Here is a 72,089-nt window from a genome sequence, read left to right as displayed (position 1 = left end):
ACTACTCCTGTTACTTTACTGATTACTTATTTTGAAAAGTAATTAGTAACTAAGTTGTGTTTTAAAAAACATGATACACAACCTGAATAAGTAATAAAGCAAAATTCAAATTCAAAAAATTCAAATTTTATTTGTCACGTACACAGTCATACACAGTACGATATGTAGTGAAATGCTTGGACAACTGCTCGTGACCTAAAGAAAACAAAAAAGGAAAAGGCTATGAATAAGATAGGAAATAAATATGAAAAATTAAAAAGGGTAAATTTAACTAGGAAGGAATAAAATATAAATTAAGGTTAAAAATGAAATAACTGTACAACACAAATTAGAATGAAGGGTAAATTTAACTGGGAAGAATAAGATAAAATATATAAATTAAAGTTGAAAATAAAATAACTGTACAACAAAATACACAATATAGAACTATATAAGAATGTATGAAGAAATATAAATAAATATATACACAATAACAGCAGCTGTACAAGACAAAAGACCTTTTGTCAGGAAGTCGTCAAATGTCTCACTGAAAATGTTTTATTTTTATTTTCTCTGTTGAGCTGGGTAACATTGTCAGTGAGACATTTAACGACTCCCTTAGCGTGGCATTTTCAGCAGCGAGCGTTTCCACCTGCTGCTGACTGAACTCCAGGGATTCTCGCAAGCATTTAAATTCCTGGTGTAGAATCTCCACCAAGGACAGCCTTGCAGCCTTGTCAATTGACTCTAGGATATCGACAATATCTTTGCTGGCTGGCGATGTTGTGCCGGGGGAATCTGCCAGGCGACATCTTTTCGATGACGGCGTCTCAGACTTGGCCGGGGAAGCTGCACTCTGGGCCTTCTTCATCACGAGGTCCTGGAAGCACTGATCGATGTAATCTTGGAGAGCCTCTAAACTCTCCCCGTTGTTCTCCAGGGTGTTGGAGATGATTTAGACAAATGTTGTTAGTTATAAGACAACAAGTGTATTTGGTAATACTGAAGCTTAAAGGAATTTGTTCAATTCTAAGCTACCATTCGCTTAAAGTTTCTGCCAAAATCTCCGGCGTCTGACGTCAGTTACAACATGAGTCACTTACCTTGTCTGAGTCGGAGTTGTAAATGAATCAAATACTTAGAACATGTATTAGAAAGAACAGAATTTATTTCATTTGACAGACTAGTTACACAATATGGGATCAACAAGAAAAGATTTTTAGAATATCAACAAATTAAATCCATAGTAAAAAAGAAATTTAAACCGGGTCAAGTTGAACTACAAACACCACCAAGTGTGGTTCAATTTCTTACTCTTAAAACCCCCAAATTACTATCCAAAATATACAGAATGCTTTCTAAAACAGATGAATCAATATCACTTCCTATTGCAAAATGGGAAGCGGATTTATCAGTTAACTTAGACCTAAACTTCTGGTCTCAGATTTGCTTAAAAACCTTTCATCTAGTTAGAAATCCCAGTCTTCAATTAATTCAATACAAAATATTACATAGAGTGCACTATACAGGTCATCGGATGTTCAAGATGGGCTTTACGTCTACCAACAACTGCTCACACTGCCAAACCAATTCACCGGACAATCATATCCACGCTCTTTGGTTCTGTCCACCAGTTCAGAAGTTTTGGCGCGAGATATGTGAAGACTTATCGAAGTGTCTGAAATGTACAGTGGGGCAAAAAAGTATTTAGTCAAGGTTCAAGGTTCAAGGTTCTTTATTTGTCACATGCATAGTTATACAAGTATAACACACAGTGAAATGTAGCCTGACACGCTCCTCGACATGTGCAAAAATGGGGGGGGGGGGGGGGGGGGTGTAGAGGAAGAACATTATATATATATATATATAATAATAATGGATTGGATTTATATAGCGCTTTTCAAGGCACCCAAAGCGCTTTACAATGCCACTATTCATTCACTCTCGCATTCACACACTGGTGGAGGCAGCTACAGGTGTAGCCACAGCTGCCCTGGGGCAGACTGACAGAAGCGAGGCTGCCATATCGCGCCATCGGCCCCTCTGGCCAACACCAGTTTCTGTACATTAATATGAATAGACATCTGACTATTATACAGGATAGACAATATAAACATATTTAAAATTAAAGGAATTGAAATGTACATTGTGCCTTGGTTTAGTGTCTGGAAGAGTCCTGTCTCAGTCAATTATAGATGATGTGAGAGGGCGGGTGTGTGTGTTTAGGGCACGGATGGCTTGGGGATAGAAGCTCCTCTTGAGTCTCTCTGTCCTTGCCCGGAAGATGCGGAACCTTCTACCAGATTGCAGAAGTTGGAACAGTTTGTTGCCAGGATGGGACGGGTCCTTCAGTATCTGCGCTGCTCTAGTCCGGCATCTCCTGGTGTAGGTGTCCTGAAGCGGGGGGAGAGCAATCCTGCAGCAGTGTTCTGCTGTACGGATCACTCTCTGGAGAGCTTTTTGGTCCTTCACACAGCTGTTCCCGAACCACGATGTCATGTTCTGTGTGAGGATGCTCTCCACAGCGCCTGTATAGAAAATCCTGAGGATCTTTGGAGAGACCCTGAACTTCCTCAGTTGTCGTAGGTGATACAGGCGCTGCCTAGCCTTTTTGGTCTGAACCTGAATGTGGGCAGCCCATGTCAGGTCTGAGGAGATGTGGACACCAAGATACTTGAAGGACTGCACCCTCTCCACTGGAGCTCCATTGATGATAATGGGCTTGTAGTCTCTGTGCTGACCCCTTCTGAAATCGACCACCAGCTCCTTGGTCTTGCTGACGTTCAGCTGGAGGTGGTTGTCCTGGCACCACGATGCCAGATTCTTCACTTCATCCATGTAGGCCGCCTCATCGTTGTTGGAGATGGCACCCAACACCACTGTGTCGTCAGCAAACTTCACAATGGTGTTGGAGCCATGGGTGGCCACACAGTCTGAAGTGTAGAGGGAGTAGAGCAGTGGCGAGAGGACACATCCCTGAGGTGCTCCTGTGTTGATGGTGATGCTGTTGGAGAAGCACCTGCCCACCCTCACCACCTGAGTTCTGCCAGTGAGGAAGTCCAACACCCATGCACACAGACGGCTGTTAAGTCCCAGATCCCTCAGCTTTGTGAACAGTCTGCAGGGCACTATTGTGTTAAACGCTGAACTGTAATCAACAAACAGCATTCGCACATAGTTACCCTGTTTCTTGTCCACGTGGCTGAGAGTGGTGTGTAGGACGTGGGCGATGGCATCCTCTGTGGATCTGTTGGATCTGTAGGCGAACTGCAGCGGATCTGTGGTGTCTGGGATGGAGGAGGAGATGATGTTCTTCAGCAGCCTCTCAAACACCTTCATTACTACCGAGGTCAGTGCAACTGGCCGGTAATCATTCAGGGATGAGGGGTTGCTGTTCTTGGGCACAGGGATGATGGTGGATCTTTTGAAGCATGTGGGGACCACAGACTTCGCCAGGGACTCGTTGAAGATGTAAGTGAACACACCTGCTAGCTGGTCAGCACAGCAGCGCAGCAGACGGCCGGTGATGCCGTCTGGCCCCGCCGCTTTCCTTGTGTTCACTCTCCTCAGTGCCGCTTGGACGTCATGCTCCGCGATGCTGGTCACCGGTCTCTCGCTGATGACGTCACTGTCCTCGGTAGTCAGGCGGTAGATAGCATTAGCCGCCTGGCTAACCTCGAAACGGGCGTAGAACCGATTCAGCTCGTTGGTGAATGCAGAGTCGGCGTTGATCGGCGCAGTGTCCCTGGCTTTGTAGTCCGTAATGGTGCGTAGTCCGTGCCACATACTCCGTGTGTCGCCCTGGTGGAAGCGGGACTCCACACGTTCCCGGTACCTGCGTTTGGCATCTCTCACCGCGCGCCGCACGCCGTATGAGGCCGCTTTGTAGGTGCTCATATCGCCAGTGGCGAGACCCGCGTTGTAGGAGGCGGTCCTGGCGTTTACTGCAGTGCGGATCGATCTGTCCATCCACGGTTTCTGGTTTGGGAATGTGGTGACTCTCGCAGTGGGGATAATCTCCTCCGCTAGCATATTGACGAAGCATACTGCTACTTCCGTAAACTCGTTGATGTCGACTGCGCATGCTCTGAACATGTCCCAGTCAACGTTGTTGAGTGCGTCCTGTAGCGTAGCTTCTGATTGGGCAGTCCACTGTTTTACTTCCTTCGTGGTCACGTCTTCCCTCCGTATGCTTTGTTTATACTGGGGAATGAGGAAGATGGCGTTGTGGTCAGACTTCCCAAAAGCCGGGTGTGAGACAGCTTTGTAGCCCTGCTTGTATGGCGTGTAGCATACACCGATTGTGCAAGTTCCCCCACTTAAAATGATGACAGAGGTCAGTAATTTGCACCAGAGGTACACTGAAAAAAAAATCCATGAATTCACATGGTAGGATTTGTAAAGAATTTATTCGTAAATCAGGGTGGAAAATAAGTATTTGGTCACCTCAAACAAGGGAAATCTCTGGCTCTCACAGACCTGTAACGTCTTCTGTAAGAAGCTTTTCTGTCCCCCACTCGTTACCTGTATGAATGGCACCTGTTTGAACTCATCATCTGTATAAAAGACACCTGTCCACAGCCTCAAACAGTCAGACTCCAAACTCCGCCATGGCCAAGACCAAAGAGCTTTCGAAGGACACCAGGAAAAGTATTGTAGACCTGCACCAGACTGGGAAGAGTGAATCTACAATAGGCAAGCAGCTTGGTGTGAAAAAATCAACTGTGGGAGCAATCATCAGAAAATGGAAGACATACAAGACCACTGATAATCTCTCTCGATCTGGGGCTCCACGCAAGATCTCATCCCGTGGGGTCAAAATGATCATGAGAACGGTGAGCAAAGATCCCAGAACCACACGGGGGGACCTGGTGAATGACCTGCAGAGAGCTGGGACCAAAGTAACAAAGGTCACCATCAGTAACACACTACAACGGCAGGGAATCAAATCCCGCAGTGCCAGACGTGTTCCGCTGCTGAAGCCAGTGCATGTCCAGGCCCGTCTGAAGTTTGCCAGAGAGCACATGGATGATACAGCAGAGGATTGGGAGAATGTCATGTGGTCAGATGAAACCAAAGTAGAACTTTTTGGTATAAACTCAACTCGTCGTGTTTGGAGGAAGAAGAATACTGAGTTGCATCCCAAGAACACCATACCTACTGTGAAGCATGGGGGTGGAAACATCATGCTATGGGGCTGTTTTTCTGCCAAGGGGACAGGACGACTGATCCGTGTTAAGGACAGAATGAATGGGGCCATGTATCGTGAGATTTTGAGCCAAAACCTCCTTCCATCAGTGAGAACTTTGAAGATGAAACGAGGCTGGGTCTTCCAACATGACAATGATCCAAAACACACCGCCCGGGCAACAAAGGAGTGGCTCCGTAAGAAGCATTTGAAAGTCCTGGAGTGGCCTAGCCAGTCTCCAGACCTCAACCCCAAAGAAAATCTGTGGCGGGAGTTGAAAGTCCGTGTTGCTCGGCGACAGCCCCAAAACATCACTGCTCTCGAGAAGATCTGCATGGAGGAATGGGCCAAAATACCAGCTACTGTGTGTGCAAACCTGGTTTGAAGTTGTAGAGCCCCTCAGGTGGCTCGATGCACCGGCGGCACCCTGCACCAGGGCTGAGCCCCCATACACCCACCCGCCCACAACCCGGCAACACACCAACCAGGACCCAAGCCCCCGAGGCCCGGCCAGGGCCCCAGCCTGGAGACAGAGCACCCCCAGAACCCCACGCCCATCCTGGACCCACCCTGGGGCAGCCAGGCTACCAGGTCAGTAACCCACGTCCGTCAGCACAGACCCTCCCCTAGCCCCGCTGCACACAACCGTCACCTAAGAGCCAACAGAGCCCTTAATAGGCCATGACTGGGTTGAGCCCCCCAAGGAAGATGCTCCTGGGTAATCCCCTGACGCCCCAATCCTGTCCCTACCTCCACACCAATCACAACAGCAAAGGTGGGACCAAACTATGACCCCCCACCCCCACTAGGTGATGGAGCTGATCAAAGGAGCCCAGAGCAATTGATCTGATGTGGTGGCAGAGGCTGTATCAAGACTAATGTAATCTAATAGATAATTTCTATATTGGTTAGAATTAAGATTATTTTTATTTTTCCAGTTCATGAGGACAGTTTTCTTGGCTATGCATAGGGCAGTGAAAACCATATGGGCTATATTCTTTTCTGAAGTGACATTATCTAAGCTGCCCAACAAACACACTAAGGGGGAAGTTGGAATGTTACTGTATGTGGACATCACATTTTGGGTTATTTAGACTAAAATACTCAATTTTGCTCTACAAGGGCCTGATGTCCACTGACAAGGACATTATGCTGCTACTGTTCTATCAAAATTTTAAACAAATGTCCTCATATGTGGCTCTCATTTTTCATAAAAACAAAAATAAGGTTTTAAAAAAATCTGGTAATTCTTTGTTTTTACATTCATTGGGCCCCAATATGCAATAGCAAAGAGAAATTAAAAATGCTTCTGTGGAAGAGTTCGGGTCTTAGGAGGTTAAGGTGAAATAAGTTTTATTGTGAAGAAGCATTATTACAACAAAGAATTATCCACTAAATACAAACTTCCTTACTGTTTTGTCCTCAGATTATGGAGTATTACATTGAATAAGCAGGAAAGTTATTTTTTGTTTTTGTGTTTTTTGTTTTTATACACAATAAATACAGAAACGTGGCTTACCATCCCTTCTAATTTATCATTTGAATGTCCAGGAAGTGTCACTGTAGGGTCATGCAATAGAGGAGGTGCTAGTAGAAAGTAAAGGGAGCGCAGCTGCAGGTAAAACAGTGCAGTGTGTCGATAAAGGCAAATGCAAAATGGGTGCATTTCTTGTGTAATTTTGTGCAGACATCAGTCTGTGTGATTATCAACCACACAATCTGCTCATGTCCAAGTGATGTCATGTGCAAATGTCAGTGTGCCATTCATTGAGATGAGATGAGATAGCCTTTATTTGTCAGTTGCAGGTCTTTTGCCCACAACCGAGATGACAGACCTTGCCGACCGTACATAAAATACACAAACATCACACTGGGGAGACAGGTCAGGCCAGGTAGCGAGGAAAAAACATTGAAATGTGTAACACAGAAGGATAATACAGGAATGCACAGATATCAACACACCATAGCACAATAAACACAGACAGCAACATGGGGAAGAGTTCCAGTGTGTACATCTGATCTGGGACCGCTGCAATCTTCGACTGCGCCTCCAGCTGACCCGATGTCCACATCAGAGGGGAGCGTTGGAGGTGGCGTTGGATCCGGGGTAGGGAGGGTGATGCGTCAGTGAGTGCTTATCAGTATCAGTATATGTATGTGTGTGCGTGTCCATAGTTCAGCTGAGACAGTGTCCTTCGCCCTGCCAGGCTAAGTAAACAGTCTTCCAGCCAACCCAGGTGGCCTTGTAGGGAATGGGAAGAACAGACTAAACACAGTCGTTATCAGGGAGTTTTGTTCAGCTCCAGCCTTGCAGCTGGCACCGAGAGGGTATCCGCATAAGTGATGTTATTTTTTACTTTAGTGCGAACAGCTCATATGAATTTCAAAGCAGTTCTACAGTGTAAAGGGAAGTCAAACGAAAAAGACAGGTGATCAGGGAAGTTAATTATTTTGTTGTGGGGAAATACCAACCCGAGGATATCTAACGCGCTTTGCAACACTAATAGTGAAAGAAAAACTTCAGAGGTTTAAAAGAGACACGGTTTCAAATAGAAGCGTATTATTAAGTGTCAATATTAAAACAATAAATGAGAAAATAACCATATAGTTAAAGGGTTAGGGGAGGTAGCCAATCAGGTCAGCTGTTAGCATTGATTAAGATAAGATCAGCTTTATTAGTCCCACGCGTGGGAAACTTTTCATCATGGCAGAAAGTACAAGTTTAAGAGCAGTAAAATTAAGAAAAACATGACAGAATAGGATAAGATAAAATCAGATACCATACGATACAACAAGAATAAAAGTGCTATATACAACAAAATAGAATAAAATGCTCAGTTATAGTAGGAAAAAAAATTGCACATAATATTGCATGTGTGTGGTCATCTGCAGAGACCATGTTGTCTGACAGCCGTGGGGAGGAAAGACCTGGGAAATCTCTCCATCCCACACCGTGGGTGCTGCAGCCACTGAAGGAGCTGCTCAGTGCTGTCACAGTCTCCTGCATGGGGTGGGAGATGTTGTCCAACCGGGATGACACCTTAGCCACCATTCTCCTGTCACTCACCACCTCCACTGGGTCCAGAGGGCATCCTACAACAGAGCTGGATGTGTTTGTCGGCGGTGTGTTTGCTGCAGTAGGAGCGGAAAATGGCCAGCTTTTCATTATAATCCGCTGGAAGTTGCTGCGCTACCATAGTCCTGGTCCGGATGGAAAAATGGCACCGTGTCATGAAACGAAAGCACCAAGACGGATCTCCTCGGAAATGTTCAATTTTCATTTCTTCTGCTAGCGAAACGCTTCTCCCGCTCGTTCTTTGCTCGATGATCCACTGCTCGAGTCTTTCCTCCAACTCGGGCCACCTCGCCTTATGTCCGCGGAAACTCCGCTGCATCTTCTTGACCTGTCGGAGCTCGTTTTCCAGCTTCCTCCACTTGCGAACCATCGATTCATTAATCTTAAATTCTCTCGCGGCTGCTCGATTTCCATGTTCCTCCGCGTAGCTTAAACTGTGCTTCATAAGCGTGTCTCTTTGCCATTTTCAGGGTTGTTAAAACAACGATGTTCTGCATAATGCACATACCTGTTCTTTCATACAGGTGTGTGCAATTGTACCGGTATATACAATCAACGCCCACACTTCACCCTTTAGCGTTCTCATGGTGTTCTCTACTATGTCCTCCTTACAACACACAGGGCGGACTGCGCTATAGGGAAACTTTTTGAAGAAAATCTAAGACTTTTATGTGCGCCTTATAGTCGCGAAAATACGGTACGTCATTGTCATGAGACACTCTCGCAAAAAAAGAAAATCATGGTTTTAGTAATGCAGTAACGCAGCGTGCTTATGGGAAAGTAACAGTAATCTAATTACCTTTTTTGCAATAGCAATCCCCTACTTTACTCGTTACTTGAAAAAAGTAATCGTATCTGCCCGTCTCTGCTAACTAGTCTCTCAGCGTGACTCTGAGACAGAATGTTTGTAATATTAGTTATACTGTGCAAAATAGTACTAACACATCAGAAACTACTAAAAGCTAATGCACAAAAGAAGATGTTTATTTATTATGTTTTTTTATTACTGCATACATCATGCATCTCTATAGAAAATACACACTTTGCTCACTGTGACGTATATGTCATTATCTTAGTGCACCTGCATGTCTGAGCGTACTTGCATATAAAATCACACAGGTGCAGGTAGAGGAAAATGTGTAATGGTTTTAGGTAAAAAAAAACTTCCTTGTCAATTTACATAAAGATCGAAACTTGTGATAAACATCACAAATAAAGGCATCCCTTTCTAATGTGTTCTCAGAGTACATGTGATTGGAGCGAAACATTTCCCGGAACAATCAAACTCAAAGTTCCGTTTTCATGTTTTTCATGTAAAGTGTCCCACTTTCAGCGTCCATGCTTTTTTGGAATTGGGTTTGTAGAAGAAAATCATTAACAGTTATTATATTGAAAAGTGTTTTTAATTTGGGGAGGCATGGTGCCACACCCAGCTTAGTCTAGTTCTTCACTTCTGAGGCTGATTCGCTCTCCAAAAGTTGCTTCTGTTCATCTGGACGCAGCGTTTTGTGGGAGAAACGTTTCGTCATCATCAGGTGATGTCTTCAGTCTCAGCTGACTGCAGGTTTCAACCTTATAAACAGTACATTTGTATAATGACTGAAACCAGCCCACTGAAGGAACAATGAGCTGGGAGGTCAGTTCCTTAATCATAATTATGCAAATTCTCATGACCATTGACCAAAACCCACTGATCAATGACCATGAGTCCCATTCACAGAGAGTTGGGGAATGGCTGCAATCACAGCATTGTAAGATGGTGACAGATGGACCCTTAGGCCCCTCCTCCATTCAGAGATGGTCTTTCCCTTTTCACGTAAATGGCCTCCTTGACTCCGCCCTCAAACCAGCATTCCTCCCTGTCCAGGATGTTACATCCTCATCCTTGAAAGAGTGTCCACTGGCCTGTAGGTGTAAATAGACTGCAGAGTCCTGGCCTGACGAGGTGGCTCTGCTGTGTTGTGCCATCCTCTTAGCCAGAGGTTGTTTGGTTTCCCTGATGTATAAATCCTGGCAATCCTCCTGCACTTAACAGCGTACACCAGGGGTCGGCAACCCTAGGCACGACCATAGCTGGACTGGCCATCGGGCATACCAGGCATTTGCTCGGTGGGCCAATGATTTCTTTCTATTTTTTTGGTAAGGGTATAAACAATGAAGGGTGGTGGATTGGTCAGATGCTGGCTGGTGTGGAAAAATAACTCAGCTGTATGGTGGTGGCTGTCGCGGAACTTCCACAGATTCAGCAAGTGGTGGAGGCCAGCAGGTGGATGAGGGAAAGGGGAGGCAAGAGGAGAGACCCGAGGCGGCCGCCCGGTCCGAGTGTCAGGTGAACCGAACTTCAGGTAAGAAGTTCTGACCTGCAGTCCATCTGGGTCAGATATAAACTAAGTTTAGGTGGAGTTTATTTTCATTGTGCTGACTTTTTACAGTCAGTTACAATAACTCGTACTGCTACTAGCTAGCATGAGGGAGTTTATACAGCTGGGTGGTGCTATGATGTTACTGATAGTGAACTTTATTTTGTTCATAAGGTTAGTAGAGTTTCCAACGGCTCCTTACAAAAATGGAATCGTCTCACATTCAGAGAAAATATTACACGTTTCATATTGAGCTGAGAAGAGACGCAGTTTGTCCCGGACTTCAGCTACAATGGAAAAAGACACAAAGCTGGAGTTATTCTGTGTCTTTGCTGCACAGCTGCCTCTTCTTCTCTCATTCTCTCCCCCTCTCTCTCCTGTTTCTACTTCAATCATGAAACTGATCAATGATCGGCTTTTCTCTCTTGTTTATTTATCGCTCACTTTGCGCCAGAAAGAGGAAACCAGCGGATGTCGCGCTAAACAACAGCAGCACGTTTGATCAGCTGTTGTTAGAATTTATTTAATATTACTTTCTAGTATCAGCTGATGTTTGCTGGAGCCACAGCTGTAAAGCTGCTGGTCATGATGTCAGTTTGGATATGTGGTGAGAGGGAAACATGAAGATGAAACCAGGAGATGTCCTTACTGGATCATCAGAGCTGAACAGGTGATGGAGAAACAGGTTTACCTTTTAGGTGACATGAATGAGTTGAAGTTATTCAATTCAATTCAATTCAATACAATTTCTTTATTGTCCCACAAGGGGAAATTAGTTTAGCAGCAGGAGGATAAAAACAAACAGAACAATACTATAAAACAATAATAACAATAATAATGATAGAAAATTCAAGGACAATTATTTGCCATTAAGGAGACAAGACGCAGTAGGGATAAAAGAGACCTGGAGTCTTTTAGTCCTCCTCGGAGGTACTCTAAAACGGCGGCCGGAAGGCAACAACTCAAACTCACTGTGAAGTGGATGGTTCACACAATTAATAATAGAATGAGCCTTTCTAAGCACATTTCTATTGTAAATGGCCAAAAGTTCATCTTGCCAGCGCCCTGAAATTTTGCTAGCAGTTTTTACCAGAAGTCCCAACCGATTCTTATTCTTCACCGTCAGGTTACCAAACCAGGCAGCGATACAAAAGGACATCACAGATTCGATAAAACTTCTATAAAACAAGGACAACATCTCAGATGAGACGTTAAAAGATCTCATTTTCCTTAAAAAGAACAGCCTTTGTTGAACTTTTTTAGTAGTGGCATCAGCATGAGATTCAAAACACAGTTTATGGTCGAGTACCACACCTAGATATTTATAACTCTCAACGATCCCAATATCGGCAGTTTTAATGATAGTGGGTGATGAGCTATAAGAGGACTTCCTAAAATCAATAATCATGTCTTTAGTTTTTGACACGTTCAGTGAAAGGAAGGACTCATCACACCAATTCACAAAATCATCTACAACCTGTCCATGGCCTGACTCGTCCCCCACTAGAAGACTGACGATCACTGTGTCGTCAGCAAACTTCAGGATGTGTCTGTTTGTGAAATTGCTGCGACACTCATTCATGTACAGAATGAACAGAAGGGGAGAGAGGAAGCAACCCTGGGGTGATGCAGTAGAGGAGGAGAGCACATCAGAAAATACATGATTCACCCTCACACATTGTGACCTATTAGTCAGAAAGTCTGTCACCCAGCCGACCAGACTAGTGTCAAGCTTGAAATGATTGTAAAGCCTGTCAGCAAGTAAGAGGGTTGAATTGTATTGAATGCCGATGAAAAGTCAGCAAATAATAATCTTGCGTGGGTGTGGGGAGCCTCAAGATGCTTATACAAGAGATGCAGGAGTGTGACAGCAGCATCCTCCACACCTCTCCCTGCTCTATAGGCAAACTGGAAGGGGTCAAGATGGTGTTCAACATGCATTAAAATCTCCTTAATTATCTTCTCAAATGTCTTCATCACTAAAGAAGTCAGAGCCACAGGCCTAAAATCATTCAGTGCCTTAGGAGAACTGCCCTTAGCAACAGGAACAATGATCGCATGTTTCCAAATTTTAGGTACCATCTGTAGCTCTAAAGAAAGTGAGAAGATATAGTGAAAAATCCCACTCAGCTGATCAGCACAAGTTCTCAGTACCTGTCCACAGATGTTGTCAGGTCCAGGACTCTTGCTTTTGGTATGTCTAAAAAGATTAGCTACCCCTGTCTCATCAATACAAATAGATGGGGGAGTGATGGTCTTTTCCCTCAGTGTGCTGGTCTACCTAGAACAGTCAAAGTTCTCAAAACGAAGGTAAAAACTGTTAAGATCGTCTGCCAGATGTTTGTCAGAGGTAAACGCCTCTAAGGTAATGCTGGGAACGTCTCCCTCGTTAAAAGCAATTTTCCTTTTAAGAATCAGATCCTTAATATCTTTAGAGAGCCACGGTTTGTTATTAGGGAAAGTCTTAAATTCTCTGAGTGGAACCACAGAGTCTTTGCAAAAAGAGATGTAGCTACACACCACATCAGTGAGTTCATCCAAATCACAAGTGTTCTCTTGAAACACGGAGCAGTCAGTGCAATCAAAACACCCCTGAAGGGCAACACAACTGTCTTTTGTCCAGACATTAGTCCGCTTCACACAGGCCTTCTCCCTCCTAATCACAGATCTGTAGGCAGGGAGGAGGTGAATAACATTGTGATCCGAAGAACCTAGCGCAGGTCCGGCCACAGACTTATATGCCCCCTTAATTGGTCCATAACACAAATCCAGCGTTTTGTTATTCCTTGTAGGACAAGTGACATATTGAAAGAAATTGTTCAGTGATTTCTTAAGATTACAATTGTTAAAATCACCGAGAATAAAATTAGGAGCATCCAGAGAGAGAGTCTGCAGATTGTGTACCACTTTAAAAATGGCATCAGCAGCAACTTTAACGTCAGCCTTAGGATGAATGTAAACAACAGTGACAAAGATTTGAGGGAACTCCCTCGGTAAGTAAAAAGGCCTGACAGATACTGAAAGGAGCTCGATGTCAGGAAGACACAACCGCCCCCGCACAGTAAAATTATTACACCAGCCCTGGTTGATATATAAACAAACCCCTCCTCCGTGAGATTTGTGTGTTACTCCACAGTTCCGATCCAATCTGACAGGGGTCCCAAAGCCGCTGATTCGCAGTTATGAACTGTTTCTGAGAGACAAATAACACCAGGATCCTTTTTTAGGTAGCTGACAGCTGGTGACTGTGCAGGGGCGGGTCTAGCAAAGTGTTGCCAGGGGGCCAGGTAGGGCATTAACAGGGAGAGGGGGGCACAAAGAAATACTTTTCTTTCTAATTGTCATTTAAAATTTCTAGCTTTTAACAAATAATTATCCGAATCTTGCGAACAAAGTTTTTATCTGATGTAAAATGTAGAGATGGCACGATGCCACATCTTTATGTCCGATACCGATATCAGAAATTTGGATATCTGCCGATACCGATATGAATCCGATATAGTGTTTTTTAATCAATAAAACTGTTTTTTAAATATCTTGCTGCATTTTGTATAAGCTCATACTCAAGTTTAAATAAACAACACTCAAGTTTACAAAACAAAACAACAACACTAAAGCTATTGTAGTAGTATTTATTTTATTGTCATTGTCAAGAACAATGAAATTGCGTTTGGGGCTTCCATACAAACCAAAAAAAGAAGAAAATAATAAATACCCCTTAAAACCCAAGTGTACATATTTAACCCAGTGTGACTCCAATGCAATAAGACAATCCTTAGCAATAATGTTCGTAGAAATTCAGACAAAGACCTGAGAAACATGACAAAATACAACAATGCAACCCATTCAATATTATTGTACTGTGAGATATGATATCAGATATGATAGTTATCTATTTAAGAAAGAGGGGGGGGGGGGGGGGCAGGAGGGGGAAGAGAATAAAGATATGATGCACCAATGCAGACCAGTTCAGTGTTATTAAGAAGTTGGATATGGTTATTGTCCGTGAGAGGGGGGCAGAGAGTTCAGGAGCCTCACAGCCTGTGGATACAGGCTGTTGGCCAGTCTGGATGTTCTGGCCATACAGATATTCTGTTATACCTGTGTGTAAAAAATACACCGCACCCAAAACATTTCATAGTTCAGCAACACTGATCAATCTAATAAACTTAAACCTGCTCCATCCTCCCTATTCTGGTATTTTAAAGAGTACTTAGAAGAAATATTAAGCAACCTAACTAATAGGGTTCCAACTCCCAGCAAAAGAAAATAGGGAACCCCCCCCCCCCCACCCCCCACCCTCCACCTCATGATGCTTAATCGATGTAATCAACCTTAATTTGATGCAGTGTGAAAAAAAATGCACAGAAATCAATTATTTTTCAAGAAATATTAAATAGATTCAACATCTTTCTTCAGCAGAACTGCAGACTGCACAGATGGTACCTTCCCAAAGGAAAAGTACTATAGCTGACTAGGGTATATTAGACTTAACAGTTACTATATATAGTAATGGACTTCTATACATTTTACATCAGATTAAAACTTTGGGTGTCAGATAATTATTTATTAAAAGCTAGACATTTTAAATGAGAATAAGAAAGAAAAGTATGTCTTTGTGCCCCCTTTTCCTGTTAATGCCCTATCGGCCCCCCTGGCTAAACTTTGCTAGATCCGCCCCTGCACAGTTACCAGCGTCAGCTGTAGAAAAAGATCCTGGAGTAGAAAGTAATATTAAATAAATTCTAACAACAGCTGATCAAGCTTAAACGTGCTGCTGTTGTTCAGCCGCTGGTTTCCTCTTTCTGGTGCAAAGTGGGCCAAAAACAAAGAAGACAGACGATCAGCTGATCATTGATCAGTTTCATGATTGAAGTAGCAGCAGGAGAGAGAGAGGAGGCAGCCGCTCCATATATCGGTTGTTAAGCTTAACGTGGGAATGCTTTACAAACATTTATCCGCTGGTCATTCGACATGAGGAATGACTTCTGCATTCTTAATTCAGCTCAAGACGCTGTAACAGTAACAGTAACACTTTCAATCCGCTAGTAAAACGTAGTTCTATTAATCTGCGCTCATTACTCTTGAACCAGAACTGGATGCAAGTCCCAAAAGAACTGAATTGTAGAACTGAAACTGAATGGTGAGAAGTGAATCTGAAATTATTCGAGAGCTTAATTTTTTACGGATAAAAGCAAATGAATTCATTTTCAAAATATAAAATTCAATTTCAATTTAGTGATGATCATTTTCAAACCAATAAATGGAAATTCAAATTAGGCTAATTCAAATTCCGTTTTTAAAAGCATTTATTCAAGTTACAATTCAGATTCAATCCGAGCGATTCAAATTCAAATTTAACTTATTCAAATTCAGTTTCTGATGACACAGATTTCTGCCCATAAAACCTGCAGTCAGCTGACACTGAAGAAATCACTTGGACGAGTGACGAATCGTTTCCCACAAAACGCTACATCCAGATGAACAGAATCAACTTTTGGAGATTTACTTTCCTGGATGATTGAGATGCATCAAGACGATATTCACTCTGTTTTCTGTTGTTGGAACAGCATCTATCATCCGTATGGAGGCCTCCTGGTTGACTCAGTGATTCTCCCAACATTTTCTTCAACTGACAATCATTGCCTGTCTTTAAACACGTGTCTTAGGTTCAATGTCAACACCATTATGGACTTTGTCTCCTCCTCCTTTGGCTCTTCCATCTCACTGTGCAGAGAGTTGAGGATTCATTTATGTCTGATGTACAGTTGGTCTTGTAAAGTACTTTATTTGTACTCTTAGATGTTTCTAGAAATATCTTTCTGGGGTTTCTTCTTTCTTCTTAAATCTTTTATTTAGAGATGCTGTGTTTTTCTCTCACACCTTTGGTATCTTTGCGAGCCCTTGTAGGGGAGATACAAGGGCTCGCAAAGATGGTAAATGTGACCTGGTTCAGGACACTGGCCCACATAGCTCTTTCTTTAGACTAAGCAGCACTAAATGACCCATTTCTAAACCAAGCTTTACCAAACTAAGTAATGCAATGATCTGGCAGGTGGTTTCGGGTAAGTGGCAATTAAGCACGAGACACAGTATAGAGTGCTTTCTACAACAAGCCATGTATACTTTACTTTCAATAAAAGGTTAGTGTTAGTTTGCTTTGCTTCTGAGAGTCTCAGTTCTGGTCCTGACAGTTCATAGCATGCTTCCTTTGCAGTTTTATTTACACAGCGCCAAATCACAACAACAGTCGGCTTTTATATTGTAAAGCAGACCCCACCGTAACACATACAGAGAAAAACCCAACAATCATATGATGTGAATATGTTTCTGTGTGTGAATGTGTGTGTGAATGTGTGGATGACTGGATATGTAAAGCACTTTGGGGTCCTTAGGGACTAGTAAGGCGCTATATAAATATAGGCCATTTACCATGTTTCTGAACTGAACTTATGGAGTTGGCAGAACAGAGACAGATTTCTGCCTATTTCTGTGTCAGTAGCTGTTTATGCATAAATTTAATTTTGACCACTTTTGTTTCTTGTTGCTCTCTCGCACTTTACTACTTTTACCACTTCTATAGTTCTTATTAGGGATGTTGTGATGAAACTCACCTATGTTCTGCATCTATTCTCAGCACACGGCTCTTCTGATTTAGTTCAAGGCAAAAACATCAGGAACAAAAGGTTGGAGACATTTTTGAGCCTACCTGTAACCTGTCCAGTGTCTACAACACATGCACAGATGAACATAGCAGAAGCAGTGCAATAAATATTTTTTGTGGTCTTGCTAAAAATTCACACAAATTACATTTAATATAGAATAATACAGAAATAGCCTGTTTTTAAGTTAGTCGACTGAATTAGAAAGAATGAAAATACAGAAATACAGTTGTTAATGTCATTTATTGATTAATTCTACAATCTAGTGTTAAATGCAGCTGTTTTCACAGTACACAACAGACAGAAGTTAGGATAAATGATCAGATCAATAATATTTACACAACTGAACATCTTTCTTTCGTAGTTAAATATTTCATCTAAATGCTGACCCTCTGATCGGACGAATGCAATTAACTCATGTGAAAATAATCTGGGATCCTTTTGAACATGCACACTATACAGAGCAAGTACACATATTTACCGGCTTCTAGAATCAAAGATACATTTCCCACACTTCTATTTATCCCCTCCGTTTCGACACTTTCATATAAGATGAAAAATAAACATAAAACACGATCAGACTGGAAATGAAAAGATGAGCTAGAACTGTAAATACGTCTGCTGTTCATTGCAGATTAATTACAGTCACATGTTGCTCTTTATAGAAGTGCAGCAGCGATGATGGCCACTGTGACAGAAACCAGGCTGACTTCATTAACCACTGCCCCCGCTACTACTGCCGTGGGTGTAGCTTTGGTTGTGGTTGTAGCAGCTTTGGTTGTAGTTGTAGCAGCTTTGGTTGTGGTTGGAGCAGCTGTGGTTGTAGTTGTAGCAGCTGTGGTTGTGGTTAGTGCAGCTGTGGTTGTAGTTGTAGCAGCTGTGGTTGTAGCAGCTTTGGTTGTAGTTGTAGCAGCTGTGGTTGTAGCAGCTGTAGTTGTGGTTAGCGTAGCTGTGGTTGCGGTTGTTGTTGGAACAGCAGCTGTGGTTGTGGTTGGATCAGATGTGGCCGTGGTTGGAGCAGCTGTGGCCATGGTTGGAGCAGCTGTGGTTGTGGTTAGCGTAGCTGTGGTTGCGGTTGTTGTTGGAACAGCAGCTGTGGTTGTGGTTGGATCAGATGTGGCCGAGGTTGGAGCAGCTGTGGCCATGGTTGGAGCAGCTGTGGTTGTGGTTAGCGTAGCTGTGGTTGCGGTTGTTGTTGGAACAGCAGCTGTGGTTGTGGTTGGATCAGCTGTGGCCGTGGTTGGAGCAGCTGTGGCCGTGGTTGGAGCAGCTGTGGTTGTGGTTGGATCAGATGTGGCTGAGGTTGGAGCAGCTGTGGCCGTGGTTGGAGCAGCTGTGGCCGTGGTTGGAGCAGGTGTACTAGTGGCTGCATCCGTGGTTGTGGTTTGTGTGTCGGCTAAAGATGTTCAAGAGCAACATTGATGAAATTATTTCACTTTCAGGCCCGTCTCCTGTACAAAGTAGAATTTGTGATATTTTGCGTAAACTTACCAACAAACAGAAGCAGGATGGCAAAGATCTTGGTCGTCATTGTGGAACGATCCTTTACTGTTTTAAAGATAAAATGATTGGTCATAGTATGATGTAACATTCAGAAGTGTTCAATGTGCCCTCACATTTGTCATTATTCCTACTCATATATCATATTATTATTATTATTATTATTATTATTGTTGAAAAAAAGGATATAAAACATGAGAGAGAGGATATGCATTTATCCTAACTTTGGAAATTCCCACGTTAAAATAACCAAAACATTAAACACAACCTATAACAACATAGCTTAACTAAGTTGGAATAACTGAAAAACAGAAAACATAATTACATAGATACAAGGGAAGTAAAATAAAATAAATGTGTTGACCAGCTTAATAAGTAATAAGTGATTTTTATGACAAACCTTTGTTTAAAAGGAGAAAAATAACTCTAGACTTTATTTTTTAAGGAGTAAAACTATAAAAACCTTTTTCTCCCAGAAACAAAAGCACGCAAAGTACTGTCATAATATCTAAAGTGTTATTTCTTTCTTTCTTTCTTTTTCTATTATTTTCTATTAAATAATATAATGGAACAAAGACAGAGCCAGCAGTTTTCACTGAGGTTAAATTTGGTAAAATATCCAGGATGAATGAACTTACAGGTTTCGGTGGCTTCCCTCCTGAGATAGAAAATGTGATGCTCACAGAGTCCAACTGTTTAATTGTCGATGTTCTTCAGTCGTTTTATACCCACAGAAGGCTGACCGTGACATCAGGTGCTGAACAAAGACACAGGGAGGGAAACTGGTTGGGTGACTTCTCGTGTTAATGTGATATTAGATTTACTTTTAGTTTTTTTTACTGATGGCTGTGAACAGAGTGAGCGAGTCTCCAGCCATCACACGGCAGAGGCTCTTTCAGGCTCGGTGCTGGGTTTCAGCCAATGGGGTTAGAGATCTTGTCAAATCCACAGGCCTTCAAGCACCTTGAAAGAGTAGTTGTCAAACAGCTAACAGATCATCTGCAGAGGTTTATTTGAAGAGTTTCAGTCAGGTTTCAGAGCTCATCACAGCACAGAAACAGCTTTAGTGAAGGTTACAAATGATCTTCTTATGGCCTCTGACAGTGGACTCATCTCTGTGCTTGTCCTGCTAGACCTCAGTGCAGCGTTCGATACTGTCGACCATAATATCCTATTAGAGCGATTAGAACATGCTGTAGGTATTACAGGTACTGCGCTGCAGTGGTTTGTATCATATCTATCTAATAGACTCCAGTTTGTGCATGTAAATGGAGAGTCCTCTTCACACACTGAGGTTAATTATGGAGTTCCACAGGGTTCAGTGCTAGGACCAATTCTGTTTACATTATACATGCTTCCCTTAGGCAGCATCATTAGAAGACATAGCATACATTTTCACTGCTATGCTGATGACACCCAGCTCTATCTGTCCATGAAGCCAGATAACACACACCAATGAGTTAAACTGCAGGAATGTCTTAAAGACATAAAGACCTGGATGGCCGCTAACTTTCTGCTTCTTAATTCAGATCAAACTGAGGTTATTGTACTCGGCCCTGAAAATCTTAGAAATATGGTATCTAACCAGATTCTTACTCTGGATGGCATTACCTTGGCCTCCAGTAACGCTGTGAGGAACCTTGGAGTCATTTCTGACCAGGACATGTCCTTCAACGCACATATTAAACAAATATGTAAGACTGCTTTCTTCCATTTGTGCAACATCTCTAAAGTTAGAAATATCCTGTCTCAGAGTGGCGCTGAAAAACTAGTTCATGCATTTATTACTTCCAGGCTGGACGACTGTAATTCATTATTATCAGGAAGTCCTAAAAACTCCCTGAAAAGCCTTCAGCTAATCCAAAATGCTGCAGCAAGAGTCCTGACAGGGACTAGAAAGAGAGAGCAGATTTCTCCTGCTCCTCACATACAAGGTCTTAAATAATCAGGCCCCACCTTATCTTAATGACCTTGTAGTACCATATCACCCTATTAGAGCACTTCGCTCTCGCTCTGCAGGCCTACTTGTTGTTCCTAGAGTATTTAAAAGTAGAATGGGAGGCAGAGCCTTCAGTTTTCAGGCCCCTCTTCTGTGGAACCAGCTTCCAGTTTGGATTCAGGAGACAGACACTATCTCTACTTTAAGATTAGGCTTCAAACTTTCCTTTTTGCTAAAGCATATAGTTAGGGCTGGACCAGGTGACCCTGAATCCTCCCTTAGTTATGCTGCAATAGACATAGGCTGTTCAGCTCTGATGATCCAGTAAGGACATCTCCTGGTTTCATCTTCATGTTTCCCTCTCACCACATATCCAAACCGACATCATGACCAGCAGCTTTACAGCTGTGGCTCCAGCAAACATCAGCTGATACTAGAAATTAATATTAACTAAATTCTAACAACAGCTGATCAAGCTTAAACGTGCTGCTGTTGTTTAGCGCGACATCCGCTGGTTTCCTCTTTCTGGCGCAAAGTGAGCGATAAATAAACAAGAGAGAAAAGCCGATCAGCTGATCACTGATCAGTTTCATGATTGAAGTAGAAACAGGAGAGAGAGGGGAGAGGATGAGAGAAGAAGAGGCAGCTGACAGCGTAACGACAGAATAACTCCAGCTTTGTGTCTTTTCCATTGTACCTGAAGTCCGGGACAAACTGTGTTTCTTTTCCCCTCAATACGAAACGCGTAATATTTTCTCTGAATACGGGACGATTCCGTCTCTTTACAGCCCCGTTCTCTGTACACCATGGGGCAGGGGGCTGAGAGGAGGAGCTGGCAGTCTGGCCTGGGGTGGGCCTCCCTGCGGCTGCCAGGCCGGGGGCAGTCTGCTTGCCTCCACCCCAGAGAAAAGGGTAACATCTCCTGGATCTGGGGCTTGATTGCCCCCCTGGGAGCGGTCATACCTGGATCTGGGAGTATAGAATATCTTTGGGGAGTGTCAATGGGTGTGTTGTGCTCATTTCTCTTTATCTCCACGTTGGACGAGTGCTGAGTATTTGTGTGCATGAGGGTGGGAATGCATGCTTGTGTCTGTGTTTCAGTTTTCAGTTTTATTTGTCATATGCAAGTTAGCACAGGGTCAACATTGCAATGAAATGTGTTTGACGAGCAGCAGTCACTCAGCAGCATGGTACAGTAGAAGAAAATAAAATAAAATAAAATAAATAAATAGAAAAATAGTAAGGAGCAAAATATTAGAGAGACGTGGTAAAAGAGAAAAGATGACTAAATATATCTATAAATATAAATATATGTACACTAGTAATTAAATAAGAAAATCTTGAAAAGAAATATGACGGGGGGCAGATGGGATATTGCACAGGAATGAGCAGCAGAAAATCACAGTATTGCACTTTTAAATATAAATATCAACGACAATAAAGTGGAGTGACCAGTGCAGATTAAACAGAGTACTTGTGAAGCTGCAGGGTAGCTTCTGAGCGCGTCCTGTGGACTGTGTGTGTGTGTTTAAGTGTTGTGGTTGAGGTGTCGTATGGCTTGATGGTAAAAACTGTTTTTGAGTTTTGTAGTCCGAGCAGACAGAACCTGTAACGTCTGCCAGATGGTAACAAGAACAGCTGATGTGCTGGGTGGCTGTGGGCCTTGATGATGCTGTGTGCTTTACGGAGGCATCGCTGGAAATAAATGTCCTGAATGGCAGGAAGCCTCGTGCCAGTGATGTGCTCTGCTGCCTTCACCCTCTGTAGTGATTTACGGCTGCTGGCAGAGCAGCTTCGTACCAAACTGTGATCTAGCTCGTCAGCAAGCTCTCGACTGCACACCTGTAGAAATTTGAGGTGATGTTGGCGTTCATGCCAAACTTCCTCAGCCTCCTCAGGAAGTAAAGCCGCTGGCGAGCTTTCCTGATAGCAGCGTCTGTGTGAAGGGTCCAGGAGAAGTCCTCGGTGATGTTGACTCCAAGGAACTTGAAGCTGCTGACCCTTTCGACCTTGACACAGTTGATGTAGATGGGCTGGTGCTCCCTGACTGGTCGTTTCCGGCAGTCCACTATCATCTCTCTAGTTTTGCTGATGTTGAGAGTCAGGTTATTTTCCAGGCACCACTCGTACAGCGCCATCACCTCCTCTCTATAGGCGTCTCATCATTGCCTGTGATGAGGCCTAGGATGGTTGTGTCATCCGCAAACTTGATGATGATGTTGGACTCGTGTGTGCCTGTTTGTCTATGTCCATGTGCCAGCTTGAGTCTCCGCCTCTGCCTCTCTGGGACATCTCAAGCCCCCCTAGGTGTGGAGGCTTGTCTCCACCCACCACACTTCCTGCCGGTGGCTGATGCCCTCAGACGTATGTGCGTTGGTGGTTCTTGGTGTCCGGGGCTGGGCGCTCAAGTATGTACCTCACTCCCAGCGGCTGCTTGGTGGGGCCTGGCACACATGGCCGGGTTCGGGCCCCTTCCAGGGGGGTGGCGTGCCCTCGGGCCTCTGGGACCGGGGCTGGGTCCTTCTGGTGCGACTGGCTGCCTGCAGGCTCGTCACTGCAGTGCCCTGTGGCTTCTGCACCGTGGCTACTGGGTGACCCCATGTCTGGGGCTCTCAGCTCTTTCCAGGAGGGTGGTGCAGTTGCCTCTCAGGTGGTTTTCCTTGGGCTTTTACCCTCTGGTGGGTCTTCTCCATGTCTGCTTCATGCTCTGGGGAGCAGGACTATGGCTCCCCACACCTTCTAGCAGATCGTTACATGCAGAAACCTTTTGAACTCAAGCGGGCTCACACACACAGATGTGCACACAGGTGCACACAGACTTTCTCAGAGTATATTGTGCGCTGTCGGTCTTGTGTGCTGCTAAATAACATTCAATATTTAGTATTTAGTGTTACTTACACATGTCTAGGTTGTTGCTTTGATCTCTGTATTGTGTTCTCTTGTTGTTTGTTTTTATTTTTCTTCTTTTAACAGCTGATCCAACAGATTTTCTCCGGGCCTTCTCTTACTGTCCCCCTTTCCCTCTGTTTTTCTTTCTCCCTTTCTTTCTTTCTTTTTATGGGCGACCGTGGCTCAGGGGGTTGGGAATCGCATCTGTAACCGGAAGGTTGCCGGTTCAATCCCTGAGCCCTCTGTCCTGGTCGTTGTGTCCTTGGGCAAGACACTTTACCCTACTTGCCTACTGGTGTTGGCCAGAGGGGCCGATGGCGCGATATGGCAGCCTCGCCTCTGTCAGTCTGCCCCAGGGCAGCTGTGGCTACACCTGTAGCTGCCTCCACCAGTGTGTGAATGTGAGAGTGAATGAATAGTGGCATTGTAAAGCGCTTTGGGTGCCTTGAAAAGCGCTATATAAATCCAATCCATTATTATTATTATTTTTTCCCTTTCTCTCTAACTGTCTGTCCAATTTGTTATACCTTAAAATAAAATAAGTTAATAAACAACAATAATATAGATGGCAAATGGCCTGTATTTATATAGCGCTTTACTAGTCCCTAAAGACCCCAAAGCGCTTTACACATTCAGTCATCCACCCATTCACACACACAGATCAATCAAGTGGACTAATAGGGCATTGGCATATTAGTCCACTTGGAAAAATAAATATGTTGAGCATCTTTCCTTCAGGCAACTATTCTGATTGCTAAAGTACTGAGTAGGACAGGAAAAAAAATGACACTGAACATGTGAAACAGTTCATATAAAATCCAAAACCTTTATAACAAACAGTGACAGGCTCATGCAGAAGCAGCACTTATATATCTATCTGAATAGAAGAAGAAAAATCACACTCTCACACATAACCCACACTGGTGTTCATCCAGTACTTTATATTTATCAACAAACAGATCCAATCAAGGGTTACGGTTTTCAGAATATTTCTAAAAGGTCAGCAAAAAATAATACCGCTCTATAGTTATTCATGTAGCGTCGCTCTCCATTTAAAAAAATGGATTTACCTTAGCTAATCTCATATAATCAGAAAATACTGATTACATATGGATATAAATAAGCTTTTAGAGTAAAATGACAATCATATATATATATTTCACCTCTGTAATATTCTGGATATTTATAATTGAGCTATTTGCACATATATAAGTGCTGTTCCTGATATTTTGTGAACTTGTAACATATTGTATTATTTAACAAGTTCAGTCTGTTACTGCTTTTGTCTTGGAGCAGCTGTAACCCTCATAATTTCCTCAGGGATTATGAAAGTATTCTGAATCTGATTACTATAATCTGAGTGATTCCTTCAGTTCATCTTTAATCTTTTATTTCATTTATTTATTTACAATTTCAATGACATCAGTTTCATTTATTCCACAAAGAAATCCAGAACTCAAAATACTGATCAAACTATTTCTTTATTATTTCTGAATTATTTCACTGCCTCTCTGTTGTAAAAACTAATCGTAAGGTATGTTTTTCTTGTTGTTTATTATAAAACTCTGAGTCTAAATTTAAAAACATGAAACTAACAGAAACTAAGCCAGACGTTTGTTGTTTCATTTCCATTAGAGCTGCAGTCAAAGGCTGTGTCTCCCCTCATGCTCCGGTTGATTAACTCCTGACATGCGGTGAAAGAGGATATGGGATTCATTAGCTCGCAAAAACGATTCCTTTGTCATTTGAGCCAATGTTTGAGAGCAATCTGGTGCGCAGGTTCACTTTGTTTGCTTGTTTCCAATGGAGAGTTTCTCATAGACGGTGTGTTTACCCATCCAACCACTCACAGATGGTTCAGTGCTGTGATGGTTCAGTCAGAGATGTCGGTTCAGGACTGAATAAAACCAACTGGGCTGTCTCATTATCATTTTGTTTGTTTGTTTTTTAATAGACACATCAAACACCCACACGTCTGTCTATATATCCTTTAAAATATTTCTTTCAAACCATCATTAACTTAACCTCAGCTCGGAGCCTGTGCCAGCTATCATCGGATGAAAAGTGTGTTTACAAGAAAATCAACAATAATAAAGTGGCTAAATGTGTGTTAAGAGATGTCACAGTGCAGGCTCGAATTATTTGAAGTAGTTTGAGTGCCTCGTCTACAACGTCATAAAACCTCCTCACGGTTCTGGGTCTGGGTCCCAGTGTTTTGATTTGTGGGGTTATTGCTGTCTGTGCTTTGGTTTTGTATTTCTAGATCTTTGATTTTAGTCCCACTGGTTTTCTCTGTTTTCAGGTCAGTCGTGTCCCTGTGTGAAGCCCGTGTCCTTGAGTCTGTGTATTTCCTGTTTTACTTTGGTAGTCTTCAGTCTGTGTGCGTCAGGTTGTGTTTTGTTGTCCTCTGTCTCTGTCACGGTTCGACCCAGCATTTTGAGTTTATTATGTGTTGGTTTATCTCTTGAATGATCGTTGTGTTACCTTTGTGATTTGTTGGTTACTATTTGAGTTCCATGTTTCTGTTTACTCGTGGTTAAGGATTTGTGTTCTCATGTTTTGTGTGAGTTTAGTTCTGCGTCCTCGTGTAGTGATCTCTTGTTTCCTGTTTTATTGTGGAGGTCTGTGTCTCATGTGAATGTGTTCAGTTTTACCTCATGTCTCGTCTCGTTAATTACTCCCAGCTGTGTGTAATCCCCCTGTGTTTCTCTGTGTGTATCTAAGTCGTGTCCTCTGTCATTGTAGTTGCTGGTCTGTCTGTGTATCCACCATGTTTCATTCGTGTGCTCCCTGCCGTCATCATCATGTACCATCGTCTTCCTTCCTTTATGTCCAGGTTCGTGTTCTTGTTCATGCTCAGTAGTTTAGTTGTCCCAGTATAGTTTAGATCTCCATTTTGCCATTTGCCTCTCTATATTTCAATTCAATTCGATTCAATTTTATTTATATAGCGCCAAATCACAACAAAAGTCGCCTCAAGGCGCTTCATAGATACAGAGAAAAACCCAACAATCATATGACCCCCTATGAGCAGCACTTTGGCGACAGTGGGAAGGAAAAACTCCCTTTTAACAGGAAGAAACCTCCGGCAGAACCAGGCTCAGGGAGGGGCGGGGCCATCTGCTGTGATTGGTTGGGGTGAGAGAAGGAAGACAGGATAAAAGACATGCTGTGGAAGAGAGACAGAGGTTAATAACAGATATGATTCAATGCAGAGAGGTCTGTTAATACATAGTGAGTGAGAAACGTGACTGGAAAGGAAAAACTCAATGCATCATGGGAATCCCCAGCAGCCTACGTCTATTGCAGCATAACTAAGGGAGGATTCAGGATCACCTGGTCCAGCCCTAACTATATGCTTTAGCAAAAAGGAAAGTTTGAAGCCTAATCTTGAAAGTAGAGATAGTGTCTGTCTCCTGAATCCAAACTGGAAGCTGGTTCCACAGAAGAGGGGCCTGAAAACTGAAGGCTCTGCCTCCCATTCTACTTTTAAATACTCTAGGAACAACAAGTAGGCCTGCAGAGCGAGAGCCAAGTGCTCTAATAGGGTGATATGGTGCTACAAGGTCATTAAGATAAGATGGGGCCTGATTATTTAAGACCTTGTATGTGAGGAGCAGGATTTTGAATTCTGGATTTAACAGGAAGCCAAAACAGGAGAAATCTGCTCTCGTGATTTGTTTCGTGTTCAATAAATCACGACTTCACGACTGCCTGCGTTTGGATCTTCCTTTACCTTTTCCACACGGCTCTTCTCACTCGCGTGACAGTACGGACCAGCCAGATATGGATCCAGCGGCATTCACCCCACCCACAGAGCTTTGAGAGCTCATAACGGGCTCAGCTTCAAAATTAATCAACCTGTGGCTTGAGCATGAGGGAGAAGTGTTTCTCTACGTTCTGGAAGCCAGCCTACAACAGCTTATTTCCGATTATCCCCGGCTATTGGACTCACTGCACCTGCTGGTACAAAACTTCATTTTGATGGACCGCAGTGCTTGAAAAAAGCCTGGGTGACAGTGCTGTAAGTCATGCCTCCACCATCACCCTGTGTGAATGTGGACGTCAAATTCAAATTCAAATTTTATTTGTCACGTACACAGTCATACACAGTACGATATGTAGTGAAATGCTTGGACAACTGCTCGTGACCTAAAGAAAACAAAAAAGGAAAAGGCTATGAATAAGATAGGAAATAAATATGAAAAATTAAAAAGGGTAAATTTAACTAGGAAGGAATAAAATATAAATTAAGGTTAAAAATGAAATAACTGTACAACACAAATTAGAATGAAGGGTAAATTTAACTGGGAAGAATAAGATAAAATATATAAATTAAAGTTGAAAATAAAATAACTGTACAACAAAATACACAAATCACACTGCACCGATGCCAAACAACACTGGCAGAAAAACAGTATTTAATGTCCTGGAATAAGAACTGGTTGTTTGGTGGTTGTGATTGACTAATGCCAAGCAGACAGACTTCAGACCTGTGGCCTGCTGTTGTTAATAAAAAGCAGAAGAAACTGCTGTGATCTGGATTTTTCTTCACGTTGCCTTGCTTTATGTCCCTGCCGATTGAGCACTGACTCCACAGTGAAACAGGAGATGAGTCACGGGGACAATGATCTTTTTGTCATTCAAGCTTTGGTTTGAGAGAAATACGATGAGCAGGTGCACTTTGTTTGTTTGTCCCCAGTGGAAAATTGCTGTGACGTTTCAGTGTGTTGCGTATGCTGCTGCTCCTTTGACAGTCCCAGGTCTGACTGATTTGTCAGACACATCCAGGTCTCCTCTGTGTCCATTTTCCATGCAGTGAGCAAATATCCACTGCCTTCTGTAGAGCTACAGAAGGTCATTTAAACCTGTAGAGCAGTAAGAGGATATATATATATATATATATATATATATATATATATATATATATATATACACACACACACACACACACACACACACACACAATTTTCTCATACTTAAAATTCACTAAAAAGCAATCTTTTCCATCTTTTAAATCTCTAAAGTTACATAAATCCAGCTGTTTAATGTTGGTGGTTCCTGTGTTCAGTGCGTTTTTATTTAAACTCCTTCCATACATGTAATTTTTTTTTTACTTTTCCAATGAAAAAAACAAATGATTTGCCAAATCTCTAACAAGCATTTATAAAGAGTTGGATAAATGTCCTCGCTGTGGGTATTTGGTTTGTAATGTTTCGAGTAGAAAAGTTTCTTAACTGGAGATATCTATAGTGGTCTTGGTTTTCAAATTCAAATTTTATTTGTCACGTACACAGTCATACACAGTACGATATGTAGTGAAATGCTTTCTAAATGAAAGATTTGCTTTAAAGTTTGGAAACTCATAATTTCATCTTCCTCTATAATACCACATATCGATATGATCCCTTTTTCTATCCAGACAAGTTTATGTTTAAGTTCATGTTTCAATGAAAATACATTGATAATGGCTTAAACCCTGTCTTGCCTGTCAGCTTTTGCAGTTCTCGGCTTGTGCCAGAGTGGCCGGCTTCGGACGGGGATCAGCTGCCTCTGGTTCTCTGGACCTCTCCACACTGCTGGGATGGATCCACAGTTGTTATCGAGATGTGAGGGCACAAGTCTTCGAGACTCTTGGGCATCCCACTCTCATTATCAAGTACATGTTGTCAAAAAAGACACACACACACACACACACACACACACACACACACACACACACACACAGTGCCTTAGTTTTATGCAGCACCACAGGGGTTTTACGATGAGTGTTTGTGAAACTGTTTGTCACTGAATAAAAGGCGGCAAGGGGACACTAGGAGTCGGAGTCGTCTGAGGTTGGGTGCAGAGTTGCTGCTCTGAGATTCCGACTGGACTCCCCTTGTGCAGGGTAAAACGATCGACCACTGTTTGTCTTGCTTTGTTCACGGTGATAAGTCTCTGAATCAGCGGGGCCTGCAAGAGCAGACCTAACACCCAGGACCGCTTACCAATATTTTTGGCTTTGGTTTGGCTTTTGTGTTTACTGACAAAGTCAATATTAATAAAAAATGAAAACAAAATATTTGAGTGTCTTTATGAAGCGTTCTGGTGTAACCACAGGAGCGTGCTTAGTTCCTTTTGTTTGTCATGAAGAAACCACAAACAAACCTTTGGTACTGAGTCGTGTCTGTCAGCGGAGCCTCGTTGGTATGCTGTCGCTTCTCCAACTCAGTACTGCTCAGCAGGTTTAGGTAGCAGAAAAGAAATGTGATGCCAAACCAGCCTGCAGGGTAATATGATACAGCTCTGTGCAGTATAACCTGTAATGATAATTAGTATGATCAAAGAATGGTGGCCCTGGGTGATATTTTTCAGTGTCTTTTTGGTCTTACATTAAGATTATTTTCCAAATTCCAATTACAATAAAAGGTGTGAGAGAAAAATCATTACATTCAAGATGACTTATCCAAAGATTCAGTGTTTATTATCTTCTTAAAGAAAACAACAGCCTCACATTTGATTAATGGCTGCCATAAAACAGAATTTAAACCTACTGTGTTGGTGCCTTTCTGTTTCCATCATATTTCAAATGTTAAATACGATTGAAGTCAGAGTTGCGCACACACACACACACACACACACACACACACACACACACACACACACACACACACACACACACACACACACACGCACAGGTCAGCTGGTAACAGCAGACAGAACTACAGTTAATACTTCAGGTTTAATGTTGACGCTTTGTTCTCAATAGTATGCACATGTTCATGGAAAAGAAAATATGACACAAATATCATTAAACCGAGCACTGATCATTCTGGCCCCACCCGGACTCCTACCCAGCATCCACCTCCACCTGCTTCAGCTCACCACCAGGTGGAGACAAGTTGACAGCACAGCTGCTCTCTTCAAGCTGTCTGCTGCGCCTTTATATACGTATGTATAAATATGATACAATAGTACATATATCAAAGTCAAAGTCAAGTCAAAGTCAACTTTACTGTCAATTCTGCCACATGTACAGGACATACAGAGAATAGAAACTTCGTTACTCTCAATCCCTAGATAAAATAGAAAATGAACATTTAAATATAAGAGTGATTAAAAATGCAAGTAAAATATTTTAAAGTAAAAAAAATTAAATAATATAATACAATTTTACATATAACAAGAAAGCTATACAATATACAATATAAGGGTAAATGACATTGAGTGCAAACCAGGCAGAGTAGTGCAAATGGAGATTTGGTAATGTACGGTATGAGAAAGTGTAACACAAAGTCTTATGAGGTAATGGCAGTCCAATGCTCCACAAAGTGACTGGTAACTGGAGCAGGCCAGTGAGTGAGTCAGAGAGTGTGTGTGTGTGTGTGTGTGTGTGTGTGTGTGACAGAGTTCAGTGAGACCGTGGAGGAGAGAGGGGAGAGGGGGCAGAATCGGGAGGGAGTTAAGCTTCCTGACAGCCTGATGGATGAAGCTGTCCTTCAGCCTGCTGGTCCTGGCCTGGAGACTCCGCAGTCTCCTCCCTGACGGCAGCAGCTTGAAGAAGCTTTGCATTGGGTGCGTGGGATCAGCCGCTATGCAAAGGGCTTTTTTAGTGAGACGGGTGCTGTAAATGTCCTGGAGGGAGGGGAGAGAGACACCAATGATCCTCTCTGCAGCTCTCACTATGCGTTGGAGGGTTCTATGACAGGACGCATTGCAGGCTCCAAACCACACAGTGAAATCCAACAGCCAGTTGCACAGTGAGGTGTTGAGCCCCAGCTGGACCAGTTTTTGAATGAGCTGTTGGGGGATTATAGTGTTGAATGCTGAACTGAAATCTATGAACAGCATTCGAACATATGAGTCTTTTTTGTCCAGGTGTGTGAGTGCTGAGTGGAGTGCAGTGGAGATGGCATCATCGGTTGAGCGGTTGGGCCGATACGCAAACTGGAAGGGATCCAGGGAGGGGGGCAGGACAGTCTTGATGTGTTGCATGACTAGTCGTTCGAAGCACTTCATCAGGATGGGAGTAAGTGCAACAGGACGGTAGTCATTAAAGCAGGAGGGAGATGACTTTTTTGGAACCGGAATGATTGTGGTGGCTTTAAAACATGTGGGGACGACAGCCTGGATGAGTGATATGTTGAAGATGTCTGTGAAGACATCAGTGAGTTCCACTGCACAGTCTCTCAGTACACGACCAGGAATGTTGTCAGGACCCGGAGCTTTACGTGCATTGATCCTGCTGAGGGATCTCCTCACGCTGTCCGGGGACAGAGTCATCACCTGGTCACCAGGAGGGGGTGGGGTCTTCTGTGCAGTGGTGCTGTTTTGGACTTCAAAGCGAGCAAAGAAAGAATATATATATAAATATGATATATGTACCTGTTAATAAAAAGCAGAAGAAAAAACAGAAATTATATGCCCCACACACACACACACACACACACACACACACACACACACACACACACACACACACACACACACACACGCATATATAAAATTCTACCTTGAATAGCATATAATTTCTTCTATTTCCTTCTATTAAGTATGCTGCGCCTATTCACTTATTCCTGCCCCGCCCAGAATTTGAAATCTCTGGGATTATTAAAGGTCATCTTATCTTTGTTCTGTTAACGTGAGAAAGAAATGATTAAGAAAGCTGTAAACAGGCTAAACCTGTCAGCTGCCACAGTGTCTCTAATTTTGTCTTTGACAGGTGGGAGGTGCCACAGCTTTGGCATTGCATAATAAGATGTGACCTAATGTGACCCGACCACTGAGCTCTGACATTTTGGAACATCACTCATGATTTCCTGCAGCTTTGTCACAAAAGCCTGTAGCTGAGGTGGGATTTATGCTTTATGAAACCATATTTTTTAAATGGACTAGCCTGTTTATGACACAGATAATTATCACTCGTTTTCATTTCGATTAATTATTGTTTGAGACGACTGAGAGTAGTTTACTTTCCAGGTTCAGAGATCATGCCAAAGTCTCACCACACAACCCACAACCTGGAACACCCATTAATAAAGCCACCACAAAGCACTGTGTATAGTTTATTCTATTTATTGTGAGTCATTCTCACATAAAATGTGTTTGTTTATTAAACTCAGAGCTGAAAACAGGCTGATCCTACAACATTTTTTAGTCTTTTAGTTAAAAGAAGATGATTATTTTCATCTGCACTTACATTTATACTTGGAGGTGTGGTTGTTGGTGGACTTCCCCTTTAAAATGCAAACATTGGAAAGCTGGGTGTCAGAGCAATCTTTTTCCACTGATATCAGCTATTCAAATAAAAAAAGGTGGTAGCATTCTGTTTGTAAATACAATATCTCAACAATGTTGGGAATGAATTCCGAATAAACCAAGTTGCATAAAGTGTTCTGAGTGCTCAGGTAGAGTAGAAAAGAAAACAGACTCGTTCTTTTATAGAAATCAACAATTTATCAGCTGAAAACTGACAAAATGCCTATTGACTTAGAAACTATGATTCTTACAGTTGGTGTGTATTTTCAGCATATAAAATTATTTTTTAAGGATTTAAAATATCATGTCATATTTGACCTCTGACCTCTCCTTCAAGGTCAACAGATCGATCTGAAGATCAAAGTGATAAAAATGCTATACATAGCTATTTCTGTCATGTAAACAATAATAGGAAAAATGTTTCTTATTGACATTGTTCATATTCACATCAATAAAAGACTATAATAAACGATAAAACAGATAAAAACAATAAAAAGAAAGACTTTAGTTATTAATGTTTAAGTTGTCTCACACAAAATACCAAAGTGAAAAAGTTTGTTTTAAATTCTTGTAAATTTATTCAAATGATAAGATAAAAATACAATATTTACATAATCATTTACAGCCCAAACTGTTTTTGAGTCTGAGACATTTCCTTGGACTTCATGGCTTGGTTAGTTCTCTGACATGGACAGTCTGCTATGGGACCTTATATGGACAGGTGTGTGCTTTTCCTAATCATCCTAAATGCCCATCATCTACTAAATTTTGTAGGATTTTGAGGTGATAATAAATCCATAAGACTGTAACATGATCATCTGTGGAACAAGTGAAGCACTGTGTATACTTTCCGGATACACTGTATGTAAATACTTTATCTCTTTGTTGACGGTGTGATGGAACCAAACCTGTTTTGTGTGACATAAAAAGTTGGACAGTTGGAATCAGTGGGCATTACAACTTTAATAACATCAGCAAAGACAACCTAGAACCACAAGTAACTTGTAAGTAACTTGTAAATAAATCTTGAATATATGTCCTAATTTCACAATAATGATTCAGTTATTTGTTACAAGATGTTAAATATATTCTATAAATATATTCAATTGTTTATTATTTTTTATATTTATTAATTATCTTTGATCAGTTGAGTAATTTTCTGGGAAAAAAAGCTAATATAAAAGGTCTACAAAAGTGTTCTTATAAAGTCCAAACATACTGAGGCATTTAGGGCATTAGCTGCACTTTAGCTTGTTTTTTTTTTTCAAAAGGTGCTTCTCTTTAGATACGGCACTGTAGCGTTTTAGAAGCTTGCAATTTTCACGAGCAAATTGTACAGTTATAAAAAAAATTATAGATAAGCATAGGAGAACAAATTCAGAATGCTGTTGTAATTATGATTAGGATCTTTTAAAAGATATTTTATTATGAAATATATGATAATTTAAATATTGAAGTGGTGATTCTGCTTTTGAAGGTTTGTAACATTTTCCCAAAATGATGGTGAGGGTCGTTGTCATCTTATTTCTGTTTGTTGGTAAGTTAATTATGAAAAACATTACAGAATATTAATGAATAAAAAAAAAAGTAGTGTGAAAACAATATCAATCTCACTCTGGCTTAGGTGGTGCAAACGCTACAACAACAAACACAGCTACAGAAACTACAACTGAAACATCACCAACCACAGCTACAAGAGATGCACCAACTACAACAACAGCTCCACCAACTACAACTACAGTAACACCAACATCAACAACAACTACAGCTCAACCAGCTACAACCACAACTCCACCAACTACAACTACAGCTCCACCAACTACAACTATAGCTGCACCAACTACAACCACAGTTTCATTAACAACAACAGCTGAACCAACTACAACCACAGGTCCACCAACTAGAACTACAGTCACACCAACTACAACCACAGCTTCATCAACTACAACAACGGCTGCACCAACTACAATAACAGCTGTGCCAACTACAACCACAGCTGCACCAACAACAACTACAGCTGCCCCGAGAACAACCACAACTGCACCCACAACCACAGCTGCCCCAACAACAACCACAATTACTCCAACAACAACCACTCCTGCTCCAACAACGACCACAGCTGCTCCAACAACAACCACAACTGCTGCCGCAACAACAACCACAACTGCCACAAGAACAACCACACATGCCCCAACAACAACCACAACTGCACCCACAACAACCACGACTGCTCCAACAACAACTACAGTTGCTCCAACAACAACCACAGCTGCCACCCAAACAACAACAACAACTGCGGAATCAACTGCAGCAGCCCCAACAACAACAACAGCTGCTCCAACAACAACTGCAGCAGCCCCAACAACAACAACAGCTGCTCCAACAACAACTACAGCTGCTCCAACAACAACCACAGCTTCCCCAACAACAACCACAATTGCGGTATCAACCGCAGCTACCCCAACAACAACTACAGCTGTTCCAACAACAACGTCAGCTGCTTCAACAACAACTACAACCGCAGCGACAACAACAACCACAGCTGCCCCAACAACAACCACAATGGCAGGAACAACCACAGCTGCTCAAACAACAACTACAGCTGTTCCAACAACAACGTCAGCTGCTTCAACAACAACCACAACTGCTCCAAGAACAACCACAGCTGCCCCAACAACAACAACTGCACCCACAACTACAGCTGCCCCAACAACAACCACAACTGCCACACCAACAACAACGTCAATAGCTACACCCACAACCACAGCTGCCCCAACAACAACCACAATGGCAGCAACAACCACAGCTGCTCCAACAACAACCACAGCTTCCCCAACAACAACCACAACTGCCCCAACAATAAACACAACTGCTTCAACAACAACGACAGCTGTTCCAACAACAACCACAATTGCGGTATCAACTGCAGCTACCCCAACAACAACTACAGCTGTTCCAACAACAACCACAGCTGCCCCAACAACAACCACAATGGCAGCAACAATAAACACAACTGCTTCAACAACAACGACAGCTGTTCCAACAACAACCACAATTGCGGTATCAACTGCAGCTGCTCCAACAACAACTACAGCTGTTCCAACAACAACTTCAGCTGCTTCAACAACAACCACAACTGCTCCAACAACAACCACAGCTGCCCCAACAACAACCACAATTGCGGTATCAACCGCAGCTACCCCAACAACAACTACAGCTGTTCCAACAACAACTTCAGCTGCTTCAACAACAACCACAGCTGCTCCAACAACAACTACAGCTGCCCCAACAACAACCACACCTGCTCCGATAACAACCACAACTGTCACCCCACCAACATCCACAACTGCACTCACAAGCACAGCTGCTCCAACAACAACCACAGATGCTTCAGGAACAACTACAGTTGCTCCGACAACAACCACAACTGTTGCCACAACTGCAGCAGCTCCAATAACAACCACAACTGATCCAACAACAACCACAGCTGCCCGAAGTACAACCACAACTGCACCCACAACCACAGCTGCTCCAACAACAACTACAGCTGCACCACCAACAACCATAACTGTCGCCACAACAACTACCACAACTGCGGCCACAACCACAGCTGCTCAAACAACAACCACAACAACAACCACAACTGCACCCACAACCACAGCTGCCCCACCAACAACCACAACTGCCACCCCAAGAATAACCACAACTGCTCCAACAACGACCACAGCTTCCCCAACAACAACAACAACAACAACAACTGCACCCACAACCACAGCTGCTCCAACAACAACTACAGCATCCCCAACAACAACCACAGCTGCTCCAACAACAACTGCAGCTTTCCCAACAACAACCACAGCTGCTTCTACAACAACCACAACTGTCGCCTCAACAACAACCACAACTGTTCCAACAACAACCACAATTGCGGCTCCAACAACAACCACAGCTGCTTCAAGAACAACTACAGTTGCTCCAACAACAACCACAGCTGCCGCCCCAACAACAACCACAACTGCGGCATCATCCACAGCTTCCTCACCGACAACAACCACAACTACACCCACAACCACAGCTGCTCCAATAACAACTACAGCTGCTCCCACAACAACTACAATTGCGGCTCCAACAACAACCACAATTGCGGCATCATCCACAGCTTCCTCACCGACAACAACAACTGCCCTCACAACCTCAGCTGCCCCAACAACAACCACAACTGCCCCAACAACAACCACAGCTGCTTCTACAACAACCACAACTGTCGCCTCAACAACAACCACAACTGTTCCAACAACAACCGCAATTGCGGCTCCAACAACAACTACAGTTGTTCCAACAACAACCACAGCTGCTGCCCCAACAACAACCACAGCTGCTTCTACAACAACCACAACTGTCGCCTCAACAACAACCACACCTGTTCCAACAACAACCACAATTGCGGCTCCAACAACAACCACAGCTGCTACAACAACAACTACAGTTGCTCCAACAACAACCACAACTGCGGCATCATCCACAGCTTCCTCACCGACAACAACCACAACTACGCCCACAACCACAGCTGCTCCAACAACAACTACAGCTGCTCCCACAACAACTACAATTGCGGCTCCAACATCAACCACAACTGCGGCATCAACCGCTGCTGCTCCAACAACAACTACAGCAACATTAACCCCAACTAAAGCATCAACCACAACTACCACAACAAAAACCACCTCCTCTGCTATTGTTAACAACTTCAGCTTTCTTTCCCTAGGTCTGGCTCTAATACCACATGTTCTTAGCTCATATTCTTAATATTTTTCTCTTAAGTTCACATCCTTTAAATGAAGTCACAAACCAAAATACATGTGGAAATGTAAAATAATTTGTCTTCATTGTGGGTTCATGACTTTTGGTTTGATAGAGAAAAGTTAATTTAAACAGTTTTAGTGTTTTCCTCCTCGAGATGATGTTTGTGGATGTATCAACCAAACATGTGTGATTTGATAACTGATAAAAATATTGTAATGTCTGCTATCTCAACACTGATCTTATCATGGCACTTTTCAAAACTATCATAAATAAAGTCTTTTTGCATTGATTAGTAAATGTCCCCTGACTTTTCAATGTTGAGAATAATTTCTCATAATAACAATTTCTCTACAATAGTCAGTGTTAATACTAACTTATTCAGCTTTTTTTATTTTGCTGCAACTCACAATAGTTCTCTCATCACATTTTGTAAATTAAAGACCGTGCAGTATTTGGAAGACAAAACAAGTAAGCACAAACTGTGGGAGAATATAGAGTGACATCCTGGTGTTATATGTAAACACACACAGAGAGAGTATATACGCATAAAAATTATGATATTTCAAAGCAAAAGTCTGAGTGATTCTGATAATCCAGATTATATGACTGTGGTTTTATGGGGTCTGATATCTCCTTGTATGTCACGGCTGGCGGGGTGAGCCGTGTGGTGTTGGAGGAAAAGGAGGACCCAAAATGCGGCAGTGACTGATGATTCGAGTGACGTTTATTTACAAGGTGGCAGTGGCAAAAACAGGCAGTGAAGCATGACAAAACAACTGAAGAAACCTAAACTGGGAGAACTAAATGACAAACCTGAGACCATACAAAAGGGGTGCGGGGCAGAGAGACGCAGAGACAGGAACGGAACACCATAGAACGCAGATGAACGCAGACGAGCCGACAAAGAACACAGACCGACACCCACTAAATATACACACACACAAGGTAATCAGGTAATCACACACACAGGAGGGAAGAACAGCTGAACCTAATACACATCAGAACCGGAGGAGACACAGACTTTCAGAATAAGACAGGAACTCTAGGACACGAGCCTACAAAGTAAAGCAGGGAACACACGGACTGATTTACAACACAACACTAAGGACAGACACAGGTAGGGCTGAATATACACTAACTTCAGGTTCAACCCTAAACCAATACAAATCAGAACAAACACAAGGCACAAAAATGAACTTCAAGAAAACACAAAACGCTGGGTCAAAACGACCCAGGACCGTGACATTGTAATGTAAACAATCAACTCAAATATCCAATTTGATTATTAAACTTGACAGTGGTAATCTAACACAACTAACATTTGACACTCACATACAGCTGCTTTTACAACCACAGAGGTGCAGAAGAATGTGATGTAAGCAGAAACTTTGTGTTGATTTTGTCTCTGTCTTTCTTTGTGTTTGCACAAGATTTACTGCACTGTCCCTCAGCCCAAAACAGTGTTTCACACATTACATTACACACTGAGAATAAGGGCTCAGTGGAAGGCGTCTCACTCCCACTGCGCCACATATGGACATTTGGTCAGGACCTGTTGTCATCACACTTTAATGCAACAGGTAACTGACACAACTTTTCCCCTTAAATAAACGAGACCTCAAAGAAGACCAATACGAATCTTACTGCAGGTACGAGAATTCTAATTAGAGGACTGAACCTGTTCACAGTCACAGCGGTAAAATGTAGCAGGTCACTTCTGAAAAATGTCACAGAGCATGTGTGAAACAGCACTGCAACAGTCAGTGTTGTTGGCTGTTTCAGGAGGACAAAAGCAGAGAGACACTTGCATTCAAGCTGTGTCTGCACACACCTTTAACCAGGACGATATCTACCATTACTCCACCTGCACATTATTATCTGGATGCTGATATTATCACATGTCTGGCTCATAAAACATAACACTTTCTTTCACTGTAGTGGACAGCTTACAAGTAATGGAATCATAATTGTCCAGTTGTATTAATGTTCTCTGAATGGAGTTAGAAAGTTAGGGAGGTGTTGGAGTGGCTTCAGGGAACTGAGTGTAATGGAATTTCTTTCATTTGATGTATTAGTCACATGTTTTAGTAATGGTAAATGGCCTGCATTTGTATAGCGCTTTTCTAGTCCTTAAGGACCCCAAAGCGCTTCACACTACATTCAGTCATTCACCCATTCACACACACATTCACACACTGGTGATGGCAAGCTACATTGTAGCCACAGCTGCCCTGGGGCGCACTGATATCAGTTTTCTGTCACTTAATTGTACACATGTGGGATACCATTAAGTTTCAACTTTATTGCATGCACACAGTTGCGTGTTGTGGAGACAGCTGGAGACACCCAGTTTTTACATGTCTCCGGAAGAGGCAGGGGGCAATCTTTAGATAACACAGTAAGAGGAGATAAAGGCTGTAAAACTCTCTGTCTCTCTGGGGACCTGTATTTAAACCAGAGCTATGCTGTTCATCAGTAGAGACCCTGCTATCAGTCCCATGATGATTGATTACAAGAAGGCCTATGACTCAATGCCCCACACCTGGATCCTGGAATGCCTAGAACTATATAAGATCAACAGTACCCTGAGAGCCTTCATCAGGAACTCAATGGCGGACAACACTGGAGGCCAACCTCAAGCCCATAGCATCAAGTGCATCATCTACCAAGGAGATGCTCTGTCTGTTCTGCATAGGCCTTAACCCCATTCAGTGAGATAATTGACAAGACTGGCTACGGATACCGACTACAAAATGGAGCAGTTGTCAGCCACCTCCTGTACATGGATGACATCAAGCTGTATGCCAAGAGTGAACGAGACATCGATTCACTGATCCACACTACCAGGCTATACAGCAATGACATCGGGATGTCATTCGGGCTGGAGAAGTGTAGTCGGATGGTAACAAAGAGGAAAGGTAGTCAGAACGGATGGGATCAAACTACCACAAGGCAACATTGCAGACGTAGAGGACAGTTACAAGTACCTGGGGATCCCGCAAGCGAATGGGAACCATGAAGAGGCCGCCAGGAAAGCTGCAACCAGCAAGTAGGGTCAGGCAAGTCCTGAGGAGTCAGCTGAACGGTAAGAACAAGATCCAGGCTATCAACACCTACGCCCTGCCCGTGATCAGGTACCTTGCTGGGGTAATAGGCTGGCCAAAGGAGGTGATAGAAGCCACGGACATCAAGACAAGAAAGCTCCTTACCATGCATGGAGGGTTTCACCCCAAGTCCAGCACTTATGATAAGGCTTCTCTCAAAAGACACTTCAGAGTAAGTGATAAAGTACTTGTCTTACTTATTTTACTCACTTACTCATTTTTACTTGGTTACCTTGAAAGTACAAAACCCCTCCTATGCCACACTTCTGTGTTAACTGCACCCGACTTGATGCAACCATGCAAGTTAGAAATTGACGCCAGTGCTGTTGGGGCTAGAGCAGTACTGTTGCAAAAAGACTTGCAGGGATTGGACCACCCCATTTGTTACTTCTCCTGCAAGTTTAACAAGCATCAGGTAATTTACTCCACCATTAAGAAGGAGACATTGGCTCTGTTGCTAGCTCTTCAGCACTTCCATGTTTACTTGGGGTCTGGCACATTACCCATTGTAGTGTACACTGATCATAATAATAATAATAATAATAATGGATACTTTATTGATCCCCATGGGGAAATTACTTGTTTTTCTCTGCATTTGACCCATTCACTCAGTGAAGCAGTGGGCAGCCCACTAAGCAGGCGCCCGGGGAGCAGTGTGTAGGGACGGTACCTTGCTCAGGGGTACCTCAGGGTAGCCGTTAAGTGGATTCGAACCGCCGACCTTCCGATCATGGGGCGACCACTTTACCTACTGAGCTATCCCTGCCCCATAATCCACTTGTATTTCTTGCCCGAATGTTTAGCCACAATAAATGCCTCATGCGATGGGCCGCACTGCTGCAAGAAAACAATTCAGAGATTTGGCATTTAAAAAAAGACAAAAAACAAACGTACTGATAAAGTACTAGTTGATGACCTCTCCCGGTTGTGAGTATGACTTGTTTTGTTGTCTGTCATGAATATTGAAATCTGTGTATACAAAACGTAGTCTTGTATTTTAAGGGGAGGGGTGTTACGGCCCTGGGCCTTGGAGAGAGTCAGACTACCCTTTTGTTTATGCAAATCTAGGTGTGCCAGTACTCGTGGATGACTGGCTTCTGGGAGTCCTGTGCCAGCCTTCTTTTATGCAGATCACAGTGTGCCAGACCTCGCGGACGATTGGCTGCCTGGAGATCCCATGACCACTCCATGTCTAACGAATGTGTGTGTTCGTGTATGTGTTGACCTTACATGCTCTCTCAATTCACCCGTTGCATTTCTGACCTTTTACCAGAACAGAGGCTCATCCTTATGTGTAATAACCTAACTGAAACTATATGTACTATATTGAATAAATGTTTTAATCAAGAACCTCTACTAAAAGCTTAATAAAAGAATATAAAAGTATAACAGACAATTTGAATAACCTAGTAATTCAAATAGCCTCGTCTAACCAGCTCCTCAGAATAACCTGCACTTAGACTCTGGTTTCAGTTTCAGTTCTGCAAACGCTCTGGAAACCTGCAGTTTCCTGTCACTCTGACTCTGTACAGAGCGTACTCAAAATCAACAGAATCAGCACATACACACTTAAGATTATAACAAGCATTCAAAAGCATTTAAGATTATAGATTCAACTCAACAGTTTAAAGTGGTTATAACTGCACCTGTAATAAAGGCTAATTGGGTACCAAAATGTTTCAACATCTGAATGCACTATCAATGCTGTAGATTATATTATTAATGCAATGGTCATGATGATTATTATTAACAATAGCAGCAAAATATCTCTCTACTCTTAATAATGACCAATTGACTGGCTGATTGTCTGCACCTGGGAGTATAAAAGGCTGAAGATCCTTCACACTATGGGGAACTGCTGTTCTGAAGTGAACATGCAGTGTCCTCCTCGTCTGCTTTGCATGTGAAGCTTGTTTGTTAAACTTGTTTGCTGTGTTGCTCTTTGTTTAAACCTGGTATACAGCTGAACTTTGTTTCATTAGAGTTTTGTGATGCTGGCTTGCCTTAGTTAACCCTTACATTACATTACATTGATATTGTTTCTACACAGGCTTCACTATGAAAAATACGTGTTAGCCTGTCGATGGACTCCTCACTTGAATCTCACAACTCATCCAAACAGTTTGCACTTTTGTCAGGTACAGTTCAAAATCTCTCACTTTCCTGACTACTGTCCAGCTGTCACTGCACTGACTCTGCAACCCAGTGTTTTGTGTCTGATTACTGTTATTCACAGTTTTGAGCTCTCTTGATGGTTTTCTGGTCATGTTAAATTTGTTGTTTTTTAGCTTCTCGTTTCAGTCACTGCGTCCTCTCTGTGTTCCATGGTTCATATTCAGTCAGTCATGTGTGCATACGTCATGTGAATCATGACACTAGCATTGCACTAATGTTTTCAGTCAAATTACTTTAGCTGCTCTCCAAATTTCCTTTTCAAGCACATCCCAAGGATGCTCTACTGGACTGAGATCTGGTGTTTGTGGAGTCTATCGGAGTGTTTTTCAGTCTTCTGTTGTTTAATGTTGGTGAGTCGGTATTACATGTAGCCTTAGATTCCTCTTCCTGTTCCTGTAGACCATCATCAGGGTCAGGTGTGTCATGCTTTCAGGGATGCTCTTTTGCAAAGCTTGTTTGTAGTGACTGGTTGTTTGAGTTCCTGCTTCCTTCTAGTGCCACATTTTAGCTGAATTCTTTCCAGAGTCGGTTGGGTTTTGAGTAAAAATCTAAATGTTTAGATGACTCAGACTTCAAAGGGTGGTGAAGTGATTGACTTTTCATGCTTTGACAAATGTGACAGATTGTTTGACTCTGACTGTTTTGAGAACTGAATGAAGATTGGTGAGAATGACTTTTCTGCTGTGAGAGCTGAACCAAATTGATTGAGAAAAACTGTAATGTACTTGTGATCAAAGCAGTTTCTTTCTCAGTCCAGCACGTTGCCTATTCCAAAGCTAAATGGGAGGCAGAGCGTTCCTTTGTCAGGCCCCTCTCCTGTGGAATCTGTTCCCAGCCAGGGTTCAGTAGACAAACAGCCTCTCTACTTTTCAGATTAGACTTTTGTTTTTATTTTATGATTAGAATTACAAGCTCAAATGATGCTTAACCATGACTTATTAGGCTGCTATAGGTTCAAGTTTCCTATGACTTCTCCTCCACCCCTTCTTTTCACTCCTCATTCATTTAATTGCATACCATTTTCTTTTGTCCACCCTCTCCCGTGGTGTATGTTTTGTCCTGTTTGTTCTGTGTTTCATGGTTCTTTGGTTTCCCCTCAGCCACTAAATGACATGACGGATTGCTGCCTCTCCCTGAGCCTCGGTCTGTAGGTAAAAGAGCTCTTCTTTCTCACTATCGTCAAGTACTTGTACTTGGTTGGTTGACTGATTACTTCACAGTTTGCCGCATCTTGGACTGGTATATGAATACAATTTCAGTTCAAAACTGATTGAAATATTATTGTTTAAAAAAATCATATAGCTGTAGTGACAACAAGGCTCTAACAGTATGTAGCCTACTTTTTTTTTTATTAACATGGGATACAGGCTGCCTATGTGAGAGGAAGGTGGTGATGTGGGTCAGTGTAGCAGAGAGAAGCCAGAAAATGTCAAATCAGTAGGAAAACTGTCAGCGTTATACTGGCCAGTATTACAGATGAGTGTACAAATGTAAAAAAAACGTTTTGTGAGTTTATTTACTTACTTTACAAAATTTGCTAAAGTTTGCAGTAAACTTAAGTAGTGCTGTTATACAATACTGTGCTAAAGAAAAGAAAAGATATCACTTAAAGTGGGTCCTACAGACACAACACTAATTCACCCCTTGAGTTGGGAACCTTTGTGCTTGAATGCTTTGCAAGTCAGTTTAAGTGGCTTAACACGCACACTACGCACACACAAACACTCTCTCTCTCTCTGACACACACACACACACACACACACACGCACGCACGCATGCGCGCACGCACACACACACACACGCACACACACGCACACACATGCACGCGCGCGCACACACACACGGTGTGTGTGGTTATGCTACTGAAACCTCTGGAGCTTGAACACAAAGAAAGTGGTCAGTGCAAAGATATATAGCAAAAATTAGAGAACCCTGGAATACAATAAGAATAAGATACTGTACACAACCGTACAGAATAGAATAGAATAAAATAAAATACTTATAAACAATAGGATAAAAATAGAATACAAATGCTATATACAGCAGGGGAGTCCCAGTCAGAAGGTATGTTTACAATGAATTAATGTAGGCAGTTCATTTATGTATGTTGTCATATAGGTATATATGTTATTGTTTATTAATAAACAGTATACAGTGGTCCCACTGTTCATCTGTCGCTGAATTGCTTTTTCACAGATTTTTTTATTGCACGGTACAACTTTCAACAATGCACATTGCATTCTGCAGCCTGGGGACAAAAGGACCCTCTAATCGCCTGAGCCAAGGTGTGAAACTGGGTGTGGGTCCCAATCAGCCACAGTTTTGGGTGAGTTCATTGTGAAACCTGGCCCCACCTTATCATGCGAATTCCTGAGGTCAGATGGCCCAGGATGTGAGTGGGCGTTAAGGCGCCTGGGGAGGATCTCAAAACTGGATTATAGATTAAGGACGTAGAACAGCTCATCTACTAATGGGAAGCTCTGTGGTTTGATCCTCATCTGTTCCAGTCCGCTACATGTCCTTGGGCAAGTTGCTGTCCAATGGATCCATCAAAGAATAAATGTTAGATAGAAAGCACTTGTGCAGAAGAAGTGTCTAAAAAGAGTGCTTGTATGAATGGGTGAATGAGGCAAGTTGTGTAAAGTGCTTTGCCATCTCAGATGGGTTGGCTAGGATAGGATAGGATAGGATAGGCTGCCACTACACTGAAATCTATTTTTCTCCTCTCGGAACCAAGAGTAGAATCTGCAGAATAAAGGTAGGGTTTGTATGAACTTGATGTAAAAGAGACTAAAACAATGCTTGGCATTTTACTTGTTTTATGTGCTTTACTACAACTTGTTCCTTAACTTACTTTGGAGTGTTATGATGAGCCTTTTCCTTAAGTTTAGGGTCTACTTTAAAAGCATCAATCCATTAATTTTCCACCGCTTATTCAGGTTTTTGCTGTGGGGCATCAGTCTGAGCAGAGGAACCCGGACTTACCTCTCACCAGCTGGCTGTTCTGGCTGATCAGGAGGAACACAGAGTCGTTCAGATATAATCTCTCCACAAAGTCCTGAGTCTGCCCTGGGAGCTCCTCCCAGTAGGGATCAAGAATATCTCCTAGGTGAGGTGAGCCGCACCTCACCTAGGAGGTGTCCAAAAGGCATTCTATGTCATGGTCCTGGGTCTTTGACTCAGTATTTTGAATTGCAATTCCTTATTCTTAGTTAAGAGTATCCTTAATCTTGCATTCTTTATGGCTGAAGTCTTGTAGTTTTCGGATAAGGATTTTGATTTTTTGTTCTCTGTTTGTTTTCTTGTATTTGTGTCAGTGTATTTGTGTCACTGATGTGCCATTCCATACCCTGCCACCTACTGGTTGTTTAATGCTACTATAGATGTATGATGGTTCATTGTACTTATTTTTATTTAACCTGTCATGCATTATAATGAAAACCTCAATCAAGATTTGGCAGTTTCAGGAGGACAATAGGAGAAAGGTAATTGGATGGTTAATGCACACACCTTTAACCATGACAATAACTACCATTGCTCCACCTGCACATATTTGCCTGCTCATAAAAGGAGGAGCTCAAATCAGAAAGCACAATAAAGTATTCTGATTCTGATTCTGACTTTCTTCCACTTCAGAAGACGACATACAAGCAGAGAAGTAATATGTAAGTAATCCTATAAAAAAAGAAATAACTGACATCAACATGTGATATTTAAGGTGAACTGTTTTTGTGTGTTCTTTTTTCCGTCTGTAATCAGTTTAGAATATATTGAGTCACACATGAGTTACTCAACGACGTTCAAAAAATCACTGATAAAATATTAACAAAAATGTATTTATTTATAACTTCTTTGCCTATTTTTTTCTCCTGGAAAGTTTTTTGTTTCAAAAATACTAGGAAGAAAACTTAAGGTGTTTGAGAGAATAATGGTTTACAATATCGCATTCAACATGATGTACAGCATGTCTAACTGAATCTCGGATCCATAATCATCCCTTTCTCTAATATTCAATGATACTTTGATGACCAATCAACTATAAAGTTTTTTCTGTCATCCATTATTAATACTATGCTTTTCGTTCAAACAAACAGTGTACTGAAACATGTAGACTAATTGTGAAACTATTATGAACTAAAGAAAAGTGAAAAGTTGCAGAAGTATACCGAGAAAGCCCTGGTAGGAAAAATATTTATGACTAGAAAGAATACAAGGGACTTTTAAATGTAAAGTTTCCATCATGAATTAAAAAAGGAATATGTTAGAACTTTAATGTTTAAAGTTTTTAATGAAATAAAAATTTTTATTCTATGGATGGTTAAACAAAATAAAATTTCTATTGTGGACAGATTATGTTTTTAGGCTCTCTAATACATGTTATCCACATCAATTATCATTTTTAGAGAAGGCAACAGGGAAACACCATCACCATGGGTGAAAAGATTGGTGTCAGATTTCTTCTATTTGTTGGTAAGACAAACGTATATTCATGAGAAACTGTTATATTTAGTTTAATTATCTAACCACATGTAAAAATAACAATATAGTTTCTACTAAGTCTGCACAGCTACCACACCAATATCAACAACTGCAGCCCCAACAACAACCATAACTGCGGTAACAACTACAGATGCTCCAACAACAACCACAGTGATAGCCACAACTGCTCAAACAACTACAACAGCTGCACCCACAAACACAGCTACCCCCACAACAACTGCAGCTGCTCCAACAACAACTACAGCTGCTCCAACAACAACCACAACTGCTCCAACAACAACCACAACTGCTTCATCAACAACCACAACTGTGGCCACAACTGCAGCTGCTCCAACAACAACCACAGCTTCCTCAACAACAACAACAACAACAACACCCTCAACCACAGCTACACCCACAACAACTACAGCTTCTCCAACAACAACTACCACAATTGCACCCACAACAAACACAGCTGCTCCAACAACAACTACAGCTGCTCCAACAACAACCACAACTGCCTCCCCAACAACAACCACAACTGCACCCTCAAGTACAGGTGCTCCAACAACTACAGCTGTTCCAAGAACAACCACAACTGTCGCCACAACAACTACCACAACTGCACCCACAACAACCACAGCTGCTCCAACAACAACCACAGCTGCTCCAACAACAACTACCACAATTGCACCCACAACAAACACAGCTGCTCCAACAACAACTACAGCTGCTCCAACAACAACCAAAACTGCACCCACTATAACCACAGCTGCTCCAACAACAACCACAACTGCACCCACAACAACCACAGCTGCTCCAACAACAAACACAGCTGCTCCAACAACAACTACAGCTGCTCCAACAACAACCACAGCTTCCCCAACAACAACAACAACAACTGCACCCACAACCACAGCTGCACCCACAACAACTACAGCTGCTCCAACAACAACCACAACTGTGGCCACAACTGCAGCTGCTCCAACAACAACTACAACTGCGGCCACAACTACAGCTGCTCCAACAACAACCACAACTTCCTCAAAAACAACAACAACAACAACTCCCTCAACCACAGCTGCTCCAATAACAACTACAGCTGCTCCAACAACAACCACAGCTTCCCCAACAGCAACAACAACAACAACTGCACCGTCAACTACAGGTGCTCCAACAACAACAACAACAGTTGTTCCAACAACCACAACCACAACTGCCACCCTAACAACAGCCACAACTGCACCAACAACAACCACAGCTGCCCCAACAACAGCCACAGCTGCTCCAACAACAACTACAGCTGCTCCAACAACAACCACAACTGCGCCAACAACAACCACAACTGTCTCCCCAACAACAACCACAACTGCGGCCACAACTACAGCTGCTCCAACAACAACCACAGCTTCCTCAAAAACAACAACAACAACAACTCCCTCAACCACAGCTGCTCCAACAACAACTACAGCTGCCCCAACAACAACCACAGCTTCCTCAACAACAACAACAACAACAACACCCTCAACCACAGCTGCACACACAACAACCACAGCTGCTCCAACAACAACCACAACTGTGGCCACAACTGCAGCTGCTCCAACAACAACTACAGCTGCCCCAACAACAACCACAACTGTCTCCCCAACAACTACCACAATTGCACCCACAACAAACACAGCTGCTCCAACAACAACTACAGCTGCTCCAACAACAACCACAGCTTCCCCAACAACAACAACAACAACTGCACCCACAACCACAGCTGCACCCACAACAACTACAGCTGCTCCAACAACTACCAAAACTGCACCCACTATAACCACAGCTGCTCCAACAACAACCACAACTGCACCCACAATAACCACAACTGCTCCAACAACAACTACAGCTGCTCCAACAACAACCACAGCTTTGCCACCAACAACAACAACTGCACCCTTAAGTACAGGTGCTCCAACAACTATAGCTGTTCCAAGAACAACCACAACTCTCGCCACAACAACCACAACTTTGGCCACAACTGCAGCTGCTCCAACAACAACCACAGCTTCTCCAACAACAACAACCGCTGCTCCAACAACCACAACCACAACTGCGCCAACCACAACTGCCGCCCTAACAACAGCCACAACTGCACCAACAACAACCACAGCTGCCCCAACAACAACCACAGCTTCCTCAACAACAACAACAACATCAACAACTCCCTCAACCACAGCTGCTCCAACAACAACTACAGCTTCCCCAACAACAACCACAGCTTCCTCAACAACACCAACAACACCCTCAACCACAGCTGCACCCACAACAACTACAACTGCGGCCACAACTACAGCTGCTCCAACAACAACCACAGCTTCCTCAAAAACAACAACAACAACAACTCCCTCAACCACAGCTGCTCCAATAACAACTACAGCTGCTCCAACAACAACCACAGCTTCCCCAACAGCAACAACTACAACAACTGCACCGTCAACTACAGGTGCTCCAACAACAACAACAACAACAGTTGTTCCAACAACCACAACCACAACTGCCGCCCTAACAACAGCCACAACTGCACCAACAACAACCACAGCTGCCCCAACAACAGCCACAGCTGCTCCAACAACAACTACAGCTGCTCCAACAACAACCACAACTGCCTCCCCAACAACAACCACAACTGCACCCTCAAGTACAGGTGCTCCAACAACTACAGCTGTTCCAAGAACAACCACAACTGTCGCCACAACAACTACCACAACTGCACCCACAACAACCACAGCTGCTCCAACAACAACCACAGCTGCTCCAACAACAACTACCACAATTGCACCCACAACAAACACAGCTGCTCCAACAACAACTACAGCTGCTCCAACAACAACCACAGCTTCCCCAACAACAACAACAACAACTGCACCCACAACCACAGCTGCACCCACAACAACTACAGCTGCTCCAACAACTACCAAAACTGCACCCACTATAACCACAGCTGCTCCAACAACAACCACAACTGCACCCACAATAACCACAACTGCTCCAACAACAACTACAGCTGCTCCAACAACAACCACAGCTTTGCCACCAACAACAACAACTGCACCCTCAAGTACAGGTGCTCCAACAACTACAGCTGTTCCAAGAACAACCACAACTCTCGCCACAACAACCACAACTTTGGCCACAACTGCAGCTGCTCCAACAACAACCACAGCTTCTCCAACAACAACAACCGCTGCTCCAACAACCACAACCACAACTGCGCCAACCACAACTGCCGCCCTAACAACAGCCACAACTGCACCAACAACAACCACAGCTGCCCCAACAACAACCACAGCTTCCTCAACAACAACAACAACATCAACAACTCCCTCAACCACAGCTGCTCCAACAACAACTACAGCTTCCCCAACAACAACCACAGCTGCCCCAACAACAACCACAGCTTCCTCAACAACAACAACAACATCAACAACTCCCTCAACCACAGCTGCTCCAACAACAACTACAGCTTCCCCAACAACAACCACAGCTTCCTCAACAACACCAACAACACCCTCAACCACAGCTGCACCCACAACAACTACAGCTGCTCCAACAACTACCACAACTGCACCCACAATAACCACAGCTGCTCCAACAACAACCACAACTGCACCCACAACAACCACAACTGCACCCACAACAACCACAGCTGCTCCAACAACAACTACAGCTTCTCCAACAACAACCACAGCTTTGCCACCAACAACAACAACTAGATCCTCAAGTACAGGTGCTCCAACAACTACAGCTGTTCCAAGAACAACCACAACTGTCGCCCCAACAACAACCACAACTTTCGCCACAACAACCACAGCTGCACCCACAACAACCACAGCTGCTCCACCAATAACCACAGCTGCTCCAACAAAAACCACAACTGTCTCCCCAACAACAACCACAACTGTCTCCCCAACAACAACCACAACTGCGCCCACAACTGCAGATGCACCCACAACAACCACAGCTGCTCCAACTACCACACCTCATCAAACAACAACCACAGCTGCTCCAACAACAACCACAACTGCTCCAACAACAACCACAACTGCGGCCACAACCACAGCTGCTCCAACAACAACTAGACCTGTTCCAACAACAACTACAGATGCTCCAACAACAACCACAACTGTTGCCTCAACAATAACCACAACTGGACCCACAACAACCACAGCTGCTCCAAAAACAACTACAGCTGCTCCAAAAACAACTACAGCTTCTCTAACAACAACCACAGCTGCTCCAACCTCAATACCAACTGCACCCTCAACCATAGGTGCTGCAACAACAAGTACAGCTGCCCCAACAACAGCCACAGCTGCTCCAACAACAACCACAACTGCGCCAACCACAACTGCCGCCCCAACAAAAACCACAACTGTGAAAACAACAACCACAACTGCACCAACAACAACCCGAAGTACAGCAACATCAACCCCAACTAAATCATCAACCACAACAAAAACCACCTCCTCTGCTATTGTTAACAACTTCAGCTTTTTGTCCCTAGTTCTGGCTCTAATACCACATGTTCTTAGCTCATATTTTTAATATTTTTCTCTTACGTTCACATTCGTTAAATGAAGTCACAAACCAAAATACATGTGGAAATGTAAAATAATTAAGTATGTAAATTTTAATTTGTCTTCATTGTGGGTTCATCACTTTTGGTTTGACAGAGAAAAGTTAATTTTAACAGTTTTAGTGTTTTCCTCCTCGAGATGATGTTTGTGTATGTATCATCCAAACGTTTGATTTGATAACTGATAAAAATATTGTAATGTCTGCTATCTCAACACTGATCTTATCATGGCACTTTTCAAAACTATCATAAATAAAGTCTTTTTGCATTGATTAATAAATGTCCCCTGACTTTTTAAGGATGAGAATAAGGGCAGATTCTTAATCATTAAACTATCTATACGTGATAAAAAGCTATGTATTGCAAGTGTATATGGTCCCAATGTTGATGATCCCTCATTCTTTCACGGTTTTTTCAGTGCACTCTCTGAACACTTAGATGGCACACTTGTTCTTGGAGGCGACCTCAACCTTGGACTAAATGAAGACATGGATAGGCTCAATACAGCGCGAACTCAGCGTAATTGGCAGTCCACAAATATAATCAAACAGTATATGAGTGACTTTGGTCTTCGCGATGCATGGCGCTCCCTTCACCCCACCAGTAAGGAATTAGGGCTGGGTATCGTCACTGATTTCTAGAATCGATTCAATTCCGATTCACAAGGTCCCGAATCGATTCGATCCACGATTCGATTTAATTCGATTTAATTCGATTCGATTCGATTTAAATCTGGGAAATTTTGACAGTCAGAAATATTATAATTCAAATCAGTACATTTACATATTTTTGTATCAATAAAAAGGAAGCTGACACACGCAAGACTTTATCAAAGGTGTGAGCATCACAGCAGATGCCTTTGTGTCAAAGTAGCTGAAGATAAAACACAGAAAAACATGAAGGTGATTTTCCTGGCCTGGGATTTTATAAAAATATTCTGCAGTACATCAAAAACGAAAGAAAACCATTAATCAACATATGAACATTACCTCTGAAGTTACAGCGGTTTTATTAGAGACACGGCTAAGCATTTTGCATTTTGAATAATATTAAAAAGTTTAAATTTGTTCAGTATTGAACAGCAGAAATGAGGTTTTCTTTTCGGAAGAATGTAAAAGGGAAAAAAACAGCGGCTGACAGCGCTGTAAACTACGGTAGACTGGTGCGTAACAAGCAAGCGAATAATGAAGAAAGGGAAACTGTTCTTGAAGTACAGAGAGAGAGAGGGGGGGGGGGAGGGAGAGAGAGAGAGAGAGAGAGAGAGCTGTGCATCGCGGTGGAAGCAAAACAGTAAAAGAGTGAATTCATGACGATTTTATGTGAATCGTTTGGATCTTCTTTTGCTGCTGGTTCGGTCAATATTGTTTGGAGAGAGATCAAACTAACAGCTTTAGAATCAGCGCATAAAGGGCGTGAACACAAAGCGCCGACCCGGATCAGCGAGCTGTCGGCTTTCAGCCCCGACTGTGAGAAAGGCGACATCTAACTGATTCTGATCCGCGGGTCGCACTGTGTGTTTAAGTCTATGTGCAGAATCCCTGTACCTGCTCTCATTTACTGTCTTAACTGTTTGGTGGTTCTTGAAATTTTGTGAGATGTCACCAAAGATTCTGGCATTTCAAGCAAAATAAATTTATATTAAAAAAATCGATTCAGGATTTAAATGAATCGATTTTACGTTATCCAAGCCAGAATCGATTTTAATCGATGAATCGATTATAAAAACCCACCCCTATAAGGAATATACTTTTTTCTCACATGTTCATCACTCTTACTCTCGTCTGGATTATTTTTTGGTCAGCAGCTCACTGCTGAACGACATTTCAGACACTGAGATTCATCCTATAGCTGTCAGCGATCATGGTCCTGTATCTTTAACACTAATGCACAAGAATAATACTACGCCAAGAAAAAACTGGAGATTTAATATATCACTACTTAAAGATGAAGACTTTATTAAATATTTAAAAAAAGAGTGGACTTCATATTTGGACTATAATGACACTCCCGAAACATCAGCTTCTGTTCTATGGGAAGCAGGGAAAGCTGTGATGAGAGGTAAAATAATTTCTTTCTCATCACATAAAAAGAAAAAAGAAAACAAAAATATTCAGGAATTAGAAAAAAACATCAAATCACTAGAAGAAGCCTACGCGTCCCACCAAGATCAGGAAACATTGAACAAAATACGCAAAACAAAACTAGAATTAAATGAGATAATTGATAAAAGAACAAAATTCTTAGTACAAAGACTACGCTTACAAAATTACGAACACGGTAATAAATCCGGTCAATTTCTAGCAAACCAGCTAAAAATAAATAAAGAAAAAACAACTATATGTGCTGTTCAAGATTCATCTGGGAACACAATATATGATCCGATACAAATAAACAACATTTTCAGGTATTTCTATAAAACGTTGTATTCACCACAAATAAACCCATCTAAAAAAGAAATTGATCAGTTTTTGGACAACATAACTCTTCCAAAATTATTGGACACTCAAGCAATGGCACTGGATTCACCACTGACACCAGGTGAACTCCAGGAAGCTCTGATAAGTATGCCCAATAATAAGGCTCCAGGTCCAGACGGCTTTCCTGCAGAATTCTACAAAGAATTCTGGTCGATTCTAGCACCAGTTTTCTACAGAACGTTGTTGGAAATTAAAGAAAAGGGCAGACTTCCATCAAATATGAATTCTGCAAACATTAATCTCCTGCTAAAACCAGGCAAAGACCCTGTATATCCCTCAAGCTATCGTCCAATATCCCTTATAAATGTAGACCTTAAAATAATCTGCAAAGCTCTCTCAAAGAGACTGGAGAAAATAACCCCCCTCTTAATTCATCCTGACCAAACTGGTTTCATAAAAGGTAGGCACTCATCAACAAATACACGTAGATTACTTAATTTGATAGACTACTCATACAGTAAAAACCTAGAAACTACAATATTCTCTTTAGACGCAGAAAAAGCGTTTGACAGAGTTAACTGGAAATTTCTATTTGCAACTTTACACAAATTTGGTTTTGGATCCTCTTTCATAAACTGGTTAAAAATATTATATAATTCCCCAACAGCTTGTGTTAGAACAAATGACCAGACATCCTCCAGCTTCTGTCTCTTGAGGGGCACCAGGCAGGGATGCCCACTCTCCCCTTCACTGTTTGCAATTTTTATTGAACCACTAGCAGCAGCAATTAGACAGAATTCAGTAATTAAGGGCATAAAATGCAAGAACGTGGAACATAAAATCAGCCTTTATGCGGATGATGTGTTACTCTTTCTCCAAAATTCACAAACCAATATCTCTGGGGTGATTGAATTGATAAACTCTTTTGCAAGAATATCAGATTACTCAATTAACTGGCCAAAATCTACAGTTCTACCGATTAATTGCTCCTTCCATAATTCCTCTTCTACACCACTGCAATCGGGAAATATATAATATTTAGGTATTAATGTTTCTCCCAAGCTTGCAGATCTAACTAAATTAAACCATATCCCACTTTTAAAGAAGGTAGAAGATGATCTGGCTAGATGGAAATGTCTACCCATATCACTCATGGGAAGGGTTGCCGCTATAAAAATGATGGTCTTACCAAAAATAAATTATTTATTCTCAATGATCCCAACTAAACCGCCACAAGATTGGTTCAGATCTCTAGATTCATGTATGTCCAAATTCCTTTGGAAAAATAAACCCCCACGTATAAGCTTAAAAACACTACAAAAGACCAAGGATAAAGGAGGACTAGAACTGCCTAACTTTCAGCACTACTTCTTAGCCAACAGGCTTCAGTTTATCTCAGGATGGCTAAAACATACCCTCTTAGATGAACCTTGGCTAGATGTAGAACAAGCACTCTGCAATAATCTAGAGATCTCAGACCTACCATTTATCAGCTCAAACATCCAACGACATGAATGCTTTAAAAGCATCAACATCAGCTCTTCTCTGACAGCATGGTGGGAGTTTCTAAAATTGACGGAGTCTTCATTAATCCCATGCAAACGTACACCTATCTGGAACAACCCTGACATATTACAAAACAATAATATGATAAACTTTCCAGATTGGAGTGATAAAGGAATCAAATATTTAGAACATATACTAGAAGGAACAGAATTTATCTCATTTGACGGACTAGTTACACAATATGGGATCAACAAGAAAAGATTTTTAGAATATCAACAAATTAAATCCATAGTAAAAAAGAAATTTAAACCGGGTCAAGTTGAACTACAAACACCACCAAGTGTGGTTCAATTTCTTACTCTTAAACCCCCCAAATTACTTTCCAAAATATACAGAATGCTTTCTAAAACAGATGAATCAATATCACTTCCTATTGCAAAATGGGAAGCGGATTTATCAGTTAACTTAGACCTAAACTTCTGGTCTCAGATTTGCTTAAAAACCTTTCATCTAATTAGAAATCCCAGTCTTCAATTAATTCAATACAAAATATTACATAGAGTGCACTATACAGGTCATCGGATGTTCAAGATGGGCTTTACGTCTACCAACAACTGCTCACACTGCCAAACCAATTCACCGGACAATTATATCCACGCTCTTTGGTTCTGTCCACCAGTTCAGAAGTTTTGGCGCGAGATATGTGAAGACTTATCAAAGTGTCTGAAATGTAACATTCCAACTTCCCCCTTAGTGTGTTTGTTGGGCAGCTTAGATAATGTCACTTCAGAAAAGAATATAGCCCATATGGTTTTCACTGCCCTATGCATAGCCAAGAAAACAATCCTCATGAACTGGAAAAATAAAAATAATCTTAATTCTAACCAATATAGAAATTATCTATTAGATTACATTAGTCTTGATACAGCCTCTGCCACCACATCAGATCAATTGCTCTGGGCTCCTTTGATCAGCTCCATCACCTAGTGGGGGTGGGGGGTCATAGTTTGGTCCCACCTTCACTGTTGTGATTGGTGTGGGGGTAGGGACAGGCTTAGGGCGTCGGGGGGTTCCCCGGAGGCATCTTCCTTGGGGGGCTCAACCCGGGGTAGCGGTCATGTCCGGTTAGGGGCTCTGTTGGCTCTCAGGTGACTGTTTCCTCGTGGCTGCGTGCAGCGGGGCTAGGGGAGGGTCTGTGCTGACGGACGTGGGTTACTGACCTGGTAGCCTGGCTGCGCTGGGCCCCGGTCTGGATGGGCCTGGGCCCCCTTTCCCTGGTGGGTCGCGGAGTGTCTACTGGGGTCAGCGGGGGAGCTGGCCCCAGGGAGGGGTCACTTGCCCCTCCCTTCCTTCCCTCCCCATCTCCAGCTGCCTCCCTCTTCCCGCTCCACCACAACCACCCACACATGCAGGACCTTGGAGTAGGGGTATGTCACCAGGGTGCAGGGGAGGCAACCCCCCCCCCCCCCCCCCCCCCCTGTCCCCTTCTGGCTGCCTCTGCCTCAATTTTATCCCACAACTTAGACATTCACATTACTCACACTCTCATTACACATACATATAGGATCTTGGGGGTGGGCACGATACACGGAATCCAAAGTACCATCAGGGTGTACACCCCACCCCTGGCGTCGGTGCCCACCTCTCAATGTTAAATACACGTAGACATTGAGGGCTAGCAGGAGGGACCATGCGCTTACCTGCTGCTCTCTGGCAGGTAGCTCCATGCCCTCCTGGGTTTTAAATGCACCTTAGAACACACATGCATCAACATTACAATGAGCGGGTGGAGGGAGGTTTGGAGTCTTCTCTCACCCCCGTTCTCTGCGACCTGCTGGAGCGGGGGGGCTAGGACTAGGAGGAGGAGTTGGCCGTCCGACTGCGGTCTGGAGTGTGGGGCCTCCCTGCTGCTGCGGAGTCGGGGCGGTCTCCCCCCCACCGCAGGGAAAAGGGTAACACCACCTGGGTCTGGGTGCAGTTCCCCCCTCCAGGGGCAAGGGTACCTAGACCCGGTTTGTAGAGTACGCTTGGGGAGTGTGATCATGTGTACAGCGTCTCTTTATCTCTGTCTCCACGTTGGTTGAGTGTGGAGTAAGTGCATATGAGAGCATGAGGGTGGGAATGGATGTTTGTGTCTGTGTGTGCCTGTATGTCTGTGTCTATATGTCAGGTTGGGTATGAGACGCCACCTCTCTGGGGACATCTCAGGCCCTCCAAGGTTTGGAGGCCTATCTCCCCCCACCACCACGTCCCCTGCCAGTGGCGGACTCCCTCAGACATCGGTGCGTTGGTGGTTCTTTGTGTCCGGGGATGGGCGTCCAGGTACACACCGGCTCACTCCTTGGCGGCCGCTTATCGGGGCCTGGAGCCTGGGGCTCGCTCGGGCCACTTCGGAGCTGGGGTGCCCCCGGCCTCTCGGCCTGGGGCTCGGTCACTCAGGCACGGCTGGCTGCCGGCGGAGCTCACGGGCGCGTCACTGCAACTCCCCCTGGCTTCTGCTCCGCGGCTGCTGAGTGAGCCCTCATCTGGGACTCTCCTCAGCTCTTTCTGGGACAGTGGCGCGGCTGCCCCTCTGTTGGTCTTCCTTGGTCTCTTGTGTTCTGGGGGCCTCTGGATGTCTGGAGTTTTGATCTCCTCCACACCCTCTAGCAGATCATTACATGAAGGAACCTTTTAAAAAAAAAAAAAACAAGCGCGTCCATGCTCACAGGTGTACACACGGGTGATCACACCCACAAACTACACCCTTTTTGGCTCCTACCTCAAAGCACACTGTGTTCTGTTGATCTTATGTGCTGCACAATAATGTTTAATATTTAGTATTTACTGTCATATTCCCATATATCATTGTGATGTTGTTTATTCTATTACTCTTGTTCTCTTCTGCTTGTTTTCTTTTTTCTTTCTCAGCAGGTGATCCATATGCTTTTTCTTTTTTTTTTCTGCCCATTCTGTTGGTTTATGGTTTTTGCCCTTCTCCCCCGTCCCTCTTCTCAGCTGTTTCTCTTTCCCTCTTTCTTTCTCCCCTTCTTTCCCCCAGTCAAGTCTGTCCCGTATTCAGTAAGTGAAAATAAAATAAACAATAAAAGATGAATCAAATGGACCATTATGGCAAGGCTGGGATGGTCAATTTGGTAAAGTAAATCCGTTGGGCATCTTTCTTTGCCTTTAGACAATAATTCTGATGCAAAAGAGCCAAACGGGACAGGCCAAAAAAAAAAAAAAAAAAAAAGGATGAGAATAATTTCTCATAATAATAATTTCTCTACAATAGTCAGTGTTAATACTAACTTATTCAGCTTTTTTTTTAATTTTGCTGCAACTCACAATAGTTCTCTCATCACATTTTGTAAATTAAAGACCGTGCAGTATTTGGAAGACAAAACAAGCAAGCACAAACTGTGGGAGAATATTGAGTGACATCCTGCAGTTGTATATAAACACACACAGAGAGAGTATATACGCATAAAAATTATGATATTTTAAAGCAAAAGTCTGAGTGATTCTGATAATCCAGACTATATGACTGTGGTTTTATGGGGTCTGATATCTCCTTGTAATGTAACCAATCAACATAAATATCCAATTTGATTATTAAACTTGACAGTGGTAATCTAACACAACTAACAGTTGACACTCACATACAACTGCTTTTACAACCACAGAGGTGCAGAAGAATGTGATCGGATGTGGTGAAATATTGTCGCTCATGTCATACTTGCCAGGTAGTGGGAAAGCCAAATAAACTGATTCCGCCAGCGCCTCTTCACCCGATTCCAGCGCGGCTGGACTGTGTGGACCCGTTGTGCTGCCACTCGTTTTCCAGAGGCAATTCCATTACGTTCATTAAAGGCAAAGAACGTTGTGAAAGCCCTCACAAAATTCTTTTCAACTTTTGGGTTACCCAGTCAGGGTGCACTGGAACGATTTCATGAAACCCTAAAAACTATGTTGCGCAAATACTGCCTTGAATCCGGTAAAGAATGGGATGAGGGACTTCCACTTTTGCTTTTTGCTGTTAGAGAAACCACTCAGGAATCCCTTGGATTTAGTCCGGCTGACTTAGTTTTTGGACACACTGTGCGCGGTCCCCTGCGACTGCTTAAAGAAAAGTGGTTATCCGAGTCGCAGCAAGCCGAACATAATGTGTTAGATTATGTTTGCAGTTTTAAAGCGCGTCTTTTCCATGCATGTCAGTTGGCCCGTGACAATTTGGAACAACCTCAAGGCAACATGAAAGCCCGGTATGACAAAAAGACGGTGGTCCGACATTTTGCTCCTGGTGAAAAAGTTCTGGTGTTGCTTCCTTTAGTTGGGTCTAGCCTCCATGCTCAGTTTTCCGGTCCCTTTGAGGTGGACAAAAAGATAAGTGACACTAGCTATGCAATAAAAACTCCTGATGAAAGAGAAAACTGAGTGTTTGCCACTTTAACATGCTTAAAGGCTATGTGTATGTGCTTCTCTATGAGATTGTAATTGTTCTAATTCTTTTTAACAGAACTGAATGTTGCAGTTGCTTTGCACACTGTTAATGAAGACTGTGTGCTGTTTTCTTTGTACCAGGTAGGCGCTGTTAAGTATAAGTTTTAATTGATGCTGTTGTATAGAAAAAAATAAATAAATAATACTGCTACTATACGATCACAGGTTTGGTTTCAGCTAGAACTTTTAAAAGAAAGACTTTGTTGATGTTGTGTTGTATAAATATATACAACACAACATCAACAAAATTGGGGGTGAGCTATGGTGTTGATTTTCCACCTCTTTGGCACAGTTGCTTTTTATTAAAACAGTTAAATCATGACTGGAAATCTACCTTTCTTTATAGGTATTTTAACCAATACTAAACTACTGCATGTTTCCATCAATACTTAAACCAACTAAACACATAATTGTACTTATTCCTCAAATTGGACACCCTTTATAAAAAAAACAAAAAACAAATGTCTCACAATGTATCATGTCAATATTAATATCCTAAAATAAGAAAGCATTGCATGTGATGTAACAGAGAAAAAAATAAACAAAAAAAGGTCAATAGGCATGTTTCGTTTGCTAAATACTTTATTAAAAGACAGTTTCCTATTTACATTTATATGTTTCACAGAAGATTGTAATTTTTTACTCTGGGATGGGGATGCATGATGTGCGTCCTGCACCACCCAAACGATCTGGGGCGTATCGGAGCCATTTCTGCACTGCTTGTGCAAAGACAAACTCGGACATAGAGTTTGCCCCTAACTGCTGCGTCAGGCCATCTAGGACAAAAATACACACACACACACACACACACACACACACACACACACACACACACACACACACACACACACACACACACACACACACACACACAAACAAAAAAAGTGAATTAGAGCACATGAATAAGCTCTTTTTAACTGTCTTCAGCGGGGAGAAAGTATGTAAACTCCTAGGCTGATAAACATGAAAGTCACCAGGCGTAAATCTGCAAACTGCTGCATTTGATTCCCAAAGAGCTATGAGTGGAAAAAGTGATAAGTCTTATTAGCATGGTGTGCCGTGTATCCTTTAAAACAAAATAAACATGGGTTCCTCGGGCTGTACAAACTACAACCCGAGGACTAAACAAGCCAAAGACCAAAGACTCCATCTCCAGATTAACCGGACATGAAAGTCTTGTTATTAAGAAAGAAAAAGTAATATAGCAATAAAACGGTAAAACTTACCAAATATGCATTTGCAGAGCGCTGTATCTTTAAATGCCCTTTTTTGCTTTGTCTGGTCCTTGGTTTTTTTCCCTGCCCAGTTTAGTACCGAGGCCAGCTCGTTTGTAATAGCATAAGTCATTACACGGCGGACTCGCACCTCCAGTGTGGTCCCTCCAATCAAGGCAAAGCGTCTCACCTATAGACACATTTTAAGAGATGGAATTAGCGTGTCTCATGTCTTAAATGTGTATGCAAGTGCTTGTGTGTTTAATCAACAGGCCGTTGTTATGTATTTAAATCACATCTGACAGCTATTACACTTTATAGTTACAAAGTGTACATAACCTTTATATACTTACCATTGCCTTATTTGCCTCTTGTGATTGAAGAGCTGGCTCTGCATTGTTTAGCTCCTCAATGTTGTGCAAGGGCAAATCCAGAGGCAGTACCCCAGCATCTACCGATTCATTGCAGCCGATATTGCGGATGGCTCTGACCTCCTCACAGAGTTCGTTAACAGCTCTCGTCAGGTCTGACAGAAAAAGATAATTTTTTTTAAGTATTTAAGAATACAGACAACTTATCAAAAGTTTCCTTGTGTCACACACAGATATGTACAAAGACACTAGACAGTATTTTATTACCTGGTATTTTCACTCGAGGGGCCTGGGGAAACCATTTTTTGTGGGCTGCTCATCCTCTGAGTCACTATATGTGTACAGGGGATTTGGTCTAAAGAAAAAAAGTTGAAAATGGTCATAAGTAATTACAAATGTGCTTTTGGAATATTTTTTCCTGAAGTTACAGTTTGATTTATAACAACACACACAGGAAACGGAGATGTGCAAGAAGGTACAGTATACAAGGAATTTTTGAAGTGCACAAGTGTACACGGCTTTGCATTTATAAAAAGTTTACAAGCTTCCACTTTTTGGACTATATTATGTGGTGATATTGCAGTATGCAAGCACCACAGATATGTATAAAAGACAAGATCATAAATTCTTAGCAATCAAAGATGCGTTTGTGAAATAAAAACAGTTTTACTTGTGCTTTCTTTTATGACTGGTCTGAGTTTCAGCTTCGGACTGAAGGTCAGACGTGTCACAGTGTTCACTTAGATATTTCTGAAGACTGCGTTCTGCTTCGTGAAATGTGTCTGGAAGTACAAACACAATGTATGGCCAGACATAAATTAGGACACGAAAAACTTGTTATTGTTACATTTATACAACACCAATCCAGATGATACCCACCATGGCTTATTAGAAGTCGGACTGGTGCATAGGTGAGCCATGTTGCACCAGGATGAACTCTCCTCTTTACTGCGTCGTGGATCCTGAATGTGTCTCACGGAGGATATGGAGGCCATGACAATTTCTCTCCATTTATCCATGATCTAGGGACTATTTCTGTACCACCAGTGCTAAACTGCACAATGCACCAGTCTTTCATTTTTATCTTTTTTTTAAAATTTGGAGTCCTTTTTTGCCCTGTCTAGGATAAACAGGAAACAGATAATTACAATATATTTCATAGTCACTACAAAACTTGATCTATTGATTGAACTAAATAATAAATAATAGCTTAAAATGTATATAGGCAACAATTACAAGCAAACCCGATAAAGCAAACTCTTTTTTTTTTTTTACATACAACTGCGTGTGTATATGTAAGCATTTAAACACTGAAGATAATAAAATTAACTGTATTTTCTCTAAGTCTGCCATTGTAGGAATTCATGGCACCGAGGCAAAAACTTGGCGCACAGTGTGGCGTCAAAATAGGCGCACACCTTTGACGCTGCGTTTTCTCCGTCTTCCTCGTCCACACATAAATGCTAAACGGAGTTTTCGAAAATATCCGCCCTGGCAGGCGTCTTTAAAAATCTCAGTTTTCAGTTAACAAAAACGCAGTTTACGTGTGGACAAAAGGTGCAAAAGCAAGGTAGGTGAGCGTGCAACGTAAAGGTAGGTGAGCGTGCAACGTAAAGGTAGGTGAGCGTGCAACGTAAAGGTAGGTGAGCGTGCAACGTAAAGTTTGAATTGAGTGCGAATCGAAGCGGGTGCTCTCCAATCATTAAAAGTAACAAAGTCATTGAACACATTTATACAGTTACCTTTACGTTTATCAATCATATTTACAATTTTTTGTAGTACTATGCTAAAAAGCAACAGAGCGAAAGTCTGCGTCAAGCGTCGAGGCGACGGCAAGAACAAAGGAACCCTCGAAGCGTTAAAGCTAGCTTTGTAAGGGAATATAACGGAAAAGTATGAAACGAAAATGTTTTCTTTGTTGATAGACTTTGTTCACAGTGCAATTTATTTGTTGCCGGATTGTAAGAAGAAAGTAGACACAATTTCGGGCTCCCACATTTTATCCGAAACTTTACATTAACAAGTTTGTTTGTTTTTTTTACTGTTATTCAAATGCGACCGTGGAAATAACGAATAGAACAAAAGTCATTCATTCTTACCTTATACTAATCGTGGTGCAGGCCAGTGCAGTGCATGAACTGATGCCTTCTCCGGTCAATTCCGCTGAGAGTAAATCTAATGTCCCGCTCTACTGTACAAGACAATGGTTACCTGGAGGGATGTACCAATGTGATAGGGGTGCTGCGGAATAGTCCAATGGTAGCAGCTTTGATTTCCCGCTCAACCATAAATTGATGATTTTTCAACGTGATTGTTGTCACCTTGTCAACTATAAATAGATCAACAATCAACGATGACAGAACAACAGTGAATCAATGTTAATTCAATGTCAGTGTAAGGTTTCATCAGTATTTCAATGTTGTTTCAACATTGGTTTTGTGTTGACATTTCAATCCTGACGATTCTGATGGTTCAGATGGAAAATCAACATCTGTTCAATGTCTCCTTGCTATCTGGGTAGTCATTTGTTAAGTGTTATGTTTGGAAAGAAAAAGGAAAAAAACTCCCAAGCTGGTGAACTGAATGTTGCAGTTGCTTTGCACACTGTTAATGAAGACTGTGTGCTGTTTTGTTTGTACCAGTTGCCAGAATAAAGAGGGAGCCCAGAGTAAAGGCAAGTCCAGCGTTGCAGTGCCGTCCTTTCTACATGGGCATATCACACCACTTGCACAATAAACTCACAGAACAGCAACAGCTACATATGTTTCCAGAGAGGATGCGGCAGCTGAAAAAACCTCTCCCATTGCGCCTGTCTCTGTGTGTTCGGCACCACCATTGTATGTTTTGCAAGATGATGACTTGATTGACAAGAGCAGTTGTATGCCTGTGGCCCGTTTGCGAAACTCAGAAGTGTTAGAAAACTTAGAATCGTTTCTGTCGCATCTGTCAGATTCCGCCTGTGAAGATATCCTTGATCTGATTGAAGCTAATTTGCTGCTTTTCTCTGACCATCCTCAGCAGACGTCTGTGCTGTTTCATGATATCGTTGTGGAAGTTGATAAGCCAATAAAACAACATGCTTATAGACTAAATCCAACCAAGCGGATTTTAATGCAACAGGAAGTTGAATACCTGGTTAAACATGGGTTAGCTGAGCCCAGTAACAGTGCGTGGAGTTCGCCCTGTATTTTCGTGCCTAAACCAGATGACACCCCACGTTTCTGTACCGATTTCAGAAAGGTTAATGCAGTCACAAAACCTGATTCTTTCCCTCTCCCCAGAACGGAGGACTGCATTGATCGTGTCGGCTCAGCTACATACTGTCACGGTGCGGCATGGCACACCGTGGAAGGAGTGGGGAAGGAGGACCCAGGCGCGTGGAAGGAGTGGGGAAGGAGGACCCAGGCGCGGTACTCTGTGTATAAACAGTGCGTTTATTTACAGTGATGGAAACAATAACAGTAAATCCCCGTGCTCTCCCGTGACTCCCGTGTCGTGTCTTCCCAAAAAGTCCGTGCTCCGTGTTCTCCACTCTCGTGTGTCCACACACACCCCGTGCCTGCTGCCCTCCGATGTTCCACGCTCCTCCTGAGGGGAAAATGACAGAGGCAGCCGTCAAGACACTTAATTCCAGTAGGCATACACTCAGACTTTAACTAAGCAGAAGACTAACGTGGAGTCTCATGGAATGATCCCGCGTCGGTGGGAGCTCCAAGACTCTCTTAAGTAGCTCCCCCGACGAGGCCTGATCAGCAGCAGGTGTGTGGCTTCGGGTGTGGCCAGTCCCCTTGCAGGACCACACCCTCCAGGCCTGACGCCGCCTATAAACAGGTGCTCAGCCACACACACATATATATATATACACACACACAAGCACAGAGAAGGGAAGCAACACCAAAATACATATAATAATACTAATAATATAATTCATAACTGCTCAGGGATCCTGGGTCGCTCAGACCCAGGACCCTGACACATACATCATAAATTAGACCTGTTAAAAGGGTATTGGCAAGTCCCGTTAACCCCCAGAGCTTCTGAAGTCTCCGCGTTTGTAACTCCAGATCATTTCCTCCAATACACTGTAATGCCCTTCGGGTTGCGAAACGCACCTGCAACATTTCAACGTCTGATGCAGAAGGTATTGTTTGGAGTGAGAAACTGTGAGGCATACGTGGATGACATTGTCATTTATTCTCCAACATGGTCAGAACATCTGGAAACGCTCTCTGAGGTGTTCAGAAGTTTTTGTGAATCTTCTCTCACATTAAACCTCTCTAAGTGTGAGTTTGGTAAAGCCATTATTATTTATTTAGGGAAACAGGTCGGACAGGGGCAAGTGCGCCCTGTTGCTGCGAAAGTACAGGCCATTGTTGATTTTCCTGTCCCGCAGACAAAAAGAGCTCTGCGTCGTTTTTTAGGAATGGCTGGTTTTTATCGAGGGTTTTGCAGAAATTTTTCTGATGTGGTTAGTCCCCTAACTGATCTTGTTAGCCCCTTAAAGTCTTTTATTTGGTCTCCAGCGTGTCAGGTGGCATTCGAGTCTGCCAAAGCATTGTTGTGCAGTGCACCAGTGCTAGCTGCGCCGACTTTTGAGCACCCTTTTAAACTAGAAACTGGGGGCGATCGTGGTTCAAGAGTTGGGAGTTCGCCTTGTAATCGGAAGGTTGCCGGTTCGAGCCCCGGCTTGGACAGTCTCGGTCGTTGTGTCCTTGGGCAAGACACTTCACCCGTTGCCTACTGGTGGTGGTCAGAGGGCCCGGTGGCGCCAGTGTCCGGCAGCCTCGCCTCTGTCAGTGCGCCCCAGGGTGGCTGTGGCTACAATGTAGCTGCCATCACCAGTGTGTGAATGTGTGGATGACTGGATATGTAAAGCGCTTTGGGGTCCTTAGGGACGAGTAAAGCGCTATATAAATACAGGCCATTTACCATTTACCATAGAAGTTGATGCCAGCTCGTGTGGCGCAGGCGCTGTTCTGTTACAGGAAGATGGTCACGGCGTAGATCATCCCGTCTGCTACTTTTCAAAAAAGTTTAACAGACACCAGACCCATTATAACACCACTGAAAAAGAGGCCATTTTTGAGCATTTTGAGGTCTATGTCGGGTCAAGTGTGCTGCCTGTGCAGGTGTTTACCGATCACAACCCACTAGTGTTTCTTTCCCAAATGCGCAACTCCAATCAAAGACTTATGTGCTGGTCCTTGTTACTGCAAGATTTTAACTTGGAGATCAATTACAAGAAAGGGAAAGAGAATGTGTTGGCTGATACTCTGTCTAGAGCACTTTCTCCTTGAATTAAACATTTTGGGGGTAATGTTAATTCTTGGGAAAGGGGGTGTTACGACTGTGATCATATCATATCGTAAATTTGAGTGTGCAGGTGCTCCTCCGTGGTTGGTGCATCCAGGGTGGATGGCTCGCACCGATTGGCTTAGGACCGTATATATATATACATATGTGTATATGTGTGTGTGTGTGTGTGTGTGTGTGTGTGTGTGTGTGTGTGTATGTATGTATATATATATATATATATCGATTCACTGATCCACACTACCAGGCTATACAGCAATGACATTGGAATGTCGTTCGGACTGGAGAAGTGTAGTCGGATGGTAACAAAGAGAGGGAAGGTAGTCAGAACTGAGGCGATTGAACTACCAGAAGGCAACATTGCAGACATAGAGGACAGTTACAAGTACTTGGGGATCCCGCAGGCGAATGGGAACCATGAAGAGGCCGCTAGAAAAGCTGCAACCACCAAGTACCTGCAGAGGGTCAGGCAAGTCCTGAGGAGTCAGCTGAATGGTAAGAACAAGATCCGGGCCATCAACACGTACGCCCTGCCCGTGATCAGGTACCCTGCTGGGGTAATAGGCTGGCCAAAGGAGGAGATAGAAGCCACTGACATAAAGACAAGAAAGCTCCTTACCATGCATGGAGGGTTTCACCCCAAGTCCAGCACCCTGAGGCTGTACGCTGAGCGGAAGGAAGGGGGCCGGGGACTGGTGAGTGTCAGCACCACAGTCCAGGATGAGACAACGAACATCCAAGAATACATTGGGAAGATGGCTCCAACTGACCGAGTGCTCAGTGAATACCTCAGGCAGCAGAAACCCAAGAAAGAGGAGGGAGACGAGGAACCATCATGGAAGGACAGGCCCCTGCACGGTATGTACCACCGGCAGATAGAGGAGGTGGCTGATATCCAGAAATCCTACCAGTGGCTGGACAAAGCTGGACTGAAAGACAGCACAGAGGCACTAATCATGGCAGCACAAGAACAAGCTCTGAGCACAAGATCCATAGAGGCTGGGGTCTATCACACCAGGCAAGACCCCAGGTGCAGGCTGTGTAAAGATGCCCCAGAGACAATCCAGCACATAACAGCAGGGTGCAAGATGCTAGCAGGCAAGGCATACATGGAACGCCATAACCAAGTGGCCGGCATAGTGTACAGGAACATCTGTGCCGAGTATAACCTGGAAGTCCCGAGGTCAAAATGGGAGATGCCCCCAAGGGTGGTGGAGAATGACCGAGCTAAGATCCTGTGGGACTTCCAGATACAGACGGATAAAATGGTGGTGGCTAACCATAGTGGTGGTAGACAAACAGAAGAAGACGGCCGTAGTGATCGATGTAGCGGTTCCGAATGACAGCAATATCAGGAAGAAGGAACACGAAAAGCTGGAGAAATACCAAGGGCTCAGAGAAGAGCTCGAGAGGATGTGGAGGGTGAAGGTAACGGTGGTCCCCGTGGTAATCGGAGCACTAGGTGCGGTGACTCCCAAGCTAGGCGAGTGGCTCCAGCAGATCCCGGGAACAACATCGGAGATCTCTGTCCAGAAGAGCGCAGTCCTGGGAACAGCTAAGATACTGCGCAGGACCCTCAAGCTCCCAGGCCTCTGGTAGAGGACCCGAGCTTGAAGGATAAACCGCCCGCAGGGGCGTGCTGGGTGTTTATATATATTGAACAGCCACAAGGGGCAGTACCCTCCATGGAGAAGGAGGCTAGAGGGCAAGATCATAGTAGCACAGGGGGAGGTTAGCCAACTAACGGAGTTGCAGAAAGGTGCGACAAAGAAGGTACATAAGAAATACAGCAAGCTGTCCATACCTGAGGCCTTGGAAACTGCCAAGCAAAGACTCATAGCCTTGGCAAGCCGCTTGAGGAGGTACACCAGAGAGATAGAAGGCAGGAGAATAAACCAGCTGTTCTCCACAGAACCAGCAAAGGTGTACTCTCAGTGGCAGGGGAACAATAATAATAAGAGAACAGCACCACCAAGGCTGGAGACGGAGCAATACTGGAAGAGCATATGGGAGAAGGACGCAACCCATAACGGCAATGCTCAGTGGCTAGTGGATCTGAGGCCAGACCACAGCGACCTCCCTGAACAGGGTCCAGTAACCATCACAGTGGCAGATATCCAAGAAAGGGTCTCCAGTATGAAGAGTTGGACAGCACCAGGGCCCGACATGGTTCACGCCTACTGGCTGAAGAAGCTGACTGCACTCCACGAGCGTCTGGCAGCACAAATGAACCAGCTGCTAGTTAACGAGAGACACCCGGAATGGCTAACCGAAGGTCGGACGGTCCTGATCCCCAAGGACCCCAAGAAGGGACCGGTCCCCTCCAACTACCGACCAATAACCTGCCTCAGTACTACATGGAAGCTCCTGTCAGGCATCATATCGGCTAAGATGAACAGGCACATGGGTCAATACATGAGCGGGACACAGAAAGGGATTGGCAAGAATACCAGAGGCGCAAAACACCAGCTACTGGTAGACAGAACAGTCAGCCGAGACTGCAAGACCAGACTGACCAACCTGTGCACTGCCTGGATTGATTACAAGAAGGCCTATGACTCAATGCCCCACAGCTGGATACTGGAATGCTTAGAATTGTACAAGATCAATGGGACCCTAAGAGCCTTCATCAGGAACTCAATGGGGATGTGGCGTACAACACTAGAGGCCAACTCCAAGCCCATAGCACAAGTCACCAACAAGTGCGGGATCTACCAAGGAGAAGCTCTGTCCCCACTGCTGTTCTGCATAGGCCTGAACCCCCTCAGTGAGATCATTAACAAGACTGGCTACGGATACCGACTACGGAACGGAGCAGTTGTCAGCCACCTCCTGTACATGGATGACATCAAGCTGTATGCCAAGAGTGAACGAGACATCGATTCACTGATCCACACTACCAGACTATACAGCAATGACATTGGAATGTCGTTCGGACTGGAGAAGTGTAGTCGGATGGTAACAAAGAGAGGGAAGGTAGTCAGAACTGAGGGGATTGAACTACCAGAAGGCAACATTGCAGACATAGAGGACAGTTACAAGTACCTGGGGATCCCGCAGGCGAATGGGAACCATGAAGAGGCCGCTAGAAAGGCTGCAACCACCAAGTACCTGCAGAGGGTCAGGCAAGTCCTGAGGAGTCAGCTGAATGGTAAGAACAAGATCCGGGCCATCAACACGTACGCCCTGCCCGTGATCAGGTACCCTGCTGGGGTAATAGGCTGGCCAAAGGAGGAGATAGAAGCCACTGACATAAAGACAAGAAAGCTCCTTACCATGCATGGAGGGTTTCACCCCAAGTCCAGCACCCTGAGGCTGTACGCTAAGCGGAAGGAAGGGGGCCGGGGACTGGTGAGTGTCAGCACCACAGTCCAGGATGAGACAACGAACATCCAAGAATACATTGGGAAGATGGCTCCAACTGACCTGTTAGGATGCCTGGGTCGTTGACCCAGGGTGTTTGAGTTTATTATATTATTTATACTTTTTAGTCTTTGGTTTCTTTGAGTTCTGTCTTATGGTTTATGTCTCTGTCTTCTTTAGTTGCTCTGTCTCCCCTATCGCCTGTATCCCCTTGTCTAGTTCGCGTCTCTATGTATCCTTAGTTCCTATATCCCCGTGTTCAGTCAGTGTTTGTGTCTGCCCTGGTCCCACGTCTCTGTTCCCTCTGTAGTGCCTGCATGTGAGTCTGTGTTATGTGTTTCCTGTTTTACTTTGAAGGTCTCTGTCTTATCTCAGTGTGTTCAGTTTACGCTTCCTTTTGTCTCGTCAGTTCTGATTTGCCCCAGCTGTGTTTCCCTCCTGTTATTCATTCCCTGATTGCTCCTTCTGTGTATTTAAGCCCTGTGTTTCTCTGTGTCCGTGTCGCGATCTACCGTTTATTTTGCTGTGTGTTTTGTCAATCCGCTGGTGTTAGTTTATTTTTGACCTTTTTCCAGTTATGTTATGTTTGCGTTCAGCATTAAAGCTGTTTTGGTTTAAGTTTCTCTCTGGAGTCTGCATCTTGGGTCCTATCCCTGTCCGCACACAGCCGTCACCTAACAGACCGAGTGCTCAGTGAATACCTCAGGCAGCAGAAACCCAAGAAAGAGGAGGGAGACGAGGAACCATCATGGAAGGACAGGCCCCTGCACGGTATGTACCACCGGCAGATAGAGGAGGTGGCTGATATCCAGAAATCCTACCAGTGGCTGGACAAAGCTGGACTGAAAGACAGCACAGAGGCACTAATCATGGCAGCACAAGAACAAGCTCTGAGCACAAGATCCATAGAGGCTGGGGTCTATCACACCAGGCAAGACCCCAGGTGCAGGCTGTGTAAAGATGCCCCAGAGACAATCCAGCACATAACAGCAGGGTGCAAGATGCTAGCAGGCAAGGCATACATGGAACGCCATAACCAAGTGGCCGGCATAGTGTACAGGAACATCTGTGCCGAGTATAACCTGGAAGTCCCGAGGTCAAAATGGGAGATGCCCCCAAGGGTGGTGGAGAATGACCGAGCTAAGATCCTGTGGGACTTCCAGATACAGACGGACAAAATGGTGGTGGCTAACCAACCGGACATAGTGGTGGTAGACAAACAGAAGAAGACGGCCGTAGTGATCGATGTAGCGGTTCCGAATGACAGCAATATCAGGAAGAAGGAACACGAAAAGCTGGAGAAATACCAAGGGCTCAGAGAAGAGCTCGAGAGGATGTGGAGGGTGAAGGTAATGGTGGTCCCCGTGGTAATCGGAGCACTAGGTGCGGTGACTCCCAAGCTAGGCGA

At 43.3% G+C, this 72,089-nt stretch overlaps 1 protein-coding gene across 1 annotated transcript; it reads left to right on the top strand.

The window, feature by feature from the left end:
- Nucleotides 1-34,330: 34,330 nt before the first annotated feature.
- Nucleotides 34,331-62,164, top strand: LOC146609083 (uncharacterized). Its single transcript, XM_085346925.1, has 8 exons — nucleotides 34,331-34,370; nucleotides 34,458-37,633; nucleotides 47,908-49,345; nucleotides 49,424-49,882; nucleotides 50,189-50,250; nucleotides 51,153-51,207; nucleotides 51,293-51,441; nucleotides 62,039-62,164. The coding sequence occupies exons 1-8, from the start codon at nucleotides 34,331-34,333 to the stop codon at nucleotides 62,162-62,164; spliced, it is 5,505 nt and encodes a 1,834-aa protein (XP_085203051.1).
- The last annotated feature ends 9,925 nt before the right edge of the window (nucleotides 62,165-72,089 follow it).

This window comes from Diplotaxodon limnothrissa, linkage group LG22 (genome assembly GCF_057381915.1).
Source record: "Diplotaxodon limnothrissa isolate DT_005_m linkage group LG22, D_limnothrissa_male_GT1.1, whole genome shotgun sequence".
Taxonomy (NCBI): Eukaryota; Metazoa; Chordata; class Actinopteri; order Cichliformes; family Cichlidae; genus Diplotaxodon; species Diplotaxodon limnothrissa.
This window is presented reverse-complemented; position numbering and strand designations above follow the sequence as displayed.

Excerpts from the sequence above, each read along its gene's own strand:
- LOC146609083 (XM_085346925.1), top strand. The coding sequence starts at position 34,331 with ATGATGGTGAGGGTCGTTGTCATCTTATTTCTGTTTGTTG. Across the intron at positions 34,371-34,457 it reads CATCTTATTTCTGTTTGTTG|GTGGTGCAAACGCTACAACA; the intron begins GTAAGTTAATTA and ends ACTCTGGCTTAG. Across the intron at positions 51,208-51,292 it reads TTCCAAGAACAACCACAACT|CTGCTCCAACAAAAACCACA; the intron begins GTCGCCCCAACA and ends CAATAACCACAG.